Source organism: Vitis riparia, chromosome 18 (assembly GCF_004353265.1).
Source record: "Vitis riparia cultivar Riparia Gloire de Montpellier isolate 1030 chromosome 18, EGFV_Vit.rip_1.0, whole genome shotgun sequence".
NCBI classification, from domain to species: domain Eukaryota; kingdom Viridiplantae; phylum Streptophyta; class Magnoliopsida; order Vitales; family Vitaceae; genus Vitis; species Vitis riparia.
In genome coordinates this window covers 22,549,160-22,621,248 of record NC_048448.1, presented here as the reverse complement: position 1 = coordinate 22,621,248, position 72,089 = coordinate 22,549,160, and the positions used below count along the sequence as shown (strand labels likewise).

Below are 72,089 nucleotides of genomic sequence, written 5' to 3'. Positions count from 1 at the left end.
CCTACAAGGCTCGTCCTCTCCGGGTTTTAACATCAAAGAGCTTACCAACGAAGTTCTAAAGGAGGAGGCGGCCAGGTACACATCTTCTTGTCCTCGGGATGTTTTTTCGTTTGGGGAGAGGGTTCTCTATTCTTCTTCTTCTCGTTCTGGGTGGGACGGGATGATGGTCGATTCAGTTGGGGGCAGTGATTTTGGGGGAATAGATATGGACCCTCTAAGAATGATTATGGCGGATGGAAGGGAGGAAGAGGTCCTAGGGTCGCCGGGGATGGCTCTCGGGACTGTTGGAAAGGAGGTAGAGAAAGTGGCGGGATGGGATAATCAGGAAATTATGGAAGAGATAACCGAAGCGGGTGAGCAGTGTTGGCAGTCCAGTTGCTTGGCTAGGTTCAGCCGATGCCTCGGGATGCCGACGGAGGGCTTTGAAGGAGAGATCCTGTTTTTGCTCAAAAGAATGAAAGAAAGAAAACTTCAGAAGGGGAAGAAGGGGAACGTGGCTGGTAGGAAAAAGAGAAAAATGGAATCATCCAAATTCGAAAGGGAATTGAGGAAGTTGGAATGGACCGTGAATTACATTGGAGGAGAAGGGGGGGGGGGGGGGGGGCAGTTCTTCCAAAATTAAATGAAGATCCGAATTCTATCTTGGAATGTTAGAGGGGCAAATAACAGTGACAAGAGAAAGGTGATTAAAGCCTTGATTAAGAAGAATAAGGTGGACTTGGTTTGTCTGCAGGAAACAAAAATACAGGAAATGACAAGAGGGATTATTCGGAGCATAGGGGTGGGAAGGTTCTTAGATTGGGAAACTGTGGACTCAAGGGGATCAGCGGGCGGCATAGTGGTGTTTTGGGATAATAGGGTGCTGGAGATGATCTAGTTAGAAAAGGGAGAATGTTCAATTTCCTGCCATTTTAAAAATTGTGAGGATGGCTTTACGTGGACCTTCACAGGGGTTTATGGTCCGACTAAGAGGAGAGATAGGGAAAATCTCTGGAATGAGCTGGGGGCCATCTACGGCCTTTGGAATGGGCCGTGGTGTGTTGCTGGGGATTTTAATGCTATCCTAAGTCCTGATGAGCGCAATAGAGGAGGGAGTTTTAATTCAGACATGAGAAGATTCGCAGATGTAATAGAACAATTACAGTTAAAGGACTTGCCTCTGTTTGGGGGTCCTTTCACTTGGAGTGGAGGGGTGAACAACCAGACCCTTTCAAGACTAGATAGATTCCTGGTCAATGAGGGGTGGGATTGCCGGTTTAGTCATGCAAGGCAAAGCGTTCTACCGAGACCAGTGTCAGACCACTTCCCAATTCTGTTAGAAGGAGGGGGCTTGAGAAATGGACCATCCCCTTTCAGATTTGAGAACATATGGCTTAAGGTGGAGGGGTTTAAGGATTTATTGAAAGCCTGGTGGGAGGAGGCTAACTTTAATGGTGCTGCAAGCTTTGTTCTGGCTGAAAAACTAAAAGTGGTGAAGACTAAACTGAAGGAGTGGAACAGAGACGTCTTTGGAAGGGTGGAGAATAGGAAAAATGGTGCTTTGGATCAGATGCAGTTCTGGGATGAAAAGGAGAAGACAAACCGATTGACATTGGAAGAGATGGAGGCTAGAAGAGAGGCGAGGGAAGAATACAAAAAATGGGTTCTCTTAGAAGAGATTACGTGGAGACAAAAATCTAGGGAAGTGTGGTTGAAAGAAGGGGACATAAATACGAGTTTCTTCTACAGGATGGCAAATGCTCACAGGAGAAGAAACAACATAGAACGAATAAGAATTAATGGCGTTTGGAAGTCGGAGGAGAATGGGATGAGTGAAGGGATAGTAAATGCCTTTAGAACCCTGTTGTCCAATCCGGGAGAATGGCGGCCTTCTTTGGCCGGACTGCAGTGTGAACAGTTACAGAACCTGGATGCTGATGCTTTAGAGGTGTCGTTCACGGAAGAAGAGGTACACGGTGCGCTAGTAGGCTGTAGTGGGGACAGAGCCCCGGGTCCTGATGGATTTACAATGTCTTTTTGGCAGTTTGCGTGAGATTTTGTGAAGGAAGACGTGATGAGATTCTTTAGGGAGTTTCATGAACATGGTAAATTCGTTAAAAGGCTAAACACAACTTTTTTGGTCTTAATCCCAAAAAAAATGGGGGCTGAGGATTTGAGGGATTTCAGGCCCATAAGCTTAGTGGGAAGCCTATACAAGTGGTTGGCTAAGGTTTTAGCCAATAGACTCAAAAGGGCGGTTGGAAAGGTGGTCTCTAAAGCTCAAGGGGCTTTTGTGGAGGGGAGACAAATTCTAGATGCGGTGCTAATAGCTAATGAAGCCATCGACTCGATTCTAAAGAACAATGAAAATGGGATCTTGTGCAAACTTGATATAGAGAAGGCATATGACAATGTGGATTGGTCCTTTCTTCTTACAGTAATGCAGAGAATGGGTTTTGGGAAGAAATGGTTAGGGTGGATCAAGTGGTGTATATCCATTGCAAGCTTCTCTGTGTTGATTAATGGAACGCCTAAGGGTTTTTTCCAAAGCTCAAGGGGCTTAAGGCAAGGTGATCCTCTCTCGCCTTATCTCTTTGTGATTGCCATGGAGGTATTCAGCTCGTTCATTAAAAGGGCTGTGGAAAATGGTTATATTTCGGGCTGTCAGGTGAAGGGAAGGAATGAAGGTGGGATTCAGATTTCACATTTGTTGTTTGCTGATGACACTTTGGTGTTTTGCCAAGCCTCCCAAGATCAGCTGACTTACCTAAGTTGGCTGCTAATGTGGTTTGAGGCCGCTTCGGGGATGAGAATTAACTTGGACAAGAGTGAACTCATTCTAGTAGGGAGAGTAGTGGATATTGATGATCTTGCCTTGGACTTTGGATGTAAAGTGGGTAGCCTCCCGTCCACTTACTTGGGTCTTCCTTTGGGTGCTCCGTTTAAGTCAGTGGCAGTGTGGGATGGAGTGGAAGAGCGGTTCCGCAAAAGATTGACTATGTGGAAGAGACAATACTTATCTAAGGGAGGAAGAGCAACCTTGATCCGAAGTACTTTGTCAAATCTTCCCATATACTATATGTCTGTTCTGAGATTACCAAGTTCAGTTAGAAGAAGACTAGAGCAAATCCAAAGGGATTTTCTTTGGGGCGGTGGCAGTTTGGAGCGAAAACCACATCTAGTAAGATGGAAGGTGGTGTGCGTAAGCAAGAAAAAAGGGGGTTTAGGGATCAAATGTCTTTCCATTCTCAATAAGGTACTCCTATCTAAATGGAATTGGCGTTTTGCAAACGAGAGAGAGGCTTTGTGGAATCAAGTAATTAGAGGGAAGTATGGGGAAGATAGAGGGGGTTGGTGCACGCGGGAAGTGAGAGAGGCGCATGGCGTGGGGCTTTGGAAAGGAATAAGGATGGATTGGGATCTGGTGGGTGCGCGGATTTCTTTTACTGTTGGCAATGGAAGGAGGGTGAGGTTTTGGAGGGATAGATGGTGTGGGGATGCCCTCTGTGTGAGTCGTTTCCTTCCCTCTATGCCTTATCGATTGAAAAGGATGCTTGGGTGGCGGATGTTTGGGATCCATTGGTGCAGGGGGGTAGGGGGGGTTGGAACCCGTGTTTTTCAAGATCCCTAAACGACTGGGAGGTGGAGGAGGCGGAATTATTCTTGGGGTGTCTTCATGGGAAGAGAGTCCTTGGAGACGTAGATGACAAGGCTGTTTGGACTGAAACAAAGAGCGGCATTTTCTCGGCCAAGTCTCTATACCTTGCTCTAGAGGCGGATTACCCTATTTCTTTTCCATCTAGCTGTATTTGGAAGGTGTGGGTACAACCCAAAATCAGTTTTTTTGCGTGGGAGGCCGCATGGGGTAAGGCGCTAACCCTAGATCTTGTTCAGAAAAGAGGATGGTCATTGGCGAATAGATGTTTCATGTGTATTGAAAATGAGAAGACCATAGATCATCTGCTTCTCCATTGCTCAAAGACAAGGGTCTTATGGGAGTTGTTGTTTTCTTTGTTTGGGGTGTCTTGGGTGATGCCGTATTCAGTTAGAGAGACTTTGCTTAGTTGGCAGAATTCTCCTGTTGGCAAGAAACACAGGAAAGTGTGGAGAGCGGCTCCCTTACATATTTTTTGGACGGTTTGGAAGGCGAGAAATCGATTAGCTTTTAAGGATGATGAAATATCAATACAGAGATTGAAATACTCCTTTTTATGCTCACTTTGGTCTGAGGCAAAGCTGTTTATAATAGAATGCCCTCAAACTTTGGTGAATTTTATAGATTGGTTGGGATCATTGTAAGGTTTTTGGGCCTTTTGGGTTTGGGTCTTTTATGTGTCCTTGGCCTTTTTTGGTGGTGGGGGTATAGGTTTGTATATTTTGCATAGGTTGTATTCCCTGAGTCGCTCCTTTGGTGGCTCTTTATAAATGAATTTTTTTTACTTATCAAAAAAAAAAAAAGTTAGTAGTGACTTTAACTTATAGATGAGATTGTAAGCGGATCATATTCTCTATGACTACGTTTGGTTGGTCGGATATAGCATGAGATAGGACATAGTATATTTTATCCTATGTTTGGTTAGTGATGAGATAAGATAAGTTATGTCATCACTTATCATATCCTATGTTTGACCAAATATGGGATAAGAAAAGTGGTGAGATATATTATCTACCTTCTATTTTTCATCTTTTTCATATGGGATATGTTAATCTTATGGTAAGATATAAAATATACATATCCTATGCATAAAAAAGTTATTTATTTTATCAATTTTTTTATTTTTAATATATTCATTTAATAAAATAAAAAATTATTATAAATTAAATTTACAATTAAAAAAGAAAAACAAAAAAATATTTATAAAATAATATTAATATATGATATATAAATTATTTTTATATAATAAATAACAAAAAATAAAAAAAATATTTGTAAATTTTAAATATTTTAATGATAAATATTGTTAAACATAAATGAAATTTCATTTTTTTAAATATAAAATATTTGAATGTGATATCATTTTTATTTTAAACATGGAAAAATAATATATATTTCATATTATTTTTAATTTATTTCACAAATTAAATATAAATATAATATAATATAGCATATCTCATTGGATATGTTATTTTAAAATATTAATATGTTCATAGAATATGTATATCCAAAGGATATCATATCCTTGGATATAGATATTGTATCCAATGAAATATGATATCCTACTATATACAAATCCTATCCTATCCTATCTCGCCATCCAAACATAGTTTATGGTCATGTTTAGTTGGCCTAATGTGATATGAGATATGATAAAAGATAGGATATTATATTGTCCTATGTTTGGTTATCCCACCACTAATCCTATCCTATGTTCAACCAAACATGTGACAAGAAAAGTAGTAGGATATTTTATTCATTTTTTTTCATCCCTTTTACATGTGATATATTAATCACATGGTAATATATGGGATATACATATCCCATGTATCAATTTTTTATTTTTAAATATACTCATTTTACAAAATAAATATAAATTAAATTTATGATTAAAAAAGAAAAACAAAAAAAAATGTTTATAAAATAATATTAATATATGATATATATAAATTATTTGTATATATTAAATAACATAATATAAAAAAAAATTATAAAGATCATGAATATTGTTAAACATAACAAAATTTTCATTTTTTTAAATAGAAAATATTTGAATATGATATAATTTTTATTTTAAACATTGAAAATAATATATATATATTTCATACTATTTTTTATTCATTTCACAAGTTAAATATAAATATAATATAATATAACATATCTTATTGGATATACTATTTTAAAATATCATGTTCATAGGGTATGTTTATTCAAAGATATTATATCTTATTGAAAATCATATCCTAGGATATGTAGGATCCTATTTAATGGGATATGATATTCTAAAATATACATAGCCTATCCTATCCTATCAACCAAACTTAACCTACGAATTTGATAACTATTGGTGGAAGCTGATAGCAATAGGTATTTTCAATAGATGTAATATGATATCTTATGCACTTTGAGACAATATATCCCCTTAGGTGATCCTAAGGACGTGTAATCATGAAATTTGTAGGCTTGTAGTAATTCATTTAGACCATCTTTGATTGGTCGAATATAGCATAAGATAGGATAAAAGAAGGAATATTATAGTTTATCTCATATTTGGTTGACGATAGGATATGATAAGTTATCCCATTACTTATCATATCCTATGTTCAACTAAACAGGAGATAAAATAAGTAGTGAGATATATTATCTACTTTTTATTTTTTATTTTTATTTTTATTTTTTAAAAAATTATTTCTTTCACATGAGATATGCTAATCTCATGGTAAATTCCATGTATCAAAAATTTATTTTTTTTATCAATTTTTTATTTTTTAATATATTCATTTTACAATAAATTTTTAATTATAAATTAAATTTATGATTAAAAAAGAAAACTAAAAAAACATTTATAAAATAATATTAATATATGATATATAAAATATTTGTATATATTAAATAACATAACATAAAAAAATTTATTTGTAAAGTTTATTTTTAATCATGAATATTGTTAAACATAACGAAATTTTCAAATTTTTAAATAGAAAATATTTGAATGTGATATAATTTTTATTTTAAACATTGAAAAAAATATATGTTTCACATTATTTTTTATTCATTTCACAAATTAAATATAATATAGTATTCCTATTGGATATACTATCATAAAATATCATATCTAAGGATATCGTATCCCATTGGAAATCATATCCTATGATATGCATATTCTATCCAATGGGATATATCCTATGATATACATATCCTGTCATATCCCACCAATTAGATGTAGGCTTAGTCAACCCATCTTGGGTTTGGATCACTTAATTTAGTTCACTAGACCCTAATTATTTAATTAGTCCTATCAAACTCTAATTAATTAATTAGCTTAATAAAAAAAATACTATATATAAATTCTTATGCAATCTTATGTTTTTACCAAGATGTCCTTATGCATACATGATACGAATAAAAAACTTATGCATCCCTAAAAAATTGTGCTACCAAGGAATATATACTCGAATGAACACCATTATGACCCATGGGAAAATACTGGCTCACTAAAAATCTAATTCTAAAATTGACTCAACACCCCTCTATAAAGAGTCAACTGCAATCCAATATCCTATGATGTTAAATTGAGATACAAAGTTCGAGTCCATGACCTACTATTCATTATATTCAAATTGCCTATAAATTGATGTTCGTAATCTAAAAATGTAGATGTTACCAACTATTCAAGATTATTTCTACATTTTTTGAATATCAGATCCTTCTATTACGTGATCAATTAACATAATCTAATTCTCTAAAAATATATGTCAAATTCCAGTTAAGAATTACAATGATCACAAATTTTTATATGTAATACTTTATTTTTCATTATTTGACATATTTGTATAATTATTTTTTAAAATAGTCATAAAAAAACAAGTGAATAGAATTAAAAATAACTAAACAATATTCCTTGAAAACACTATATTTTCTGTTTTTAATAACAAAAATTAAAAACAGTGGTTGTCAAACATGTTTTTTTGGTTTTTTTTTTTTTTTTTTGTTCTAAAAAATAAAGTTGTTCTAAAAAATAGTTGTAAAATAGGATCTTACATACCATAACAATTATGGGATGGGTACCACCTCCTCCATATTCTACATTAATTTTTTGCTTTGTTTCTTCTTTTATCTATTCCTTTAAAATTTTCAAGAAACAAATATAGTGAGATAAAAAAACAAAAAAAATAAGAAAAAGAAAGCCTAAAAGTTCTTTTTCTTCACCATTTGTTTTATAAAAAAACTGAGAAAATTATGAGAAAAGTACATTCATTGAGAATTAAGTTGTCTTAGTCTCAATATTTTCGTACATTATCAAAATAGAGAAATTTTTTATATTTTTTTACTTATATGTTCTCTTTCTATTCTATTTCCCTTGAAGCTTTTCAAGAACATTAACATAGCCAAAGTGCTAAATGGTAGGCAAACTAGGAGCATAAATAATTATAATCATCCACTTATTAAATTCTAAAATTAAAAACACTAGTTCTTCAACTTTATTTTACAATCATAAAAAATGCAAATTTAAATAGAACCGAGAACTCAGTTGTAAACATCAAGATGTTGAGAAAATTTTAATTTCTATTTCGGCTTGTTCTATAATAATAAATATTTAAGAGAGGTCAAATACTAAAATCACAAACCAAAATTTTTCTCTAATGTTAGTGGTATTTGGCAAACCAATTTAATAATTTAAAATGATTTAATAACTTAATTTAATTCATTAAGTAAATTAAAATACTTTTTCTATCATGTTAAAAGTAACTTATTGATATTAATTAGCACAACTAAATTGAACCCTGATTGCAATTTTTAACTGAATAGAAAAAGGTAAATATATATATTTTTTTTAGTAAAATAATTTAATGGTATGATTTAAAGTAAAAATCAATTTTATATAATAAGTAAAAAAATTAGCTTATTTTTAAGTCCATATTTTTATTTTACATTTTTATTGTAACTTCCTCGATGATCTCTTTTATAATTTATAAGAATAAAATAATAAATTTAAAGTAAATAACTTAAATATAATAAAGTCTACTCCAAAGATCTCGTTGCAACTAACAACTACATGCAGGTAAAACAAAAACATAAATCATAGAATAAATTGTATTAGAAAATATAAAAATCTATGGTTATCGAGTGTTTGATCCAAATCCAAACATTTGTAACTTCTATTGTCAGTGATACAACTAAGTTGAGTTTAAGATAAAATACTAGTCGGTATTTACAGGGGAAAGCATATAACCAAAACCATGATAAAGCATTAAATCATGATATGCTGCTGCTTTCTACATAGTCTGCTTTCTATATGGTGATATAGAAAACATTCAAGATTCATCTTGAGAAAAGGTGAGTAAAAGTTTGAAACCCTCCCCCTCCTTGTTGAGGAAAAGTTTGCAATTGCAACTCTGGGAAATTAGTGGGATATCCTATTCCCTCTCCTTGAGCATGTTGAACTTGTTGATCTGGGAAATTGGGAGGATAGTTGGGGAAGCTTTGGAGGGTAGTGTTGATATTTTGAGCTTGTTTGTCTGGGAAATTGGTGGGGAAGTTGTCGAGGACAGTGTTGTTGATATCTTGAGCTTGTTGATCTGGGAAATTTGTGGGATAGTTGGGGTAGTTGTTGAGGGTAGTGTTGCTATCTTGAGCTTGTTGATCTGGGAAGTTATTGGGGAAGTGGTGAACTTGTTGTTGATCTGGGAAATTATTGGGGAGATCGGAAAAGTTGTCGAGGGTGTCAATAACTTCGTCTTTTTGTTGACCTGAGAAATTATTAGGGAAATCGGAGGGGGAGAAATTGTCGATGGTGTTGATATCATGGATGCTGGATCTCTTCCTCTCTTTCTTCACAGAATTTTGGCGGAGGTAGAACTTCTGGGCATGGCTGGCAACCTGGGTTGGCGTTCTTGTTATCACCACATGTCTTGAAATGCTCCTCCAATCGCCTTTTCCAAATCTAACCAGCCCCGATAGAAATAATCTGCAAATCTACGTATACCCATAAGCTACATTTGCTTTGCATGAGCCATGCATGAAGATATTTCAATGCCAAAACATGGACGCCTCTGCAATATTCTTTTTAATTCCCTTTAAAAAAATATTGTTTGAGACTTTTTTCTCAGAAACCAAACAGAAAAAGAAAATTTATTATAGTAAAAACATATGTTAATAATAAACATAATAAAAGGACCTGTGTTCTACTTCAGTCCATGGAGTCCCTTTCTTTCTCTCAACCTGCTTTGTTTTCTTCCCAACCGAGTCATGGCTCGTTCTGGGCTCCGTCTCCCGCCTCCACGCCTCCTCCAGGTAGCTGGGCATCTCAACGTTGCCGTTTTCAATGTTCGTAACGTCCTCCACCAGCAGCTCGTAGTGCAGCTTCATGTCCTCCGGCGTCTTTCCCGGCAGCTGCTCGGCTATACTCAGCCACCGATCCGGCATCTCCTCGGGGAAGATGATCAAGGCCTGCTCAAAAATCTTATCATCAAGGCGAGTCCAGTGAGTCCGAATCAACTGGGAGGGGAAGGGATCGCAGTCCATGTTGCACCGATTAACTTTATCTCTTATGGTGAGAATTTAATCCTAATTCTATTATATACAAAGAAAGAGAGTCTGGTTTTGCTGGGAGACTTTTCCAGAGTTTCCTGAGAATCAAACACTAAAATATCCAACCGTGAAGCTGAAATATTAGCTGTTCATGAGAAAGAGTTGTTATTCTGTTTGTGGAATTTACCATCTCCCACTCTTCTAATTCCACACGTTTTTTCTTTCGTTAGTTTTTCCACTACTGACTCCTTGAATTTATACCCTTTTCAGTTAATTTATTTTAAATACAATGGAAAAAAAAAGGGCTACAATCATCAAGTAAAATAAAAAAATAAAAATAAAAATCTGAAAAAAAAATATATATCTTGCCGCTTGTTATGTTAAACTTTTCCACCAATATATATTGAAATTCCTATTAAAATGGGTTGTTAGATATTTGAAAAAAAAAAAAAAACCCTTTTCCAACAAACTCTATTGAAAACCCAAAAAAAAAAAAAAAATGGTTTTCTCAGATTTGATTTCATTATCTAAAAAATACAAAAAAATAATTAGATATAATTAAAATTAGTTAAAAATTTATGAATTTTAAAATTATTTTATTTTTGTATCATGGAGAAAATTAAGGAAAATAAATTTGAAAAAACAAATAAACAAATTTATGGACTTTAAATTTATTTGTTATTTTCTTTTATTTTTTCCTTCCTTGCATTTTTCTTCTTTATTTTTTTCCCCTACATTTTTCCTTAAATTTTTCAAGAACCTAACATAACCTAAGAAAATGGGTTGTTAGATTTTTATTTTTATTTTTATTTTTTAAAAATAAAAACCATTTGAGAGAAAAAAAAAAAAAAAAAAAAAGTAACATTGTTCTTGATACCTTATCAAGTGGTTTGAAAAGAAAAGAACTTTGAATTTATCAAAGCTGTTGGATATTTAATTTTAGTTAGGAGTTAGAGTAACATTGTCAAAGCTGTTGGATATTTAATTTTAGTTAGGAGTTAGAGTAACATTGCAGTTACCTCTCCGTCTCTATGTTGAACTCTTTCTAAAGATAAATTTATCTTATTTGAAAGAATTAGGAGTGTTATGGATTCAAAATTATATTTTCTATTTATTTGTTTATTCAATATTAATTACGATAAAAATTATTAAAAAGGAAAGAAGTCGAAAAAAATGTTATTCTTGTAACCTATCTCATATCACATGATTATTTTTCTTGTACTATGAAAATAATATTATTTTATTTTTTGTATTGTTTTTCCTATGAATATTATTTTGTGCTAACTTATCTCATATCATATGATTATTTTTCTTGTACTATAAAAATAATATTGTTTTATTTTTTGTATTGTTTTTGCTATGAATATTATTTTGTGCTAACTAAGGGTTTTTCCTCACATTTTGATGATAACAAAATGATACTAATAGGTCATCAAGTTCTTTATTTTAGGATTCCAAGAGTTTATTAAGTTGAGTTTATTAATTTTCTTAAAATCCGATGATTTTGCGTTCTTAATTTTCTAAGCCTAAACTTAAATCTTTTCAAAAATACGATCAAAGGGTTTATTAAGTCTGTTGGAAACTTTCCTAAAGTTTCTCAACCTTGATTTGGTCTCAAATTGCACAATTGGTGTACAAGAATTTGTTGAGTTGATTGAGGCAAAAGCCTTAATCGGTCAAGCACTAGTCAAATTGGTTACTCCATCGGTTGAACTCTTAAACCACACTAGTCACCTGTTAGGGAGTTTAATGGTTAATAATTACTAACCAATCAAACCAGTTGCTTGTTCCGTTGAACTAAAGTTTTGATTTTTGAGGTTTTTAATCTTCCAACCTATATATATATATATATATATATATATATATATATATATATATATATATATATGACCTTCCAAATAAGTTTAGGAATTTGTGACCTTGAGTTTTCAATTGTAAAACTACCAAAATTCTCATTAAAAGTTCTTAACTACATTCATCTATGCACTTGCTCATCTTTTAGTGCACCTTTGATCCAATCTTAGCTTTTATTGTATCTTGCATGTAAGCTATTATTGCTCCCTAGGATTGACTAGTTCTTTCATTACTTCCTTCAAAGATTTGAGAGTGTTGTTTATGGTCACTTGGAAAGGACCGTACAAGGGTGAATTAGAACCATAATCCAATTGTGCAATGTAAAGACTTAAATTGAAGCTTTTGAAGATAGTGGAATCTTCACTCGGTTAGAGTTTGATGAGAGTGGATGTAGGCCAAGGTCTTGGTCAAACCACTATAAAACTCATGCTTGCAATTATCTCTCCATCTCTATACTGACCTTTTTGTGATTTAATTGCTAATTATCTTATATTTTTTCCATTTGCATTCATTAATTTAATAATCTTGCAAAATTGACCATTATCTAATATATGCCCTTATTGGGTGATTACCTTAGGTTAAATTAACTATTTTTCAACATTTAGTATCAAACTAGATCTATTTGTTGATACTTAACCATTTAAAATGGTATGAATAATTCGTCAAATTCATCTCATATGGAAGGTTTATCAAATTAATAGACATCCATTTTTATTTTTATTTTATTTTATAGGAATCAATTACTCTTATTGAAAAAAAAAAAATAACATGATTTTTAAAATCTATTGATTATGATTTGTGAGATGTCATCTAACATGGTCCCCATATCCCTACAATAGTTTAAAATGAGTTTTCTATTCTCAAACCCAACCATGAATATAACATAACAAAAAAAAGGCTCAACTAAATGTAAGAGCAATCTATTATCTTCATTATGTTAGAAATAGAAATGAATATAATAGAGTGTGTCAGTGTGAGTCGGCTGAAGAAATTTGGAGGTTGTTTGAGATAACCCATGAAGGTATTAATCAAGTGAAGGAATAAAAAATAAACATTCTTATGCATACCTATGAATTGTTTAGTATGAAAGATAATGAATCTATTGTTGAGATGTTCACTAGGTTCACTAATGTCATCAACAACCTCCAAGCTTTAGGAAAGGTGTATACTAAGATGGGGAAATTCATTAAGCTACTAAGGCCCCTACCCAAGTAATGGAAAATATCAAGGTTACTGAAATTCAAGAGGCAAAATACCTTATAAAGCTTCCTTTAGAGAAGTTGATTAACTCATTGATGACTCATGAAATCACAATGACAAGAGGTGGAAGACAAAAAGAAGAAGAGCATAACTCTCAAAGCCTCCACTATTATAAATAAATAAATAAAAGAAAAGGAAGCTAATGAAGAAGAGTAAGACCTTACATTCATTTCAAGAAAATTTAAGAAGTTCATTTTGTAGGGAATACCTAAATTATTCTATTCCTTATTCTAGGACCAATTAAGTATATGCAATTCTTCTTAAGTATCTAGATCTATACACAACAAAAGCATATAAAATTTTTTAGATCTAGATAAATGTGTTATACTTAAAATCTAAATGTTCTCATATTTAATATTTTCGGTGAAGATGAGTGTTGAGTTCACAGTAGTCATTGTAGATCTCACAAACCCAAAAATCTTTTATCACAATCATTCTTCCTTGAATCTAGGCACAAAGATGTTAGCAATCTCACAAGGGTGGTGGCTAGAGTTCTCTCACTTTAAATTGAACAACAAGCATTACTAAAACCTTAACCCCTAAAAAGGGTATTAAATGACTTTAGCACATTCTGGGTTTGGGTCACTTAAACTATCCTACGTGGGCCTAATTTATTAATTAACCCAATTAGGCTTTGATTAATGAATTAGTCTAATCTAAAGAGCTCATTCATAAGCTCTTGTGCAATCTGACGTATTTACCAAAATGTCCTTATGCACACAAGTGAATAAAGAACTCAATCAACCCTCATAAACCTTGCCATCAAGGAATATGAGCTCGAATATGGACCATTGGGACCCCTAGGCAACTACTAGCTTCCTAAGAATCCAATTCTAAAGTTGACTCAATATCCCCACCATAGAGAGCCAATTACTACACTCTAATATCCTATGTATGTTACAATGAGACAAAGTGCTCAGGTTCGTGATCTACTATCCTACCATACGTATGTTTTGATGTTCCTCATGAATTGGTGTCTATAATATAAAAAAATGATTGTCATCGACCTCTCAAGATAACCTCTACAATCACCGAGTTTCAAATCTTTCTATTGTGTGATCAACCGACATACCCTAAGTCACAAAGAGCATTTGTCATAGGTTCAAGGCACATGGCTTACTACATGTTGAGCTCAAGAACTACAGTCAATATCATTAAGGAATTACTATGACTATAGTTTTCATGAACATACTTCCTTAGGATCACCCAAGGAAACACACTGTCCCAATTTTTATGAGATATTATGGTGCTTCTATTGAAAATACATATTACTACCAACTTTCATTAACAACGACCCAATCCATAGGATATATATGAACACTTGAAGGCCTTATACATAGATTAAAGCCACTGAAAACTTTGACACAAACTCAATATTCTCTCAAGGCTGAGATACCATACAATATAGCAACTAGGTGAAGTCTTGACAACCTTATAACCTTACATCATAACTCACTATAGGTCCTGATTGATGTGTAACCGTACACACTAGTGTACTCGCCATGGGATACTTAGATATGTGCTCCTTCGATTGTACATAACTTGGATCTTCTATGTTACTCCTAATGCACTCAAGTCATGTACAATGCTAGTGATATGAGTGTGAATGCTTAGATAAAATATTAATGCAAAAGGGATAATAAAGAAAACCATAATCATAAATAAATAAATTTATTAATTAAATCTAAAATTTGTTACATCAAGTAACTTTATAAGGATCTATCCCAACATCATATCCAACCATATGATATTAAAACACATCCACAAGTTCATACATACATTCATCACTTGAGCCATTAGATGAAAACACAACCTTGTAAAATAAAGCTAGCATGACCTGGAAAGGGTTCTACCATTCTCAAAGCTTAACTAGGGCTCTGATACCAATTGTAAGGAAACCTTAGAAGACTCTATTCCAATCCTTGGACCAGTTAAGGTGCTTGCATTTCTTCTCATGCTCTTTGAATCCTAGCAATGGTAGCAAATATAACATTTAAAACATTGGATTTAGAGGAGAATAGGATTTGCCTTAGGTTTGGATGTTCCCAGATCAAATCCTATCGGTGAAGAAAAATGTTAAAGGCATGGTAGTTGTCATACATCTCACAAACCCATTGATCTTCTATCATACTGACTCTTTCCTTGAATCTCAATACTAGGGGAGTGGAATCCTCTTTAGGGTTGGTGTCTAAAGCTTTCTTTCTTACAAAGATTTATATATATATATATGACGACAATCATAATTGTTGCATGACAAATTAAATGATTGCAAATAAATAAAATTTAATAAAGAAATAGTAACTTAATTCTAAAGAATTAATTGAAAAGATTGAGTGGAGCAAAATCGCATTAAACATGCTCAATGGCTTGAAACTTGATTGTTTTTTAAGATTATATGGAAATGTCTTTTGTGAAATCCCCAAAGTACCCTTCAATATAAAAGTAAAAAATAAAAAATTGGAACTCGTGGTGTCCAATCCTATAAGACCGGACAAAGCTCAAATGTCCAACACCTAAGGACCAGATAGTTGAGATATCTAGAACTAAAAGATTGGATATCTCAGTTATGTTCGGTCTTCCAAGATCGGACATCTCAATTATGTCTGACTTTTCAAGACTGAACATCTCAATTATGTCTGACCTTCCAAGACCGAACACCACGATTCCCATTATTATTATTATTATTATTATTTTATCCTCCATTTACATCAAGGTGGAGCCACTATAGGCTCGGGGACACATGCCCTTCCTCAAATATTTAAAAAAAAAAATCTTTTGTTGATTTAGGAATTTTACAAAGTTAAAATAAAAATAAAAATGCAAGTTTACCGCATTGAAAAAACTAATTTTGTGTGTAAAAGAAATAGATAGAATAAAAATTTAGATAAGCGTGAGTATTGAATATATTTTATAAAATATTTGTTTATTTGCATTTCTAATTTTATTTAAAGTTAATAAAATTAAATTTATTTAAATCCTAATGCACATAAATTAAATCTAACAATTTTTTTTTTTAATTTTGTATTTGATTTTTTATTATTGATAAAAATTAATTTTCTTAAATATTTTATTTTTTTATCAAAATATGTTTTTTATTGATAGGTTATTTTTAATTTAATTTAAAGATTTTTAGATTTAATCGAACATTTATTAACTTAGAGTTGACTACCTAAGTTTTAATAATGACATTATACTTTCATCATAGATAATTTTTAATAAAAATTTTTTTGACTATCAAGTGATTTATATTAAATTATTTTAAAAAAATTCAAAAAATTATTAATGAAATTATTAAATTTTTCTAAAAGTTCTTTACCAAAATATTTTTAAAAATTATTTAAAATGTTTTGGTCAAATTTCTTACTATCTTGTAAAAAAATTCAAATAATTTTGATAAATTTTTAATAAAATCCAAGACTCTCTTGTCATTGTTTTTAGCATTTTTGTTATTTAATTTATCATGTTATAAATTCTTTTTTTCTTCTTTTATAGCTAATATCAATAATTACTTATTTTATTGAATGATACCAATGCTATTATTTGTAAAATATGAAAAGTTCTTTATATTTATTATAATACACAAATTTTTTATTTTGCCCCTCCACCAAAATTTATGGCTTGACTACTTATTTACACTATAGCTTTCATAATTTTTCACTTCTAAATCACACTTATATTATTCCTAATTGTTTTTCAACCAATTTTACAAGAAGTATTTATTTTTTATTTTTTTATTTTTATGTTTTATGTTATATGGATTAAAAAAAAAAAATAGCTATGAACATAACTACAACATTCTTCTAATCTCAATAAACTTCAAACAAGATGATTTCGTAACTAGGGTTTGTGGTTGGGAGGAAATTGGTTAAGAGATAAACGAAGAAGAAGATGGGTTTAGGGAGAGAATAATAGAAATGGTGTTTTGAGTGTTTTGGGTTTTTTTAAAATTGTAGGATCCATGTATTTAGAAGTTAAATTTTTTTTTTTTTTTTTTGGTGGATTTGTAAATAAAGTGGATGCAAAGAAGTTTAGACAAATGCATTTAACATCGTCCATCTTATTTTTAATAGCAATATAGATAATGATTTTTATTACTGAATCATTTTTATTATAAAGTTTAACTTCTTTTAAATTAAACAATTTTTTAAAATTAAAAATTTCTCAAATAAAGAAATTATGGACAAAAATTGAAAATTTGATCATTTGAGGGGATTATCTCTAATGTGCTCTCTTATTCTTACAAAGACAAAACCATCCTTTTAGGCAATTTAATATTCTTCTTACAAAGACATGAACATCCTTTTAAGTCATTTAATATTCTTCTTACAAAGACATGAACATCCATAGGCAGCTGTGGAAGAACTTCCAATCAACCACTTGTGGAAAGTGTAATAACTCTGGTTCACCCGTCTACATATTTTATTAAAAGGGTTTCCAAAAATTCAAATTTTAAAATTTGACCCCTTACCCTTTTTAGCTTTATTTGGACAAAAATGATCTTATTATTTTCTTGTAAAAATAATTCTTTCTTTTAAAACCTCTTTGTAAATACTTGAAATGGGCATTTATATATATAAAAAAAATGGCTTATTATTATTAATTTTTTTAAAGGAAATGGTTGGATTCACAATTTAAGGATTAATCCATCCTTTTAACCAAATATTTTTATTATTAATCAATTATTGACATTTATCAATTAATGGGGGGAAATTATCAGCTATATTATAAAAATATATATGAAAAATAAGAGTTATTTGACCTTCAAAAATTTTAATCGAAAAATAAGAGTAAATTTAATTGAACTCATTGTTACTTTTGCATCATGACATATAGGAGTCTACATGCTTTTCTTAAAATAGCAATCCAGGATTCAAATGAAAATATCGATTAAGGGCTTCATACTTTTTAATACAATTTATCTATATATTATAAAATTAATAAGACTAGTAATTTTTCTTAAATGTTCCAAGACACAAATTTTTATTTAATTAAATTGTAAAAAAAAAAAAATTTAAAAATTATATTTATCTTTAGTAAAAACATAAACTTAGAAAAAAGTTTTATATAGGAAGATAAAGTCATTATAATTGAATTTTATATATGGAAATCACATTTATATAACGAGCAACTTGGATGAGTTGGCCTAATCCAACTCGAACCTAACTCGATGTTTGTACGGACTTGGACAATCATTTTCAATTCAGGTTGAGCTTAAGTTAAGTTTTTTTTAACCCGAAATCAATTTGAGTTGGGCTCAAGCCTTTCCCTCATAGCTGGTATTGTAGGACAACCACTCGCTTCATGTTCTATAGATTGACAACTAGAACATTGCTCCATGTAAATTGGATTATCATATATTGCATTCACCTCATGAAATCCCTTAGCTTCAAGTTCCTCTAGCCTTCTTGTCAAAGCTATCATTTTAGCTTGTAGATCAACATCTTCATTCACTATATACATTCCTCCATTTGAATTGCTTTGAGACTTGGACTTGTGTAAATCCTTTTCATGTGGCTCATCCCATGACCTTGATATTTCTACCACATAATTCAAAATTTCAAAGGCTTCATCGGGACGTTTGCTTATAAAGTCACCTCCACACATGGTTTCTAGCAATTGCTTCAAGTTGGCAACATGCCCTCATAGAAGTAACTCACCAACATCCATGTGTCAAAACCATGATGAGGACATGCATTTACTATTTCCATATATCTTTCCCAACAAGCATAAAATTTTTCATTGTCCAATGCCACAAAGTTGGTAATTTGTCTTTTCAAGCCACTTGTGCGATGTGTGGGAAAAAATTTCTTTAAGAAGGTTGTTTGTAGTTCCAACCATGACCTTATGCTTTGGGGCCTCAATGAGTTGAACCATAATTTAGCCTTATCTTTCAATGTGAATGGAAAAAGTTTCAATCTCATAAGCTTTATAGATATGTTTCCCTCATGAAATGTATGACAAACCTCTTTAAAACCCTTGATGTGAGTGTATGAATTTTCATTTCCCATTCCATGGAATTGATGTAGAAGTGGTACCAAGTGAGTTTTTATCACAATAAGCTCATTAGGAAGAATGATACATGATCCCACACCTATCCTTTGAGGATGCATATATTATCTCATTGATCTAGACATGTGAGAATTGCCATTGCTTGGTCCCTGTTGAGTTTATTAATCTTCCCCTTGATTTTCTATTTCCTCAACAATTGGATTACAAACTAAAAATGATTAACAATATATGTCCTTTGCAATCTCTCCCTCAAATTTTATTCTCAATGTAGCATGCAATGGAGAGCCAACAAAACAAGCCAAGAAAAACCAAAACAAACCAAGAACAACAAAAAGAGAAATAAAAGATAAAAATGGAATTTTAAAAATAATAAGAAAAATGGAGAATCGATAAAGAGAACTTCACCAATCTTGTGATGTGGATCACAAGGGTTAATCCTTACCAAAAAATTTTGCCTCGATCACCTTGGCACAATTCTCGACAACAACACCATTTTTTATCGATTGATTTTTCATCATTTATCGGATTAAAACACAATTTATAACCTAATTCACTATTCTAGAGTAGCTTGTACCCAATCAAAAAGTGGTTTTAGTACAAACTATTGTAGTATAATGGTTTTTTTAAGTGTCGTCCACTAGGATGGATTGTTCTCGGTAATTAAGGCTTGAATGAGAGGAGAAAAAATGATTGTGATAAAGTAAAATTGATTTGAAAATTCATGGTGAAAAATCAATTTAACAATGGTTTCTAATTGAGAAGAACAAAGAAATGTGAAATAGAAAAGAATTAATAGGAAATGAAATTCTCAAAGTTAGAATTTTCTAGAAAACAAATTCCATGGTGAATAAATGGTGAGATCTAATTTTCATCAAGTTAGATTGAAAACCTAAATTTTCATCTAAACCGATTTTTGATTTATCTTTAAGTATAAATCTAATTTCTCTTTAAATTATGTTATTTAATCCAGGAGATCAATTCAAACCATATATTCAATTCATCTTAAATTATCTTCCAATGATTCACACAATGCAACTATTCAATCTCATCAAATCTAGTTTTAAGAATTTAATGAATCTACCTAGTTTGCATTGTAGTAATCATCTAAGACAATTTGAAGAGAAAAATCCTCAAAATTCAATTAATCAATCAATTGGATCAAATTAACTTTGCAATTAAAGTTCATTTCTCTAATTCACCATAGATCTTGCCTCTAGATCCTCATTCCTCCGAGAAAAATGAGATTTAGTCACTCATGCTTGGAGATTTGGTCTCACAAGGCATGTTTGACTAGTGAGAAAATGAGAAAAAATAAAGAATTCTATTGAGAGAGAGAAATCTTGAAAATTCTACAATTAGAAGTGTCCAAAAAAACTCTTTACATGAGAAATTAAAGTTTCTATTTATAGGCCAAGGTCAAGTGGACACTTGACAACCTCTCATTGGTTTTCTAGAATCTTCCAAATTTAAAGAAATCTGGAAGTTCAACATTTCACATAAGATATTCACATTTCGCACGATCATGCGAAATTCTAAGGTGAGTGGTTGCGGCATGTTGAAACACTTTTTGGACCATTTTGCATGAGTGTGCGAAATTTTCGCATGATCATGCGAAATCAACTTACACATCTTCCTTAGCTTGAAATTTTCGCATGATCATGCAAATCTGCAACATTTGGTTTTTGAGTTTCCCTTTGTCATTTCTTCCATTTTTTTCTTTTGATTCCACCTTAACTATCTCCAATTGGCTTAAATCCCGGTCCAAATCAATTGCATTACTTTTTTCATTATGCATTTGGATCATCATCAACATTATTTATTTTTCTTCAATTTGATTCAACTCTTTTGTCACTAATTTATCAAAATCATACCTTGAAATGACTCCAAAACTTCATAAAACTTGTGAGTAACTCTTGCAAATGCAACAATATGTTAATTGAGTGTTTTAGGCTTAATTACTACTCAAAAGATGTGAAACTCATGAGAATTATTATCTAAAATATGTTTTTTTTATAGTAGTAATCATTCATCCCAACCAACACATTACTAGTCCCTTAGCAATAGTATGACAAAAAGAAAGAAAAACAATACCAAAAAAAGAAATCATAAGTCACATAAGCAAATCATTTGAAAAAAATCTTTGAAATTTGCATAACATAAATTGTTGATAAACAAGCACACCCTACTATCCATAGGTATCAATAAAATCTCTACTTATTCACTATCTCTAATAGCAAGAATATCATGCAAATCAAGGTTAAAAAACATATCTATCTTCATTCTCCAAACAATCTTTCCAAACAAGTCTTAAGTTTAATTAAGTTAGCTCCCGAATATAGTACTCAAAACTAATCATCCTTCCAACTTAACTCAATTTATCTCAAACAAAAAAATCACTCTCTCATAGGCCAGGAATGCACCTATCTTTATTTTATTACTATTATTATTATTTTCAAATGACTTATTGTAGGAGTATAATGCTAAAGGTATCTTCAAGTATATGGTCCATGTAGCGGAGATTTATCGACGACTCCCAACCATAAGGCATAGGGCACCAAGTTTATAGAACCATTTAACCAACCACTAACTCCTCAAACTTCACCCCGGACTCCTCAAATTAGGATCCAATACCTTAGCACTTATAATTGAGCTCATACTCTACCTATCCACCCATGTAACAAGAATTGAGGTTGGTGGCTCCCAACCAAAATGGCTTAAGGCACCGAGTTTCAAAGACCTTTGAGCCATATACCCTTGGACCTTGCTTGGGTTTGAAGATAAGTATAACTCAACTTTTTTATTCATCAACTTTAAAAAATAAAATAAAATTGGGCACATTGGCCTATTTTTAAGGTGTCTCAACTCAATTCAAGAGTAATCAACGTTACAAGACAATTAAGTCCAAGTCTTAAGGTTAGACTAGTTTTTCATCTTATATTCGGGGTCTAGAGTGCACAGTATGTGTCAAGACTCAAATGGAAATGACCCTTTGGAAAATGAAGAATTCAAAGTCCAATCAACTTTAATTCACATAACAAGTCTTCTAAGATCAAGCAAATAAGCTAGTATTTTAAATCAACTTTTTTTCAAATTAGGTTTGCTCATTCATCAATCACAAATGTTATAGTCATCTCTAAAAAAAATCATCAAATAAGTCACAAATGTGATTTATGAAAAAAAAAAATTCTAGAAAAACTAACAACATATTTCCTTCTCTTCCTTTCTAATCCTCCCCCCAACCTAACTTGTACATTGTCCTCAATGTGCAATGAAAATATACAAAGAAAGGAAGGGAAGATACTTCAATCCCTCATGAATTTCAGCTTCAATAGCCACATGGGAATTGTTGGATATGAATGACATAAGAGAAGAAAATATGAAAACAAATCTATTAAAAATTAAAAAACTATGTAAGAGACAATATGTGGAGTAAAATCAAGGTATAGATGATGACAATGTCCAAAGAAAACATTATTTCAATGATAAGTCAATGATTCACATGGAGTTTTTAAAGTTTCACACAAATGTGCAAACTAGACAAGAAGGTGAAGTGTGTTGCAACTACTTTCTTCTTTTAAAAGAATTTGGCACAATCATGCGAATATTCGCATGTATATGCGAATTGGTCAAAAGAGTTTTATCTTATTGTAGCCTTCAGCAAAATTTTTGCATAGCCATGCGAATTGGTCCAAAGACTTAAAACTGCTATAGTCATCTACATTAGTTTTGCACAACCATCCGAAATGAGATAGAAAGTATTTTTTTTTTGCATTTTCAAAACCATGAAAATGACTCCAAAACTTTATAAAAATTTTTAGTAACTCTTTCAAGGGCAACAACATGGTAATTGAGTGTTTTAGACATAATTACTACTCAAAAGATGTGAAACTCATGAGAATTATTATCTGAAATATGCTCTTTTTAAGTAGTAATTAATAACATATACTCTTTTTACAAAACTTTTGAATTAAACATGCTAATATATTTAAACTATTCAACCAAAGATTTTCATATATATCAAAATCATTTCATATCCATTTCAAATCAAATACATTTCAATTATTTTCACTCTGGTTATCAAATAACAAATAATGTCTAGTTAAATGGAACTTTATAAATGGGTGGTTAGCCTCAATTGTTCATTTTAAGGTGGTTGAAACCAAACACTACTAATACTAGTAACCTTTAACCAAACCCCTAGAGGCTGGAATCCAAATCAATTACATTTCCTACTACAAAAATATAAATGTCAACTATTATATTTCGTTGATAAGGGTCAAACAAACTAGAGTCAAATTCTTTGTTTTATTTATTCAAACTTACAAAAGCATAATATCTCCATATGTTTTATTATAAACAAAATAAATATTATAATATATTTTCCATGCAAAAACATATTTGATCCACGCATTAAAAGCAAAAATAACATTTGCACATTTCAAATAACTTATAAAAAAAATTATTTTCTTTTACCAAATCTGTATTAATTTCCCTTACCTCAAAGGAAGTTCTCAAAAACCTTGGAGAAAAAAATAATTCTAAAAAATCTACTCTTCACCTAACATAACATAAAATAAATAACTATTATTACTAGTATCTTATTTATTAATTTAAAACTAAATATTAGTATTTTCACTACAAAAAAATAGGTTTTTAATGACGAATCTTTGGTCACGGCCACAAATATAGTGACCAAAGATATTATTTTGTCATAGCCAGGATAAAGTCGTGACTATATGTGTTAATGTGGAAAAAAAACATGTTTAGTCACGGTGATTTTATCAACCGTCACCAAAAGTATTGATGAGATGGTATTTTAGTCACGGATTTTTTTGAAACCGTGACTATTTGTAAATTTATGGAGGGAAATTTTGGCGCCAATAATTTTAGTCACGGTAATTTTATCATCCGTGACAAAAAGTGTAACGAAAAAATGTTTTAGTCACGGTTTTTTGTAAAACTGTGACCATATATATATATATATATATATATATATATATTATGACTTTTAGTCACGCCATTGATTGACCGTGACTGTAGGGGAACCTATAGTCACGAATTTCTCATGACCGTGACCAAATGTATAGAGGTTTATTTTAAATATTTTGAACCTATGGTCACGGGGTTCACATAATCGTGACCAAAAGTCTATTATTTATTTTAAACCATTTTTTGGGTTATCTATTATAATTTTTTAGAAAATTATATATATATATATATATCATAAATAGAAATTATCATTAATAGTAATAATAATAATTCTTATTAATTATAAAAAGTTTAAAGTTATATTACTATTTTTTTTTTTTTTAAGTTAAGAAACAAATTAGTGTGTTACCTATTTTTGTTTAGTTAAAATTATTTAATTTCCTTGTTATGATTAATGTTTTAATAAGAAGCAAAATAAAGTTTAATATGTTAGTTTAAAAATATGATGGTTCAATTTGATATTATTTGATAAAAAGTTTAAATGCAAGTGAGTTAGCAAATTAAAAACAATTTTGATTTTATATATGATAAATAATTCTTATTATATTTAAAGTATCAATAGTCGTGATAACTAAATTTTACTATGACCAATTACTAGTAAAATTGTTTATAGTTTTATTTAATTTTCAATCATAAAATATTTTTTAATCTTTATGATTTTTGCAATACAGAAATAGTTTATAACTACAAAAATAACATTCTTTGTTTATGATTAAAAATAAAAGTTCTAAACTTTTATAATTCTTAAATTTGTAAAATTAACAAATTTATAAAGTTAAAATTCATGGAAAAATATTCTTAAACGTACCATTCTTTGTTTATGTTTATTATATTTAGTACTAAATGGAAGTCTGAAATTCTGTTGTCCAAATGTATGATGAAATTAAGCTACAAGCATATGGGATAAGGTAGAAATTAATATCATTAAATATGAAAAAATGATACCATATGATAAAATAATAATAGATTGGTATAAGATATAAAGGGACATGTGACTGAAAATAATGAAGACAGAGTAGGAGTAGAATGCGCATGTAACATTTCCTAGCACCTAAGGCCCACAAAAATACTAATAAATTATAGTTTTATTTGTGAAGTATTTTGACATTTTCATAAACAGTTATACAAAAACAGTTTTTTAAAACATTTTTAAAAATTTGTTTGTGGATGTATTTTAAAATAAAAGTCAATTTAGAAACCTATAATATTCTCAATATATTTTTTATGTTTTTAAATATGTTTAAAAATAACTTTTATATGTTATATTTTATTTTTAATTATTCTTTGTATTTATATAATTATTTTTGAAAATATCTTTTACTCTAATAAGTGAAAACAATTTAAGATAACTAAAAATATTAATATTTTTTAAAAATATCTTATTTTTTGTTTTTAAGAACAAAAAATTGTTCCCCTCTATGGTTTACTTATTTATTTATTTATTTATTATTAAGAATAAAAAAACTGTTATAATTAAAAGCTCGTTAGCAAACACTGCCTATACCTTTGAATTATTTTAGAAAAAGAACATTTTATATATGATAAATAATAGGTTTTATAATAAGATAAGTTATTATTAGAAGATTTTATTAAATTTTATCATCATTAATATTAACATCATTAAGAGCAGTTATTTCTTTTTTAGTAAACTTAAATTTACTAAATATGTTTAACTATTAAAATTTTAAAATATAGAACTTGATAAATTTCTAATATAAAATTTTAAAACTTGATAAGCTTGATAAAACTTTGAAAATAACAATTTTAAAATATAAAACTTGATAATTTTCTCATACATAATTGTAAAATTTAAAATTTTAAAACTTGATAAAAAAATTTAAAATATAATACTTGATAAATTTCTAATATAAAATTTTTAAATTTTAAACTTGATAATTTTAAAAATTGAAAAACTTTATAAAACTCAATAAAAATTTTAAAACAACACTTTAAAACATTGAACTTTCAAAATTAATTTAAAATTTTAAAATAATTGTAAATTTAAAATTTTAAAATAATTGATAATAACCACGGCCAACATTTTAACCCATAAAATGTTAAAATGAGATTTGATAATAACCATATATAAAGCCATGAAGAAAAAGTCTCACATCATTTCCAATATAATATATCACTTTCCAATATAATATTTTAACTATGTGGGCCTTAACCATTGACTTTCCAATATAAAAGACACAGGCACGTTTTAACCCATTTTAACCATTGAATAAAACCCTTCTCCTGCAAACATTATTTCCAATATAAAAGCCTCTCTCTTCTGCCAACAAAACCCATTTTCTCTTCCTCTTCCTTTCCAAAACCCACGGCCATAAAACCCACAGAACCTACCCACAGCCCCCATTGCTTGGAGGAAGCCATTGCCGGAAAAAGCTTATGGAAGCCATGCCGAAGAAGCCCCATGGAAGCTATGGTCCGTAAAGCCAAAGCCACCTCCAAAAAACTCCCGTAAAAATCGTTTCTCTCTAGGTTTTGGTGAGTTTTGGGATTTTATTTTTTTTTTGAGTTTTGTTAATTGGTATTTTGGAAATGTTTGTGATTAGGTTTGAGATTCCATTATTATTGGGTTTATTTTCATTTTATTGGGTTTATTTCCATTGTTATAGGGTTTTGGTGCTTTTGGAGAAACCATACTTAATTATTTCCTAAGGTACAATTTCTCTCTAGTTTTTCTCTCTATTTTTTCTATGATTTAATTATGATTTGATTGTTATTGGGTTTATTTCCATTGTTCCTGTGTAATGAAAGAAATTTTCTTTTGTTTGTTGCATTCTCTTCAATTGTCAATTTCCATTGGGTTTAATTAATGTGTTGAAAATTTGATTAGTTTTCAACAATATTGTTTTTTCTTTGTTTTTGTAGCTTTGAGTTTGTGAACATATTGATATGGATTAAAACCATATATTCCACACTCCACGTTTCTGTAGCTTTGTTTCTTTGTTTTTTTTGTCCTATTTATGAGTCTCACAAACAATAATATTTTACAAAATTTTAAATATTTTATTTGTATATCAAATAGTCATACAATTTATACACATCACTTTTATGAATATTATTTTCCATGTAAGATAGATTTTTATACCATATGTCACACTTTAGTTAAGGATATGGTAATTTAAACAAATATTTTTTAAGATAGTCCTAAAAATTATTTTAAATTTTATGATACCCATTAAGTGTATTAGGAAATTGCCTTTTCAATTAAATATTAAAATATTGTTTAAAAGACAAATTTAAATTTAAATTAAAATTATCTTCTTTTTTTTTTAAAGTAATTTTAAATTGCCTTTTCAATAATATTTTTTTAGCTTTGGGAACTCATATTACCAACTATCTAAAATCCATGATATTTTAAGTAGATAAAAAAAAAAATAGAAAGTAGATAAAAAAAATTATAATTTAAGATCTATTAATTATATAATAAGAGATACAAATAATTATGGAAAAGTTTGTATACAAATAACTGTTTTAAAAAATAATTATATAAATATATAAAATAAAATATTATATATAAAATTTATTTTAAAAATATTTTAAATTTTTAAATATTCTTTTGTTTTATTAAACATAATTATTAAAACTCTTTTATAAAACTCTTTTTAAAAATAATTATCAAACATGCTATTAAAAATTTTGAATCATAATTCTTTCTAAATAAATTCATTATACAATTAATAATATAGAATGAAACTTAAGTATGTAATAGCTCCCACCATAAGTCCCCTAAAATTTAATGATTTTCCATGTGGCATGACATTGTGTCATAGTCAAATCATTTCCATCCTAAAATAAATAAAGAAATTTATAATGGTGGTGCAAACTAGATTGCAATGGTGGATTAATTAAAGTTAAAATAAATCCCTCAATGCATCCAAACTTACATGATTAAAGAAATTTTATAAATTAGAATTATGAAATAAATAAAATAATAAAGGATGGATTATTAATTAGCTTAATTGACAACTATTTTATAGGCGTCAAGATACAAATAAGAGATACAAGTAGATATTTTATTTTATATATACAAATAATTATTTTTTATTTTTTATATATTTTTAAAAATAAGTGAGTCAAAACCCACTTTTCTTAAAAAAAAAAGAAAAAAAAGAGTTTGAATTGAATTTAGGTAATAAATTAGATTAGATAAAACTTCCTATACGTGATTTATTAAAATTTTGACCAAATACATTTAATTTTCATTGATTCCAAATTCCTTTAATATATACATATATATAATTTTATTTTTTTGAATAGAGTTTGAGTTGGCAATCAACCAAACCCCCAATCCACATGAGCTACACGTTACAGCCACTAATGCTGAGTTGGATATAGGCCCTGAATCTGCATACATATTATAATCTAAAATTCATGATATTTTAAGGAAATAATTATGTGACTTATGAAAAAATGCATTTCACAATATTTTTAAATGAATTATTTATAAAAAATTGGGTTTATATATGAATCTGCATATATATTATAATCTAAAATTCATGATATTTTAAGTAGATAAAAAACATAGAAAGTGGATATAAAGAAAATTATAATTTAAGAACTATTAATTATATTACATGTACCTTCATGAAAAATAGATGGAGAAAATAATTTTTTTAATCTTTGAATTCCCAAATATAATTTAAGAACTATTAATTAAACCATGCTTGACTTTAGTGAAATATTTACATTTTTAATTATTGTGAAAAGTAAAAAATTAAAAATTAAAATTTTAAAAGTGATACAAATAAAATCTATTCTCAAATTTATATATTTCTTTTTATGATTTAATTTATAAGTTGTGTCTTTTTTATTTATTTAAAATAAAGTAATTAGTTTATAAAGTTTAAAGATAGTAAACTTATATAATATTTTTAATTAAATATACTCTCAAATAATATCCTACTTCCAAAACAACTTATCAACAAAAACCATTTTTTATTAAAAATAAATAAATAAAAATAATATCAAACCTATTCTAGAAAAAGAATAGGAATATTTAGAAAATTTTTGTTTTGCACCCAAATTAGAAAATTAAGAGAATTTTTGTTTTGTTTCATCTTATTTATACCTTACCCTTTCGTTACTTCATGATATAAGATATGCATATGTTGCATCTATTGTGAGGCCTTATCTATGATTTTATATTTTATTATTGTTACCTGTGAACTAACCCTCGTTAATTTTATGTAATAGAAATATTAGTAATTCATTTATATAAATTATCGAATGTGTTAGTCTCATTGTGTGTTTTTATCTATGTTTTTCTAATATTATTTGTCATTAATTTTATTATTTACTCATTTTCATATTAGAAAACCCTAGAATTCCCGTTCAAGTATCCTTGCTTGACAAATGTCTCTTTTATCATATATTAAAAACATATAAGTTGTAGACATGTGGATATGATTATTTATTGTAGTCATATTCAAGTTTTCAACCTATATGTTTTGTATATGATTGGTAGAATTGTCTGCAAATGATGCTTGAATTGTCCGTTTGGACAGTTTGGAAATACATAATATCTATGAAATCACACGCTTATGCTTTAACATATTGATAAGATTTGACAGTGGTTCCCCTTGTTCTCTGGGTGCATATTTGGACAAGGTGACATATTGTTAGCAGCTTAGTTAAGCTAACTAATAGTATGTTTATACCTTAGCCAATTCGTGTACTTGGAGAACTATGGGGAAATGCTGCCGAAATTTTATCAAAATGAAACTAAGCATATTAGTGATTGATTCATAGGGATTATGTATTTCTAAATGGGATAGGAACCACTACCAAATATAGGAGTTTGAGATGCTAAAAAACATATCACATTCATTCTAAGTTGATATGAAGATTCATTGTTATGTGATTGAAGGGTTTAATTTGCGGAAGTACGAGAAAAATGCCAATAGATAAGAGTTGGATGCAGAAGTCAAGAGTAAGCAGTGAATATCATAAAGGAGTTTTGGAGTTCTTAGATTTTGCCTTTACCAATGCACCTGGAAAAGAAATGCTCCCATGTCCTTGCATTCGTTGCAATAATTGTGTTATGCAGAAGCGAGAAATCATGTATGACCATTTGTTGGACAATGGGATAGCTAGAAATTATGTGCGATGGTTAATGCATGGGGAATATGAGTTTTGTGAACCTGCGAATACTAGCACTAATGAGTCTGATATGCATGATGAGATGGAAGAAATGTTAAATGATGCATTTGGAATGTCAATGCCAAATGAGGAATCTGAACGAAGTCCACATGTGCATGAGGAGTTTGAAAAACCGAATAAGGATGCAAACAAATTTTATAATTTGTTAAGAGAAGCAGATCACGAACTATATCCAGGGTGTAAAAAATTCACAAAGTTGTCTTTTATCATAAGATTATTTCATATGAAGTGTCTTAATGGATGGAGCAATAAGTCATTTACAATGTTGCTTGAATTGTTGAAGGAAGCACTTCCTGAGGGTGAGACATTGCCAAGCAACTATTATGAAGCAAAAAAAATGCTTCGTGACCTTGGCCTTCATTATATCAAAATTGATGCATGCCCCTCAGATTGCATGTTGTATTCAAAAGAGCATGCAAATGCAAATGAGTGTGCTGTTTGTGGTGTCTCCAGATGGAAATCGAGCGAGCGATGATCATTCTACAAATGAGTTCACTAAGTCAGTAAAGAAAAAGAAAATTCCTGCTAAGGTCTTGCGTTATTTTTCCTTAAAACCAAGGCTTCAAAGGTTATATATGTCATCTAAGACAGCTTCTCACATGAAATGGCATGTTGATGGTCGCATGGAAGGTGAGATGATGAGGCATCCAGTGGACTCTTTGGCTTGGAAAAATTTTGATAATGTACACCCTTCATTTGCACTAGAACCTCGAAATGTTAGGCTCGGTTTAGCAAGTGATGGGTTCAATCCTTTTGGGAATATGTCAATTTCATATAGTATGTGGCCGGTGGTTCTTATTCCATATAACTTACCACCTTGGATGTGTATGAAACAAACATTCTTCATGTTGTCACTACTTATTCCTGGTCCAACTGCACCTGGGAATGACATTGACATATACTTACAACCATTGATAGATGAGTTGAATGACTTATGGGAGGTTGGAGTTGAAACATATGATGCTTCAACAAAACAAAATTTTTGTATGCGTGCAGCTATATTATGGACCATCAATGATTTTCCTGCATATGCAAATCTTTCGGGTTGGAGTACTAAAGGGAAATTTGCTTGTCCTATTTGTAATAAGGATTGTTCTTCATATCGATTACAAAATGGACGGAAATGGTGTTACATGGGTCATCGTCGATTTTTGCCGATTGATCATAGATTTCGACGTGATAAAAAGTCATTTGATGGAAATGAAGAGCATAGAGCAGCACCTAAACATTTGTCTGGGGAAGATGTTCTACATCAATTAGATGGAATGGAACATATTACTTTAGGGAAGACATCAAAAAATAAGATGTCAGCAAAAAGAAAAAGAGAACATGTTGAACTTGAGCACAATTGGAAAAAAAAAAAGCATTTTTTTCCAATTGCCATATTGGAAAACCCTCATTTTACGTCACAATTTGGATGTAATGCATATTGAAAAGAATATATGTGACAGTATAGTTGGCACCTTGTTGAGTATCGATGGTAAATCAAAGGATAACTTCAATAGTCGTCTTGACTTGCAAGCTATGGGTATCAGAGATCAACTTCACCCCATACAAAGAGGGAATAGGGTTATGTTGCCTGCTGCATGCTATTCACTAACTTCAAATGAAAAAAAGGAATTTTGTAAATTTTTTAAAGAAGTAAAGGTTCCAGATGGTTATGCTTCTAACATCTCTCAGTGTGTACAAGTGAATGAAAGAAAGATATTTGGGTTGAAGTCTCATGATTGTCATGTTCTTATGCAAAAACTCCTTCCACTTGCAATTCAAGGAGTTCTACATAAGAATGTTTGTGCTGTTATAGTTGAACTATGTAGTTTCTTCAAACAGTTGTGTTCTAAAGTGTTAAAGACTGATCAATTAGAACACCTTGAGAATGACATAATAGTCACACTTTGCAAATTAGAAAGAATATTTCCTCCATCCTTCTTTGATGTTATGGTGCATTTACCTATTCATCTTGCAAGTGAGGCAAAGATCGCTGGACCAGTGCAATATCGATGGATGTATCCTATTGAGCGGTATGTTCTCATTCAATTAATCTTATGTATATTAGGTTTCATATTGTTCATGAAACAAATCTATCATGTTATGGAACGACAGGTATTTACGTACATTAAAGTCTTATGTCCGTAATAAGAGTCGTCCAGAAGGTTCTATTGCAGAGGGGTACATAACAGAAGAATGTACAACCTTTTGTTCAAGATATTTGCATGATGTTGAAACGAAGCATGACCGTGAAGAAAGAAATTATGTCATTGAAAATAACATAACAAATGGTGAAGGGTTAACCATTTTCAAATGCATGGGACGTACAATAGGAAAGTCAACATCTCGTGTTCTTAGCACAGAAGAATGGTCCCAAGCACATTTATATGTGTTGACTAATTGTGAGGAAGTGACGTCATTTATTGAGTAAGACACTTATTTGAATAAAACTTTATATTAATTCTCATACAAAAATTTAATTTTGGTCTTTGTGAGCATTATAATTAATTTTTTCATTTTTATCAGAGAGCATAAGCAATCTATAAGGGTTAAGCCTCGTATTCGTGCACGAGATGTAGATTTGATTCACAGAAGAGAATTCATTAGTTGGTTTGAAGAACGTGTAAGTTCATGCACTACATAAATTGTTCTATTATCTAATACACATGTATGTATTAACATCTTATATTTGAATATATAGATTATACAAATGCGACATGAAGGTCCAATTTCTGAACACATACTATCATTGTCTCATGGACCAAGTGCATCAGTTACATGTTATAGAGGATACATCATTAATGGGTTCAGATTTCACACAAGAGAACGAGAAAAGGGAAAAAAAACTCAAAATAGTGGAGTTGTTGTGACCGTAGAGGTATCAAGCTTTGCAAGTGCAAGAGATAAGAACCCAATTCCTGGTCATGTTTCTTACTATGGTGTGCTAACTGATGTAATTGAGTTACATTACCTTGGTGGAAATAGAGTTATTTTATTCAAGTGTGACTGGTGGGATGTAATCAATAGTGGAAGGGGAATGAAGAAGGATGAATATGGGTTCACGTGTTTGAATTTTGAACGTACCATATGCACAGATGAACCATTTGTGCTTGCATCTCAAGCAAAACAAGTCTTCTATGTTCAAAATTCAAATGAGGAAAATTGGCACACCGTTGTAGAGATACAAACTCGAGGGGTTTATGATATGAATCAGAAAGTATCTACTAATGATTCAGAGCCATATCAACAGCTTATAACACTTCATAGTCAACGTGATGTGCATGAGTTGATCGAGAATGATTTAATCAATTGGGATAGAAATGATATTGTAGGAGAAACTATCCAAACAGATGTTCTACTATCACGACAAAAAAACATTGTTGAAAGAGATAATGAATTCATTCATGATGATGATATAGATGATGTGTAGCTAATAGTATTGGTAAGTACATAAATATATACTTACCAGATATACAAATTGTAATTTATTTCAATTATTTATGTAACTTACTTTGTATTACTTTTTCTAATTTACTTTATTATGTAGGAAATGTCACATCGAAGAGGAAGAGTACAAATAGTGTCTCCAAAAGATGAGTTGGACAATCTACAACAACTCCTAGACATACAACCTGCTGCAACTACTACTCCTAGTAGTTCTGATCCTTCTGATTCTTCAGATCCTTCTGTTGTTGGTATGATTAAGAAGATTATGTTTAACTTTACATATGATAAATGTGTTTACATATATTTAACTTCTTGAATGATAGGTTTTTAATGTTTAATTTTATATAAGATAAGTAAATTATGTTTCTTTTAATTTCATTATTACTCTTAATAGGTTCATCCTCTAGCAAAAAGAGGACACGTGGCCTAACACGTAACTTAGATTTACTTAGTATGAAACCCGGGGAAAAAAAAACTACACGATTCAATACCAGAGGGCAAGTTGTTTATGATGGAAAATGGGAAAGATTATCAAGCTATATGGGAACATTGGTGCGATCTCAACACAATGTACCCATCCAAGTTCAAGATTGGAATCATGTTAGTGAAGATGTGAAGGAAAAGATTTGGGCCTTAGTATTGGTATATGCTAGTTACTATTCAATCTAAATTGTAATGTTATTTTTTAAAAATGATACCTCTTATTTAAACATGACATTTTAATGCAATACAGGAAAAATATGAACTAGAAGAAACATGTAAGAGCTACATTCTTCAATGTTGTGGAAATTTGTTTAGAAGCTATAGAAATAAAATGAAGGCCAAGTATTATAACCCTTATAATACAGATGAGGAGAGATTGTGCCATCGACCTCCACACTTATCGGATGATGATTGGAGGTGGCTCATCCACTTTTGGGGTACACCTGAGGCCAAGGTAAAGATAATGATCTTTTCTTGATAATGTATCTTATGATACTCATATTCACATAAAATGATATTTATTAGTTATATCTAACCTAATACTTCATGTATATAACTTTTATTATGTTTCTATTACCTATATAGGTGACTTGCTATTTTTTAATTGATGTAGGATATCTCAGAAAAAAAACAAGGCAAATAGGGCAAAACAAGTGATAAAGCATACATCGGGATCAAAAAGTTATGCTCAAATTCGATATGAACAGGTTGAAATTTATTATTAATATGATTTGTTTGTACATAAATAATTCATCATAAATAACTCAATTGTTTTACTTATAAGAATAGGCACAAAAGAAGGAGGATCGAAGTGAGCCCAATAGAATTGAGATGTTTGCCCTGACACACACAAGAAAAGATGGGACGCCTGTTGATGATCATTCTAAGGAGATTATGGTAATGAAGTAAATAAATTTTATATACTTGTATTTCAATCATAGCCTCATACTAAATTATTTTAAAAGTCTAACAATTTTTATTTTTTTATTTTTTTATTTTTTATAATTCCATAATCAATTTCAACAATTACTATCTCAACCTGAGGGGACATCTTCTTCTACTTCTGCATCATCTGGAGCATCTACATCTGTATCATCTACATCTGTAGCATCTACATCTGTAGCATCTACATCTGTAGCATCTACATATGTAGATGAGATATATACTCAAGTCATGGGTCCAGAGAGGCATGGTCGTGTTCGAGGGTATGGATTTGGTCCTACTCCTACCTCAATCTTTGGTTCTACTAGTAGAAGACGATCAGGAGTTATTCTTTCAACACAACTTGAAAACGCCCAAGAGATGCTAATAGCTGCAGAACAAAAGTTTACAACTGCAACTGAAGAACTCTCAAATGTGAAAGATGAACTCTCACATGTGAAAGATGAACTCTCACATGTGAAAGAAACATTTAAAGAGAGGTTGATAGAAGTTCAAAAGAAGACACGTGAAGAAGTGAAAGAAGAGTTTGAAGAAAAAATGATGGAAATGCAAAGAAAAATGCAAGCACAAATTCAAGAACAAATGATGCAAATGATGCAACAATTTCAGCAAAAGCAGTAGACATTTGAAGATTTTGCTACATCTTTATATGTATATTCTCTTAACTTTTTTGAAGATTATGCTACTTATTTATATGATAGATTTTCCTAAATTTTTTTGTTTTCTATGACTATTATGTGATGTTTGGTTGGTTGATTTGTTATATTATGTTAGAATGTGAAACTAAATTTGAATCTCTTTGTTTTTTGTTTGTTTGGTTTTTTTTTGTTTGGTTTTTTTTTTTTTTGTTACATTATGTTTTTTTTTTATTTAATGGCTTATATTGATATTTAAGTTTTTAACTAGCTTGGAATAATTGATTGTAATATATTGAAATTAGTTTAATTGTTTAATTGCATATACAGGTCTAAAAAGGGTTTGTTTGGGTTTATAACAGGTTTGGGAAATTTTAATTTATAAAAAACCAATGTCCAAAATATAACATATTTTAGTCACGGCCACTAAAAAATTGTGACCATAAGTGTGCTTTTAGTCACGCTTAAAATGAATCGTCACCAAAAGTTAGGGATAGTGGCCATAATAGACTTAATGTTTAGTCACGGTCACTTAATTACTGTGACCATATACCTATATTTAGTCACGGTTAGGGGCATTGACCGTGACCAAAAGTTGACATTTAGTCACGGTCATTTTATTAACCGTGACTATAGACATCCATTTAGTCACGGTTAGGGGCGTTGACCGTGACCAAAAGTTGACATTTAGTCACGGTCATTTTATTAACCGTGACTATAGACATCCATTTAGTCACGATCGATAAATTTTACCCGTGACTATAAGTGTACATTTAATCACGTTCATTATTTGACCGTGACTAAAGGTTAAATATATAGTCACGGTTTATTACCTGACCGTGACCAATACCTTTAGCTACGCTTCATACTGTGACGCTCGGTCACGGTCTCATAAGACCGCGACAATAGGTTTTGGTCATGGATATATACGATTTGGTGACGGTTGGCGACCGTCACCAAAAGTCCTATTTCTTGATTTTATTTGTTATCAAACTTAATATCCAACCAACCCATTACTCACTTGTCTTCAACACACACAGAAACCTATAAAAAGAAACAATGTTTCATCCAATGCCTTTCTCCATTGCACACACATTTTTTTTTTTCTACCCTAACACACCTACAACACAACCTGCATATTCATCATATTTTTATTTTTATTTATTATTATTTTTGGCATTCCTTTAATTGCCTCTAATTGTCACTTTCTTTACACTTCCAAAACACAAACCCTATATTTCCTAATAATCATTGTACACACAAAAACTACAAAACCTGTTATTATTATTATTATTATTATTTTACACTTTTAGAAATCACCTAACACAATAAAATCATATAATTCTTCTTATTATTATTTTTCAATCTCTTAGAGCCACACATAACGATATATTCATTTACTTATTTAATTTTTTTTTCCATTGCTTAGATCTTTTCATCTAAAAAAAAATTCGAATTTCCCTATTTTCATCAATAAAACAACCTATATTCATAATTTCAATATTTTGATCTTTTTTTTTTAAATAAACTAACCCTAACCTAAATTGAAATTTTCCAAAGAATAATTTTTTTTTTCATTCATCTAAAAACTTAAGATTTCCCAATTTTCATAATTTCCCAATTTCCAACAGTAAATCAACCCATATTCTTAAATTTCCAATATTTTGATCTTAAAAAAATTAAAAAAAACTAACCCTAATCCAAATTGAAATTTTCTAAAGATTATGTAATGTGTTCAAAACTAACCAATGAATATGATATATTAATATAGGGTTAGAATCTTACATGGAAAAATCCAAACTCAAAACTCTAAACCTCCAAACCTTCAGCCCTACATTATCCAATTCTTTGATTTTTGGTTAATAGGGTTTTTTGAATAGAGAAGACAAGAAGAAAATCTAATTTATACCTACGACTATTAATTTCAAAAAGACCCTTTTACCCTTAATGAGTTTAATTAATTAATTAGTTTATTTATAATTTACTATTTTACCCTTAGAATTAATTTAGGGAGTTACATCCTCTCCTCCTTAACAAAAGTTTAGTCCTCTAAACTTGACATACCTAGGTCTTGAAAAAGATGTGGATATTTTTCTCTCATCTCCTCCTCTAATTCCCAAGTGGTTTCTCGAATACTGTGGTTGCTCCATTGAACCTTTACCAACTTGACAAATACATGACGTAGTACCTTGTCCATCACATCCACAATCTGAATGAGTACTTTTTCATAAGTAAAGTCCTTAGAAATCTGAATAGGCTCCAACTCCACAATATGAGAGGGATTAAAAACATATTTCCTCAAAGTCGAAATGTGAAATACATTATGAATCTTATACAGGTTTGGGGGCAAGACCACTTTATATGCCAAAGTGTCTACCCATAAATCGAGGACTGAGCTTTCATTTTCTCCCAAATCTCATCATAGACTTCATAGGCAAAACTTCTAAGAAAACATGCTCACCTATCTCAAAATCCAAATCTCGCCTGTGATTGTCAGCATAACTCTTTTGCCTACTCTGAGCTGCTTTTAATATTTCTTTAATCAAAGCAACCTTTTCAACAATCAACTGCACAAGTTCAGGTCCCAAAAGTTTCATTTTTCCAACATCATCCCAACAAATAGGAGATCAACATTTCCTACCATATAACCCCTCAAAGGGTGTCATCCCGATGCTAGCTTCAAAGCTATTATTATAGGCAAATTCTACTAAAGGTAAGTAATCATCTCAATTACCTTTTAAGTCTAACGTACACGCTCTCAACAGATCTTCCAAAACTTGAATTACCATTTCTAATTGACCATTAGTCTGAGAATGGAAAGCAGTACTGAAACTCAACTTAGTACCTAAAGTTTTCTGTAGACTATGCCAAAATCTAGAAGTAAAACGAGATCCCTATAAGATACTATAAAAACAAGTGCCTCATGCATTCTTACAATCTCCCTAACATATAAAGAAACTAGACGGTTCATAGAGAAATTAACTTTCATGGACAAAAAGTGACCAAACTTTGTCAATCGGTCAACAATCACCCAAATAGCATTATTACCCCCTTAAGGTTCTTGGTAGTCCTATTACAAAATCCATGGTAATATGTTCCCACTTCCACTCAGGAATAGAAAGTGGTTGCAAAGACCCTATTTGTCGTTGATGCTCAACTTTCACTTGTTGACACACCAAACACTAAGCCATAAATTGTGTTATATCTCGCTTCATACTTGACCACCAATAATTTTGTCTTAAATATTTGTACATCTTTGTCTCTCTTGGGTGGATCACAAGCCTAGAACAACGAGTTTCCTCCAAAAGCTCCCTCCTTAAGTCCCCATCATTTGGGACACAAAGTCTAGTCCTAAACCTCAAGATCCCATCATCTGATAAAACAAAGTCAGGCTTACTAGCCCTTTTAACTTCCTCCATAAGTCGCATTGATTGCAAATCATTCTTTTGTAGGGTTTTAATTCTCCTAACTAAGTTTGGTTGTACTCTAAAATTCACCACAAGTGTTCTTGAGTCCGGAACTCTAATATGGACTTGTAAACTCCTCAAATCCTCTATTAATTGCCTTTGACAACCTCTAATAGTTGCTAGGGAACCAACTGATTTCCTACTTAAAGCATCAGCTACTACATTTGCCTTCCCTAAATGATACTGAATAATATAATCATAATCCTTAAGTAGTTTTATCCATCTCCATTGTCTTATGTTCAATTCGTTTTGGGAAACCAAATACTTCAAAATCTTATGATCTGTGAATATTTCACAAGTTTCACCAAAACGAAAATGTCTCCAAATCTTAAGTGCAAAAATCATTGAAACTAACTCCATATCATGAATGGGGTAATTTCGTTCATAAGGCTTCAACTGTTTAGAAGCATCAGCCACAACTTTCCCATGCTGCATAAGGACACAACCCAAACCCTGATAAGAGACATCACTATACACCACAAATCTTCCTAAACCTAAAGGGATAGTCAAAATAGGGGTTGTCACTAATCTATTCTTTAACTTCTGGAAGTTATGATTGTAATCATTAGACTACTCAAACTTAACCCATTTCCGTGTCAACTTAGTCAAAGGTAGGGTGATCTTAGAGAACCCCTCAATAAACCATTTATAGTAACCAGCAAGTCCAAAGAAACTTCGGATCTCAATCACAGTACTAGGCCTCCTCCAATTTTCTACAGCATCTACCTTTTCAAAGTCAACTGAGATGTCATCCTTAATTACCACACAACCAAGAAAAGATACTCTATCTAACCAAAACTCACACTTTTTCAATTTAGCATACAACTGCTTATCTATTAGGGTCTACAATACAATATTCAAATGACACTTATGCTTTTCTCCACTCCTTGAGTACACCAAAATGTCATTTATTAAAACCTTGAAAAACTGACCTAAATAGGGTTTGGATACCCTATTCATTAAATCCATAAAGACAGTAGGTGCATTAGTCAAACCAAAAGGCATAGCCAAAAACTCATAATGCCCATATCTAGTTCAAAAAGTAGTCTTGGGTACATCCTCAACTGATGATATCCAGACCAAAGATCAATCTTAGAGAACACACACACACCTTGAAACTGATCAAACAAATATTCAATCCGAGGAAGAGGATATTTATTCCTCACTGTCACCTTATTCAACTCCCTATAATCAATACAGGGTCTCATTGATCCATCATTCTCCTTCATAAATAAAACAAGAGCTTCCCAATGTGAAACACTATGCATAATAAAACCTTTATCTAACAACTCCTGAAGTTGAGCCTTCAACTCCTTAAGCTCCACAGGTGTCATCCTATATGGAGTCTTAGAAATAAGAGTTGTTCCTAGTACCAAACCAATGGTAAACTCCACCTCCCTCTCTGGTGGCAAGCCAAGCAAATCATCTGGAAATACATCAGGAAAATCCCTTATAATGGGTATGTTCTCCAACTTTAAATCATTTCATCACTCACCACAAAAGCTAAAAAGCCTTGACAACCTTTCCTAAGCAATGAACTAGCTCATAAAGCTGAGATCATACACAATGGTCTATCCACATGCTTCCCCTCAAAACTAAACTCATGCTAACCAAGAATGCTAAATGTCATCCTTTTTCCCAAAACAATTAATAGAAGCATGATAAGAAGCTAACCAATCCATCCCTAAAATTACATCAAAATCCTAAAGGTCAAGGAGTACTAAGTCAACTAGCATTTCCCTATAACCAATCATTACAAGATAATCTCTAAGCATTTTACTAGTCACAATAGAATCTCTTATAGGTGTAACAACAATCAAATCAAAGTCCATACTAGCAACAAGCATACCCAATAAACCAGCAAAAGATACCGAAACAAAAGAGTGTGTCGAGCCTGGATCAATTAGGACACTAACAAATAAAGTGTGGATTCAGATAATACCTATCACCACATCAGAAGTGGCCTAAGCATCTTAATGACTCACAACAAACATCCGCCCTTGGACTTTGGGTTTCTGTTTATTCTCCTTATTCTCCTCCTTAGGTTTACCAATTTTAAACTTCTTATTCTCTGGACAATCCCGAATCATATGTTCATGCTTCCCACAACCAAATCAAGCTTCAATATCTTTATAACAAGGCTTACCCCAATGTTTCTTTCCACAAATAGAACAAGTCATATCTAAATTTTGCACTATTTCCCCTTTATTCTGACTCTCAGTTGAAACAAACCTTTTTGGCATTTGGTTATCATGGGCACCATCACTCCTACTCTTTTTCTTTTGTTTTTCTCTGTACTGCTGGAGCTTCTTATTATCCTTCTTCACTATAAGTGCTTTATCTACAACTTCTGAATAGACACTAAGCTTCAAAATAGATATCTTGTTCTTAAGATAGGGCTTCAATCCATCCTGAAACTTTCATAACATCAAAGAATTTCTCTATCTTAAGAATCCAAGCTTTCGCTTCCGTTGGGTCTAAAGTGCTAGAAAAATAAGGAGAACTCAACTTCTTAAAGCCATCAAAGGAGCCACCCCTAGAAGATGAGGATTATCCCTAACCATTAGTCTTAGGAGCTCTAGCTTGACACTCAACTAGACTAGCTAAAGTTCCAAGATACCTATAAAGCCCTTCTACATTCATAGGAGGCAAACCCTCAAGTGGATGAGGTACATCATCATTAGCCTGACTGTTTTGGGAAGATAGTGGTATTCTTAGTGGCATGATCTCCTATAAAGCATAAGGTATAACTAAATTAGTCACTAAGAAACCAATTAGACAATTTGGATTTATAAGGAAGAATAGGTGTTTATACAAGATAAAACTAAAACTTAAACTAATGTGCCACTCATTTATCCCCAAAGTAAAACTAAAACAAGTTCCTAACAAGATCATAACCTACTGCTCTAATACCACTCTATCATGCCCCAAAACCCACTTCAAGGGCATGATGGTCATTTCACACCTCAAGCCCGAAGGCTCGAAGTGGAAACAACACAAACATTCATCTTGTAATTGGAAATTACTAATTACCAAATTGTTGTTCAAAGTAGTAAAACTAATAATTTCTAAAATCTCCATATATCAATTTTAAAAACTAACACATCAACCTAAGTGTTATTGTCCAAATAACTCCAAACACAAATAATTCAAACAGGAAATAAATTTTAACATCTAAACAATGTCCAAAATAAACAGAGTTTTAAAAAATGTCCTAACAAGCCAATTTCCCCTCCTAACCGTCACTCCTCTCGCCCGAATTGAGGGTACCTGAAAAATTATTAACAAAGGAGGATGAACTCAAAGCCCAATAAGGAACATTACACAGTTTCATGGATCAAATATTTTCAATTATACTTACAAATAAGAGATAAAACATATGTTATTTTTATAAAACTTTTGAGTTAAACATGCTAATACATTTAAAATGTTCAACCAAACATTTCCATATATATCAAAATCATTTCATATCCATTTCAAATCAAATACATTTCATTTTTGTTCACTCTGGTTATCAAATAATAAATAGTGCCCAGTTAAATGGAACTCTACAAATGGGTGGCTAACCTCAATTATTCCTTTTAAGGTGGATGAAACCAAATACCACTATTATTAGTAACCTTTAACCAAACTCCTAAAGACTGGGGTCCAAATCAATTACATTCCCCACCATGAAAATGTAAATGTCAACTATTATATCCCATTGATAAGGGACGAAAAGTCTACTATTATATCCCGTTGACAAGAGTCAAACAAACCAAAGTCAAATTTTTTGTTTTATTTATTCAAACTTACGAAAGTATAATATCTTCATGTGTTCTATTATAAACAAAATAAATATTATAATATATTTTTCATGCAAAAATATATTTGATCCACACATTAAAAGCAAAAATAACATTTACACATTTCAAATAACTTATAAAAAAATTATTTTCTTTTACCAAATTTGTATTAATTTCCCTTACCTCAAAGGAAGTTCTCACAAACCTTGGAAAAAAAATAATTCTGAAAAATCTACTTTTCGCCTAATATAACATAAAAGAAATAACTATTATTATTAGTATCTTATTTATTAATTTAAAATTAAATTTTATTATTTTATTTGTACAAATTTAATATCCAACCATCCTATTAGTCACTTGTTCTTCAACACACACAAAAACCTATAAAAAGAAACAAGGTTTCATCCCCTCTTATTATTATTATATATTTTCCAATGCTTTCCTCCGGTGCACACACATCTTCTTTCCTTTTTTTTTTTCTCTACCTTAACATGCCTACGGCACAACCTGCATATTCATCTTTCTTTCTTTTTTTCTTTTTTTTTTTTTGCATTCCTTTCATTGCCACATAAACCCTATATTTCCTAATCATCATTGTACACACAAAAAATACAAAATGTATTACTATTATTATTATTATTATTATTATTATTATTATTATTTTACACTTCCAAAAATCACCTAACACAATAAAATCATGTAATTCTTCTTCTTATTATTATTTCCATTCCCCTAAGCCACACATAACGATATATTTATTTATTTATTTATTTATTTTTTTAAATTCCATTGCTTAAATCTATTCATCTAAAAAGAATTTCAAATTTCTCTATTTTCATCAATAATAATTATAAAATGTAATTTAAATATAACAATCATCACATAAATTAAAATTTAATGTAGTAAAATGAGCAAAATTACTATGAAATAGGTGTAAGTATCTTTTGAATTTAAACCTACACTTAATATAAACAACTTTCTATCTAAAAAGCCATAATGAATAAAATCCTGAAAACTAGGTTTTTCAATTCAGATTTCCTTTTCCTACACAATAAGAGTGGTTAATTGTTTCTATTTAGTTTTGTCTTTTGGGTCATGTGCATGTATCTTGTTTCATAGGTGTTTTTAGGGATTAGCCAACTTCCCATAGTGGTGACCACATTATTACACCTGCATAGGTGAGTCCTCCAAGGATGATTTGTGATCAACATCTTACATTCTTGCTCATTTAGAGCTATGCTTTTTCTAAATATCATCACAAAATTAAGCATTATCACCATAGGAATGAAACTAAGGAATACCCCTCAAATTAGTGCTTCTCCTAATCATCATGTAACTTCGTTATTACCTATTACCCATTAAACCTTCTTCATGGGATTTCTGATCACAAAGGTTGGATGTCAATAATAATGACTAATTTATGACGATTGTGTGTCAACTATAATAACTGATTTATGTGTTTTAGGTGGTGTTTGTTTTTTTACTTAATTCTAAATAGAACCTTAATGCTTAATAGTGTTAAATATTAGGTTGTTTGTTTTTATAGCATTTTATTTCTATTTAGTATTAAAAAGTAAAAAAAATCAATATGTTATTTTTTCTATTTAGAAAAAGCTACATATTTTGGCTTTTTCTATTTAGTAAAAAGTTTATAATAAGTCATGAAAAAGTAGAAAAACAAACAACCTAAATTCTAAAATTAAATTGCTTTCAGCAAAAAGCCAAAAACACAAATACCATCTTAGTCTTGTTCCTTTCGAGGATTCTATTATTACTTTACAAGTTAATCCTTTGGTTAAAAGATCTGCAATATTCTTTTGATATTATACAAAATCAAGAGATATCACTCCAAAAACATTGTTTAATAGAATTATGTTAGATTTTATGTCTCCTTTTCTTCTTTAGAGTCATTCAACTTTTGTCCATGTCAAGTTTAATGCTGTAAATTCATATTCCAAGATAAAATCTAAGAAAATGTTTACCTTTTTCTTATTATTATTATTAAGACAACCTAGTTTATTTATATATTTAAAAAAATCTAATAAAAAATGGAAATTAAAAAAATCGTTAAGAATTTTTTAAATTTGTATTTTGGGTTGTTTTATAATAAATAAATATTTAAGGCGGTCAATTACTGAATCCAATTGAAATCACATGGACCATATAAAAATGGCACGGATTTTTGGAATACCACCTGCAAAGATACCGGGAGAGAAGGCGAACCGAATTTTACCTGAGAATTTGGAATGGGATGAAAAACCAGAGATTTCAAAAACAGGGTTCAGCTATGAAGAGGATCGATGGTCTTCCTCATTGATTTCTTGAATTGGGTTGTCGAATTTTTCTCAAATCTTAGCCTTTTTGTGCATTATAAACTGGAATTGGGAATACCCATCTAGACGTTTTGCTGTTCTTCATTGAAATAGTGGTTTTTTTGGGCGCCCAATTGATCTAGAATCGTCCAAAACTCGTGGGTCTTTTTTTATTTTGATCAGAAAGCAAATTTGGGTTAGGGTTTTGGGAGAAAGATGTTTTGGAGGGAACGTGAAAGAGAGAGTGAAGAGCGTAGTGGCAGTGGACCGCCCTTTGGGCAGGTTCGGGTGCTTGTTGTGGGAGACTCTGGTAGGTGATTCTTGTTTGAACTCTTCTATTTCCCATTTGAGTTTTAGTTTAGTTTCGACAAGTTTGATTATCATGTTTTGTTTGTGTTCTGAGGTGATTGGTGATTGTATTTTAAAGATATTGTGCTTGATTCCAATCGGAAAATGCTAAATGTGGAAGACAAGATACTGATGTTGAATTTGTATGAAGATTGCTTTGTTATGAACTGTATTTTAGGCAGAAAAGATTCACTGCAATATTGAACAACTGCCCACTTTGTAGCACTCCTCTTGCTTATAACCATGATGATTTCTTGTTACTAGTTCATTTGGTTGGCATTTGGTGCAGATGGTGGAATTATTTTAGAGGATTTATCTCTCATATATTGTCCTCAATTCCTGAATGTCCTACCCCTCATGAATTTGTTTATTTCTTGTTTTGTTTTTTCTTGTATTGCTAATCATGGTTCTACTGAATCAAATTTGTAACTACTGGGATATTTCCACTATTTGGGGTTGAGGTCATGAATCCTTGTTTGCTTGTCAAACACTATAATGACGTAGAATGGGTGACCAGGCAAGGCTTACACTGACCTATTTTTGACTTGTGGAGCCTTATTCTTGCAAGTTTTTGGTGAGAAAATCATTTAAATATTTAGTTTTAGATTGATTGGCCAGGTTATGTTTTGCTTCTGCTGGCCTAATCTCTCTTAGGAGCTAGTAGCTAATTTTTGTGGTGGAAGAAAATAATATTATCTGTTTGGAAATTATCACATAAAACATGCTAGAAAGGCGAAACTCAGCATGTAGGCTTGGTCCCTGTCTTGATAAAATTAGAAATCACAATTCTGGAACTTAAAGTCTAGTTGTTTATTGGATGCATTACCAAATGATGATTTAAGCCATTTTATCACAGTTAAATGATTGAAGGAGACCTGAGTGAATAGAAAGTCAATGAAGGGATTGACATGTTTTAATCGGGTTAAACAATTAAAGTATCCAAATGAGAAACTTGTATGAAACTTATTGTAGTGTTGATACTACTAATTAAGTCAGTTGTGCCCCTTACAAACAAATTCTAGGAGAAGATACAGAATGTAATCTACTTTCTATTTTTCTGAGAATTGGGATACAAATAATATTTTAGAAAGCATAATTGTGACTGACAAGAAGTAGTTTTTTATTTTCAAAATTTCAAGATAAATTGCTTATGAAGCTAATCTTAATATTGGAACTACCAGTTGAGATGATTGTGTCCCCTTACAAACAAGATACATAATGTAATCTACTTTCTATTACAACAGAAACAATTGAATGGGAAGTTAAGTCTTAACTTGGAATGCTGCCATATGCTGAAAACCTTTTGTAATTTGTATGTTGACTTGAACTGTCTTAAATTACATACAAATAGCTTAATTGTGAATTTGTTTGATTAATTGATTAATCTATCAAGTCACACCAAAGTTGAAGCTTTCAGCTTCTCTGCAAACATCATAAAGTCTGGCAGTCTTGGTTTAAAGTAGATCGACAAGATTATCACTAGAATATCTTCATTATTGGTTAAGTGCTTCTATGGCAACATTAATCCATTCTCAAGCATCCACATAAAGGAAGGTTCTATAAGCACAAATATGACCTGAATAAATCATGATTGAGTTTTCTTCTTAATTTTCCCCACTGCAAAGTGTTTTTATATGATGTTTCAACATATCTCTTTACTCAATTTCAATTGTAAAGCCTCTCTTAGACTTCTGACTAATTGCACCTTGAAACTTCAAACTGTTGGTAGGTGTGGGAAAAACTTCACTTGTCCATTTGATCGTTAAAGGTTGTTCAATTGCCCGGCCTCCTCAAACAATTGGGTGTATGGTTGGTATAAAGGTGAGGGTTTATGGTCTCTTTTTTTTTTTTTTTTTTTTTTTTCCCCTCTTCTGTTTATCTTTATTTATTTGTTCATTTCTTAGAGCCAATTTGGAGTAGTGGCTATAGCATAAACTCTTCACTAACTTTACCATAGCCTTATCCAGCATCTCACATATGGAAGTTCTAGTAGCTCTTCCAATAGCAATAAAGGCAATACAGAGAGGGATTTCTTTGTTGAACTTTGGGATGTTTCAGGACATGAGCGATACAAAGATTGTCGTTCTCTTTTCTATTCACAAATCAATGGTAAGCCTTTATTTCCATTCTTAATTTCATATTTTATTGATTAATAACATTGCATTGGATTTTAATGTAGGAGAAAAAGTATAAGAATGTAGATAGAGTTATGGATGTGGAAAAAGTTTGTTGTCATGTGGATAGAGTTCTTGATGTACAAAAAGTTCTTGGTCTTGAGTCACACATTGTCCTCATTGACTAGATGGTTATGGGAATAAGGACCTTAGATTCTCTTAGCAAATTTTGTTTTTGAAGATTGTTCTGTTTACTCTTTTTGCTCTACTTCTTATTGGTTGATGTATTGTATTTATTTGTCATTTTTTGTTGTTTATACTGAGGGGTTGGGTTGAGGTTGCTCCAAGTCTTAGTTAAAGTCCTCTTTCTGCTTTGGAGTTTATAATTATGGTGGATGTTTCAAGCTATGTTTTTGTAATCGAACTGGTTATTAAATCGAAAAAGTTGCTAGGTTACGGTTTAATGGTCAAACAGGTAGTTAAACTGCCGTTGAATAATGACATCATTATGACATCATAAATATATAATTGATGAATTATTGAAATTGAAAATCATTATAAGAAATTAAAATGATAAATTCTAGTGAAATTTTGACAACATCTCTGTTTGTTGAGCTATTTCACAAAATCTCCCCTAATAATCTTGAAACGAAGTGCTAAACACATTGGGTATTTTAATGTTTCTTCAATTTGAAATTGAGAAAATTCCACCCTGCAGTAATTTGTTTTCTAATATCTTGTATTTTTACTATTAAAATCTCAAGCTCCTAACTCATATCAATCCCAAAGAGATAGAACAACAGTAGTGGGCAAATTGGAACTTGAATGCTGATGCAAAAATATAGTCATAGTTTTTCTCCACAAATGTGATTATATCTACAAAACTAAATTATATATTAATCTGTTGCAAAAGTGTTTCCTATTATCTATAGTTTTCATATAGTTATTATGATTGTTATAATTAATTAAAAGGAGTCCCATTTGGTGGTGCACAGAAGTTGAACAAATTTTGCTTTCTTTATTTTTGATCAAATCAATGGAAATACTTAGAAACTCATATATGTCATATGCCCTATTGATTCACGACTTCTTAAATCTTTCAGCGGTCCATTAAATATACATATTGTCAATAATATTGTGCATTGAAAAAGAAAATGTTGAAATTTGGCATTCAAAGTTAGGGTTTTTAATTTAGGAAAGTATTTTAGGAATAAAGAAGGAGAGATCATTTAGGATGATTCAGTTTCCTAATTTTAGGAGAGAATCAAGCTAGATTGATTTTTTCTTATTCAGTCAGTTGTGTATATATATGTGTATGGTGTGTACCTAAAGGATCAATAAAGGAATTCAGAAATTCTTCAATACCAGAGCCAGTTTTCTGAAACCCTAATCCCTTCTGGCCACCTCGTATTCAGGCCATCATTCATTCCGGCCAAATCTCTCTGGCCATCTCTCAATCCGACCATCTCTCATTCCGGTCATCAGTCCCTGTTCTCAGAGCCAAGGGAGAAAACGCTTTCCGGTCAGTCAAATCGTCGTCAGAAAAACATTCACCGCCGGCGAACTTTTCCGGCGAACTTTTCCGGCGACGGTTTTTTTTTTTTTTTTCACACCGCAAGGAGCGTCTGGAGGAGATCTACAACTTTTCCAAAAAAACCAGAGCCAGAAAACCATCCACGCGCCGCCCACGCGCATTTTTCCGGCCGGCGACTGCATCTCACGCGCCGGCGCGTGAGGGCGCGTGAGCCACTTTCCGGCGACGCACTTCCTACTCCAAGCTCGCCTGACGCCGACCAGCCACCCTACGTACCTGTTTCTGCCATCCAAGCCCTGCACGTGCCTCTTTTGGGGTCTTTTTGCCTCCGCGAGCCCTCCGATCAGCTTTTCCGACGTCCTCCGGCTATTTTTCCTCAACTCCAATCCCTGCACGTGCCTTGGGAAGTGTTCTTCTACCTTTCCGGTCCATGACAAAATACGGAATGGCATCATCACAAGTATCCAGCGTCACGTCACCAGAATTAGGAGGCAGATCTGAAATTCCAAACCTTGGTGGTAGTGATTCCTCTCCTATTCTCATCACAGGACACAAATTAAATGGCCATAACTACTTACAGTGGTCACAATCTGTGTTGCTGTTCATTTGCGGTAAAGGAAAGGATGAGTACCTCACTGGAGAAGCAGTCATGCCAGAAACTACAGAACCGGGTTTCAGGAAGTGGAAGATTGAAAACAGCATGATCATGTCATGGCTTATCAATTCCATGAATAATGACATAGGTGAAAATTTCTTGCTGTTTAGGACTGCAAAGGACATATGGGATGCAGCCAAAGAAACTTACTCAAGTTCTGAAAATATTTCAGAACTTTTTCAGGTTGAATCAGCCCTACATGACTTCTGCCAAGGAGAGCAGACAGTTACTCAGTATTACAACACACTCACAAGGTATTGGCAGCACCTTGACTTATTCGAGACTCACTCATGGAAATGTCCTGATGATGCAGCAACATACAGGAAAATTGTGGAACAAAAGAGACTGTTCAAGTTTTTCCTAGGACTAAACAGGGAATTGGATGATGTTAGAGGCCGAATCATGGGCATTAAACCCCTGCCAAGTCTCAGGGAGGCTTTTTCAGAGGTTAGGCGTGAAGAAAGTAGAAAGAAAGTGATGATGGGATCCAAAGAGCAACCTGCCCCAACATTGGATGCCTCTGCCCTTGCGACTCGGTCATTTAATAGTAGTGGTGGAGATCGTCAGAAACGGGATAGGCCTTGGTGTGATTATTGTAAGAAACCAGGCCATTATAAGGAGACTTGCTGGAAGCTTCATGGCAAACCGGCTGATTGGAAACCAAAGCCACGGTCTGACAGAGATGGCAGAGCACACGTGGCTGCCAACTCTGAGAGCACCTCTGTTCCCGAGCCGAGTCCATTCAACAAAGAGCAGATGGAGATGCTACAGAAACTATTAAGCCAAGTTGGCAGTGGCAGTACTACCGGTGTAGCCTTCACTGCTAATCGAGGAGGAATGAAGTCGTGGATAGTGGACACAGGTGCTTCTGATCACATGACAGGAGATGCTACCATTCTTCAAAATTACAAGCCAAGTAATGGTCATTCATCCGTCCATATTGCTGATGGTTCAAAGTCAAAAATTGCCGGGACAGGTTCTATAAAACTTACTAAAGACTTATATCTTGACTCTGTCTTCCATGTTCCAAACTTGGATTGTAATCTTTTGTCCATTAGCAAATTGGCCCGTGATCTCCAATGTGTTACTAAATTTTATCCAAACTTGTGTGTTTTTCAGGACTTGAAATCGGGGAAGATGATTGGCAGTGCTGAACTGTGTTCCGGGCTCTACCTCCTCTCATGTGGCCAATTCTCAAACCAAGTCTCTCAAGCAAGTTGCGTACAGTCTCAGAGTATGTTAGAGTCTTTCAATTCTGTGTCAAATTCTAAGGTCAATAAAGATAGTGAGATTATAATGTTACACTATCGCCTTGGTCATCCTAGCTTTGTTTACCTTGCAAAATTGTTTCCCAAATTATTTATCAATAAAAATCCAGCATCTTATTACTGTGAAATTTGTCAGTTTGCAAAGCATACTCGAACAGTCTATCCTCAAATCCCATACAAACCTTCGACTGTTTTCTCTCTAGTACATAGTGATGTGTGGGGTCCCTCCCGGATAAAAAATATTTCTGGCACTCGATGGTTTGTGACATTCGTTGATGATCATACACGGGTAACATGGGTTTTCCTTATGAAAGAAAAGTCAGAGGTCGGACACATTTTTCAAACCTTCCATCTTATGGTTCAAAATCAATTCAATTCCAAAATTCAAGTCCTCAAGTCAGATAATGCAAAGGAATACTTTACTAGTAGTCTCAGTACTTATCTTCAAAATCACGACATTATCCACATAAGTTCTTGCGTTGACACCCCACAACAAAATGGGGTGGCTGAACGCAAGAATAGACATCTCTTGGAGGTTGCCCGGTGCCTTATGTTTTCCTCTAATGTTCCAAACTATTTCTGGGGGGAAGCTATTCTCACAGCTACTTATTTGATTAACCGTATGCCATCCAGAGTGCTTACCTTTCAATCCCCACGTCAACTTTTCTTAAAACAATTTCCTCACACCCGTGCAGCCTCTTCTGATTTACCACTCAAAGTATTTGGTTGCACGGCATTCGTTCATGTGTATCCTCAAAATCGTAGCAAATTTGCTCCTCGAGCGAATAAGTGCATTTTCCTAGGGTATTCTCCAACCCAAAAAGGGTACAAATGCTATTCTCCAACCAACAAAAGATTTTACACCACCATGGACGTCTCTTTCTTTGAACATGTCTTCTTCTATCCCAAATCTCATGTTCAGGGGGAGAGCATGAATGAACATCAAGTTTGGGAGTCTCTTCTTGAGGGTGTACCTTCTTTTCACTCAGAGTCACCAAATCCTTTCCAATTCGCGCCCACTGAGTTGTCCACACCCATACCGTCATCAGTCCAGCCATCTCCTGTGACCATCCAGTCTCCCATGCCTATTCAACCTATAGCCCCACAACTTGCTAATGAGAACTTACAAGTTTACATCAGGAGGAGGAAAAGACAGGAATTAGAGCACGGATCACAGTCAACATGTGGCCAATATATTGACTCCAATTCAAGTCTTCCTGAAGAGAACATAGGTGAGGATAGGGCTGGAGAGGTGTTAATTCCCAGCATTGATGATTCTACTCTGCCGATTGCATTGAGGAAGGGTGTTAGGAGATGTACAGATCACCCAATTGGGAATTATGTTACATATGAAGGGCTATCACCATCTTACAGAGCATTTGCTACTTCTCTTGATGATACTCAGGTTCCCAACACAATACAAGAGGCATTAAAAATTTCAGAATGGAAGAAGGCAGTACAAGATGAGATTGATGCACTTGAGAAGAATGGGACGTGGACTATCACAGATTTGCCGGTTGGGAAGAGGCCCGTGGGGTGCAAGTGGATTTTCACCATAAAATACAAAGCAGATGGATCAGTCGAGAGATTCAAGGCTCGTTTGGTAGCTAGAGGGTTTACACAATCCTATGGGATAGACTATCAGGAGACTTTTGCTCCTGTTGCAAAACTGAACACTATCAGGATTCTTCTCTCATTGGCTGTCAATCAAGATTGGTGCTTGCAACAACTGGACATAAAAAATGCGTTTCTAAATGGTGACCTAGAAGAGGAAGTCTACATGGAAATACCACCTGGTTTCGAAGGAAGTATGGCAAAGAATCAGGTTTGCAAACTCCAAAAATCCTTATACGGCCTTAAACAATCTCCCCGAGCCTGGTTTGATAGATTCACAAAAGCAGTCCTGAAGCTGGGCTACAAACAAGGTCAGGCTGATCATACTCTATTTGTCAAGAAGTCTCATGCCGGGAAAATGGCCATATTGATAGTCTATGTTGATGATATTATTCTATCTGGGAATGATATGGAGGAATTACAGAATTTGAAGAAGTATTTGTCAGAGGAGTTTGAAGTTAAAGACCTTGGAAATTTGAAATATTTCCTTGGTATGGAAGTGGCTAGATCAAGGAAGGGAATTGTAGTCTCTCAAAGAAAATACATACTTGATCTTCTTAAGGAGACCGATATGCTTGGATGCAAACCAATTGATACTCCTATGGATAGTCAGAAGAAACTTGGTATCGAGAAAGAAAGTACACCGGTAGATAGGGGGAGATATCAGCGGCTCGTCGGGCGCTTGATTTATCTCTCACACACTCGGCCAGATATTGGCTTTGCAGTGAGTGCTGTAAGTCAATTCATGCACAGCCCCACTGAGGAACACATGGAAGCAGTCTACAGGATTCTTAGATATTTAAAAATGACACCAGGGAAAGGCCTATTCTTCAGAAAGACAGAGAACCGTGACACTGAAGTATACTCAGATGCGGATTGGGCAGGAAACATCATTGACAGGCGGTCCACTTTTGGATATTGTTTTTTTGTCTGGGGAAATCTTGTTACCTGGAGGAGTAAGAAGCAATCAGTTGTAACCAGAAGTAGTGCAGAAGCTGAGTACAGAGCTCTTGCACAGGGAATCTGTGAAGGGATTTGGATAAAAAGGGTTCTTAGTGAACTGGGGCAAACGAGTTCATCTCCAATTCTGATGATGTGTGATAATCAGGCAGCTATAAGCATAGCAAAGAACCCCGTGCATCATGACAGGACCAAGCACGTTGAGATCGACAGACACTTCATCACAGAGAAGGTGACTAGTGAGACGGTTAGATTGAACTATGTTCCTACCAAGCACCAAACCGCAGACATCCTCACCAAAGCTTTACCTAGGCCTAACTTTGAAGACTTAACTTGCAAGCTGGGATTATATGATATATATTCTCCAGCTTGAGGGGGAGTGTTGAAATTTGGCATTCAAAGTTAGGGTTTTTAATTTAGGAAAGTATTTTAGGAATAAAGAAGGAGAGATCATTTAGGACGATTCAGTTTCCTAATTTTAGGAGAGAATCAAGCTAGATTGATTTTTTCTTATTCAGTCAGTTGTGTATATATATGTGTATGGTGTGTACCTAAAGGATCAATAAAGGAATTCAGAAATTCTTCAGAAAACATACCCACGTTCTTGGTTTTTCCATGTTTTCTTTCTTAGAGAACATCACTTAACACTAGAACCAGCAAATTTTTTTTTTTTTTTCAATTTCCGCTCCCTCTATTTTTGAATTAGTGAACAACTATCCTTTGCATCCTAGTTCTACGTCCAACTGCACAGTTGGACTTCCGACCACATGCTTGCTGTCAAAGCATTCTATGTGATTGAAAATGTTAATGTCTGATGTCATTAGGTGATGGTGAATGTCACTGTAAAAGATTTTTTCTCATTCAACTCAATGAAATTCCACGATTCTGGCTCAACCAAAATCTCAACTTGAAAAAAATGTGAGAGCAGAACTTGGAGAATAGAGCAACCTGCAATGAGTTCATTGCTATGAGCAGAGAGAGTTTCTTGATCTTCCAAGTTTCCAAAGAGCAAATGGTAAAGCATTAGGGTTCTTGTGCAAAAGTTGGGATTTTGGGGATTTGGAGCATAGAACACAAGGCTGGCTGAAACAGCATTGTTTTATTGAAATCCTTCAAAACAGCATCATTTTGGATAATTAAAACTTAAATAAATAAATAAAAGGATGTGGAGGGAATGATCCTTCCAAAATTGACTGGTTCACATTGGTCAATGGTCCAACCACTAGTTCACACAGTTCAGGCCCTGTTCAACTCCCAAATGTCTCAAAAGTGGCCCAAACCGGTGAGGGTGCTGGTTGACAGTGTGATCAGTTGAACCGGTCAGTCCAATCAGGTTTCTAAATCATTGGTTCTGAGTGGAATGATGATGAGAACATTAGGGTAGGGAGGCCATATTTATTTCATTTCATGGTCTCAATAAGGACTTTGAGGTAGGGAGGAATTGCATTAGGGTGCCCGACATTCATTTTTGAGATGAGGCCATCTTCTTTTGAGGACTAAAATAAATATGGCCTCTTAACATTTAAACTCGTTTGGGAAATAAGTCTTCAAGCTAGCATTAGGCCCTAAGGTCAGCATAGACAATGGTACCTTATCAAGTATTGGGGATTAGTAAGGAACTTAGTTGTAGACTTGCCTTGTGGTGGTGATAGTTTTAGGAAGGGCATTGCTTTTTGTTTGCTCTTGTCTTGCCTATATCCCCACATACTACCTTCTATTTTTCAAGATAAAAAATGATATTGCATTTAGGATAGAGAGATTTATCAAAATTTTCTTTGATTTGATTTTCAGGAAGGTAAGAGATCACCTTATAGATTGAAGTTAGGTCTGTAAGCCTAAGTGTGAAGGAGGGTTTTGGTCTTGGAGGGGTCTCCTTGAGAAATGGAACTCTAGTGGGAAGGTGGCTTTTGATGTTTCCTCTGGAGAGTGGGCCATTATGAAATCCTTCATTAGAAGCATCTATTTTCCGCACTCAAATAAATGAGAGGCCAACTTTGTGGTTGGGTAGTCAGAACCTTGTCCCTGAAAAGCTATCTCATTCTCCTATATTTCTGATTCACTCATTTGTTTGTTGTCCTGTTGGTGATATGTTGAAGATCCAGCTTCAGGAGGAGCTTTGCTGAGGGGGCCAAAACCTTTGCTTTAAATGTCCCTGTTTCTGTTTTATCTCAAGGGTTTGAGATTTTTCTCTCTCTCTATATTTCTGATTCACTCATTTGTTTGTTGTCCTGTTGGTGATATGTTGAAGATCCAGCTTCAGGAGGAGCTTTGCTGAGGGGGCCAAAACCTTTGCTTTAAATGTCCCTGTTTCTGTTTTATCTCAAGGGTTTGAGATTTTTCTCTCTCTCTTGTATTAGGTCAATCTTGCTCACCCCATTCTTGGAACTTTGGGTTCTGATATAATTTAACAAATCTGGAAATTAATGACTTCTTATTTTTCATGCTTTCTTTGCATCAAGTTCATTCTTCTCCATCTTTTCTTGATTTGGACCTTGGTTTGCTGGCGTCTTCCTATCAATGTCTCTCTCTTATATCGATGACTTGTTACAGATTAGGAGACCTTTTAAAGTCGAGCCTTGAGAGATGTGTCCTTTGTTATGCAGTGTCTAGGTGATGAATCATCTTTTTCCTCATTGGTTGTTTTGCTTTGGGGTTGTGGCTGATATTATTTTGGCTGGTTAGGGTTTAGTTCCCCTGTACAGTTGTAGGAGGCTTGATGTTGATTACTTTCATGGACTTAGTGGATTGTCTTTGTAACCATAGACTCAATCTCCTTGATGAAGTCAGCAAACTTTGTCTTAGTTCAAGAACTTCTGTGGTAAACTTTTTCCATTAGTGGTAGATTATGGCAATGTTATTACTAGTGAAATAAATTTGGAAATGGGAAATCTCCTTTCTAACTGAAGGTGGCTTTTTTTATGGTTGGAAGACATTGACACGATTGTAGCAATGGATGACCTAATATCAAGGTCCTGGACAGTTACAGATCGCTGGACTGTTCATGAGTCAGATGCTGGACATGTTAATAACATGTATTTTACATCTCATATTATCCTTTTCATTATAAGCTAATTTTTGGAAGGTTTGTCTGTCATGGGTTGTGCCATATTATTTTTCTTGAGTTTGTATACTATCACAAGCATAGAACATCACCATCCAAGTGAAGTAAAATGGAGCATGCATTTGTACAGTTCTGTTGTCTTTCTGTGAAGGATTTAACTGTGTGATTCCTAGTTTTCTATATAAAAAAATGCAGATCCTCTTTTTGGTTGTTAGGCTCTTGGATTTAGTGTGGCCTTTTGCTACACCACCTATCACACGGTAGCAGCTGTGTGATATCTAGCTTGCTTCTGTTTCTATTTGCAGTAGTCAATATTTTCATTATTAGTAAAGAAAAACCATGTAACAGATGTCTAATATAAATTATATAATACGTCAAAGCCAGGAACTAGAAAATTAGAAATAACATGACTTGCACTTCAGAAATGAAACTAATACAGGAAGCTTACTTATGACTAGGGTAGCACAGGTAATAAATATGGGACGCATGTTTCCAAATTTTAGGAATTGTGGTTGCTGAGAATGCAAGGGTGATTAACATCTGTCAGGAATGTGCCCGAAATGCTTTCAAAGCATTATAAATCCCACTTTGAAGCTCAATTCCTTGGGAGATGTTTCCCACTTTATGAATTTAACATTTTGTGAGGACACTGACCTAGATGTAAATGTTAAGCATGAATACAAGTTTTCAACACAACCATCTCTAAAACAAAAGAATATGCAGTATGGGTCTTGATGCTTAAAATTATGTAACATGATATAAATTCGTTTTTCTTGATGAGCTAAAAATGTTAAAAGAAAAAAAAAGGGGGGAATGCTTACAGAGCTTAGGTTTCTTTCCAGTTTAATAATTTTTCCAATTCAAACCAATCAACCACTGATAAATATCTATACAGTAAAAATCAGTTCTTTTAGATCCTTTTTGCTTGAAATTTATGTGCAGGTGTCATTTTTGTCCATGATCTCTCCCAAAAAAGGACAAAAACAAACTTGCAAAAGTGGGCTTCTGAAATTGCAGGAAATGGTACGTTCTCAGCTCCTCTAGGATCTGCTGGTCCTTGTGGCCTTCCTGTCCCATTCATTGTTATTGGTAACAAAGTAGATATTGCAACAAAGGAGGGCCAAAGAGGAAGCAGTGGCAATCTTGTTGATGTTGCTCGTCAGTGGGTTGAGAAGCAGGGTTTGCTTCCATCTAGCGAGGAACTACCTCTGACAGAGAGTTTTCCAGGAAGTGGAGGCCTTATTGCTGTAAGAATTCTCACTTTTAGTGTGACTGCATTAAAATTATGTGTCTGAGAAGTTTTCTTGTCTCATTTTTTCAAGTCATCATAGGAAAAACATTTCACTATTCAAACATATATTGATATGTAATTTATACAGGTCCAGGACATAGGATATGTTGATCAAGCTTTAATGAAAATTAATTTGCATGAATCTGGTCTATGAAGAACATTCTACAAAATTGCAGGGACCCAAACCAATAACTAGTATTTTTGTTGATGGCAAATGGTTTCAAATTTCTCCACATGTCTTGCCATCAAATATGTCCTTTCCTAAGTAATCACAGCACTTTTTAATAGCAAACATGTGTGAGATTGCAAGACATCGATTTCAATGGACCTTGTACATGTGTGTATCCATTTTTATATGTGCTTACACAACGATACATGTACCTGGATTCATGCTTGACTTTGGATTAAGTCTTAGTGTAAATACACAAGGGACCTAAAAATATAACTAGGTAAATCTTTCTGGTTGAATGGTTACCTAGTTGATTTTGTTGGACTTCTTATGCCCCCTGAGTTTTGGTATTTTATCTCAGGGATGGGAAGCTAAAAAATTTCCGCTACGATGTTTTTGGTTACACTGCACATTTTTTTTTTTTTTTTTTGAAGGTTCTCTCGTCTTTCTTCCTCTTTTATTAATGCATACTTATTAATATAATAAAAGTATAGTTTCTTATGAGAATGAAAATTAATTCATTGCCCAGCAGCCATACTTGAACTTCTTGTTCATGCATTACGAGCTTCAAATTCTGTAAAGTTTTGCTCTCACCTGAATTTCAAATGTATTGACCCAGATGTAAATAAGTCCCAGAGATATGGGTCCATGGGAGTTTCAGTGTTCATATTGACATCGGCAATGTTGTTGAAGAAACCAATCTATGGAAATTTGTGAAGTACTGCCCAAAGTGAAATCTAAAAGAATGCTAAAAGCCTAAGTGATGTATTAATAGAAAAGAGGACTTGTAGTATAGCAAATGGTAAAAACAGAGAATATGACACTTTTACAGGGCATATATCCTAATTGGCAAGCATATTATGATTCACTGATTTTCTATCTGTCATTCATTTAGTATCTTGAAGACCATCTTATCTTATAGTACAGCAGTAAATTAGACAAGAAACTATTCTTCTAAGAAGAAAAAAGGGGAAATCCTTGTTTGAGTGTCAGGACTTCTATAAGAACTTCTAACTTGCACTTGTGGCTTGCAAGTAGAAAATTGGCATCCAATAACCATTGAGACACCATTTTAGCAGTCTTTACAAAATTATTTTTATGATTTATGTAATTATGGGCAACTTAATTCTAATTTATTCCTCCTTGGGAATGAACTGTTAATTTTTCTTTTTCTTTTTAAAACAGAAGCTAGAACATGAACTGTCAAAATGAACTACTATGATGGTCCAATATTTTCTCTGTTGCCAGAAACTGGGAATTTTAAAACATTCAAATGTTACTGTCAGAATTTCAAATTTTATCTTCAGAACAGTGAAATTTCAGTGAATTGATTTGCATGCAACTCAATAAAGGCTTATCTCAACAATTGGAGTTTGAAAGCCAAATGATTTCAAAGGGTAATATAAACTATCAGCAGGACAAGATAATGGAAGTATAGATATGTATGACAAAAATGTCAATACATGTATTGAACCATTAGGTGATTGTATATTATTCTATTTTTTAAAATTTTATTTTTTATTTCTAAAATTTCTTGTTGAGGTTGCAAATTGGAAGAGAGTTGACTTAACCAGGTGAGTATTAAACTTAACTGGTTTTTGGACACTTCTATCAATGAAGTGGAATGTCGTGTGGCAAATGGTGTTCTAAGTTAGCTGGATAATGTGAAATTCAACATAGTACTTTTTTGTTAAAAATACTTGTATGATAGGTGAATTGGCTATTTTTATTTTTTATTTTCTTGTTTCTTTATCAGTTGGAAACATATTTAAAATTTTCATCTTTTTTATTTCTGAAGGCTGCCAAAGAAGCAAGATTTGACAAGGAAGCTGTGAAGAAGTTCTTTTTAATGGTGAGTGTTTGGTATTGCCTGTCATGAGGGATTATTTGCATATGGAGCACTAATTAGTTTAACTTTTTTGGTATTTGTTTTCCAGTTGATCAGGAGAAGATATTTTTCAAATGAATTACCCGCACCAAACCCCTGGTCGAGTTCACCATTTGAAAGACCTGCCCCCCACTCAAGTGATAATTTGAGTGATGACGATGTCTTCCACATGGATACAAGGTAATGCTGAACTAAACTTCTTTTAGATAACATTTAATGCTGTTATATGATGTTTATTTAGTTTCGGAGTATTAAATATGTTTTTTATTTTTTGGAAACAAAGAACAGAAATAACTGCAATGGAATGAAATTAAAAGTACTAGAAGAGAATCCTTCTAGAACTAATAAGGTTTTGATAAAAACAAAAAGGGAATATATTGAGCCCTAATGCAAAAGAAAAACTAGTTCCCTATAATGGAAGTGTGCGGTTCCTGGGGCTCCACAAGGATGTGATTTTTTGTTTGGGAAAAAGGCATGGGGTACAGTTTTGACCTTGGATCAACTCAAAAGAAGAGGGTGGTCACTGGCAATATATCATTGTCTAAGAAAAAGTGAAGAGGAATTAGCTAACCATCCTCTTATCCATTATGGAAAAGTAAAGAGTTTGTAGGTTTTGTTCTCTATATTTGAGGGATCTTAGGTGATTTCTAAAACAGTGAAAGAAATGCTATTGACTTGGCACAGGAACTGTGTGGAAAAGAGTGGGAAAGCTTGGAGAACTATCCTTTTATACCTTTTTTAGTGTCTATGGTCGATGGTCTATTCAATATACCCATTTATTTGACTGGCGATTTTAAATAGTATTCTTCTCATGACATTTTTGGAAGATTTTGGATTTGATGTGCTTCAAATGTTCAAGTCCTGAACATAATGATAAAAAAAAAAAAAAAAAAAAAAAGAAAGGGGTTATAGAAAGAACAACTCTTTTTTTTTTTTTTTTTTCTTTTTACCAAGTAGATGTTTTGTGAATTGGTGCGACCTCCTAAAAATATGCTTTTGAGCAGATATGGAAGGCAGTAAAAAAATTGTCTGGGAAATGGGAATTTCAGAGTTGATGTAGAAACAAGTCTACATCCATATCTCAAGGAGCTAGATTCACTCTGCATGCATCTTGTAGGCTGTAAAAGTGTGGGGGGAGTCGGGAAAAATTTTGAAATCAAGCTCAGCAGTTCTAAACTTTCTCATACATCATATCCTAGAACTAGTTGTTGTTTTTGTTGGTGATGGTGGCTTTGGTGCTATTTATTTACCACCATATTATTGTGAAGCTCAAAAATGTTATTGTTCCAGCTTTCTGAAATTTTGATTATTTTGGAACAGTTCTATGAGGACTATTTTTTTTTTCGTGTTCTTGTGGTTGGATTGAGACTTGTGGCTTCTTGTTGGCTTCGAATTACAGTGCAGATACTACATTTATACAGGTCACTTTTGATTCTCTTTAATCAGGGAAATTCAAAGGTTGCATGATGCTTTTGGCTGGTTAAGTGGTCTTTTTAGCTTAGAAATTTTAAAGGTTAAGGGCATGAAGACAACACATTTTTGTGGAGAACCATGGAGACAACACATCGTTTGTCATTTCAACGATTTCTACAGACTAGAATTGGAAAAAGGGGAATATGAAACAAGCCAGTTTAATCCCTCTAGATGTTGAGAAGGAAAGTCAGATTCTTTCTATGTTTTTGCTATTGACTTCACTTACTGGAGCACTTTTCCACTTTATTTTGTGATTCTTTCTTACAATAGATAGCAAGAAGGTGCTGTTTTGAGCGCTCCATGAGATGCTTCAAGTGGTTCTCATTTGCTTGAGGGATGTTGGCAAATTCACTCTGCTACTTTCTGGATTGAGTTCTATTTATTTGTACTTGGAGTAGATTTAGAAATGCTGAGGTGATGCAGGGAGCCCCTTTTCAGTGTTTACTTTTAGCTTCTATTAGTTATGGCTAATTTAAGGGCGGAGATTCCTGGGTATCATTTTGGAAAGAAAGGATGACATATCTTGAGAAACTGCAGATCTGAGCAAGTCTGATTCCCATCATTCTTTTGCTTTAGCTTGAAACTTATTCAGATTTAGATTTGTTACAGGCATGCAACTGGAGATTGTGGAGTGTTGTTGTGGCAAACCCACATCTCCTGGATAGTGTTGGACTTGGGAAAGTGGTCTGAACAACGGAAACTTCACTGCTGACGCAGTTGGATGGAGGCAAAGTTGGCAATTCAGTCTGAAGTGGTAAAACCAACTAGTGAGAATGAAAGTTGGCTGGAGTGGGCGATCAATGTTTCTGTTCGTCTTGTTTATAGACCTTTCCGCATGTAGCATCATTTATAGCTATTAATTGCCTGTGATTGCCATGAAGGCATGTTTGGAAAGGATGATGGTCTTTTTATCCCATAATGCATGGCAGTCAAGGCAACAGTTGCCAATGCATACAATCGAATCTGTGGAGAGCAACATTTTTTTTGTCTTTCTAGGAATAGTTTCTCAGCTGGTCCAAGGATCACCCATGGACAAAGCTTAGAATTTGCTGGGGAGGAGGTCCCTCCCTTCCTCTTTTGTTCTTTCTTATACCTACTGGTAATGAAGAACATATCAAGAGGGCAAAAGGCAAAATGACATGATAGGCTTGGCAATATCTAATGAGACATCATTTATTTATGATGTATTATGAACTTTTATGCTTGTCCATTTTACTATTACTAGATGGATTCTGATGGTACCAGCCTGTGTCATTATCTGCAGTTTAAGCGGCGACCCTTACAAGTACAACATTCTTCCCCCACTCCCAGCTCGGAATTACATGCCTTCACCTGCTCAACGTCCTCAGCAGCCAGTCTCCATTTCTGACGACTACAACCTCCCAAGATTCACACGAACTGAATCTCCAAATAGCAGCAACTCAAGATCAAAGCGGGCAGATATTAATATCTGAATAGGCAAGGCTTTTCTGCAAACTAGATTCAAGGCTCAAGGAAAAAGCTTTGCCTGTTGGATCAGAAAGGAGCAACTAGATTGTCTTTTTGTTGATTCATATTTGGGTTCCCAGAGGGGTTTCCCTCTGAGTAAAGCTGATTTCTTCTCATTCTGTTGGTTGCTTGATCTCTGTATGCATCCCATTTTTGTGCCCCTCTAGTTTGTGATGTGGGTGACTGTATAATGATTGATTACCTCATTTGAAATTAATGGCAATTAATTTTTACCCACTTGTCTTTTGCTGCCATTACAGTATCGCATCTGAAACAGTGATAGGTGGCTTTTAAAACCCAGTTCTATAGAGCTGTCATCCCTAATGGGGTTTGAAACCTACCAAGTTTATATACAACAAAAGTCAAAAACATAAAATTGTAAATAAAATATAAATATTTATAAATAATAAATATTATCATTTTTTACGACTTTTAATACATCCAAATTAGGTGGATCATCACTTTGGTATTAAGAACCCATTTGGGAGTGATTCTAGAAAGTTTTTTTTATTATTTTTAATATTTAAACGGATTCTAAATGTGTTTTTAAGTTAGTGAACCGTTATCAGAATAACTACTGTCATAGGCGCAAAACTCTTATATAATTTTTCACATCAGAGCCGCTTAGACACTCCTCTAAGTCAACCTTCCAAAAATTAAACTAAGAAACCCACACAAGCACACACCCAATTATAGAGCACCAATCCCAACTTGTATTTTATTGATACATTGAATAAGAATACAAAACACGAATTAGCAAGACTTCCATAATAGTATTGGTGAGTTCACGCTCTCTCTAGACCCCTCTGAATGCGTGCGTATATTGTTTTCATCAATAAAGCAATTTTAATATATTTATTATTTTTATTTAATTATTTTAAAAGGTTTTTCAATACTTATATAAAGGTTTTTTTTTTAAATCAATTTTGTCCTTAGTAGAATTTTAAAAATTCGAATATCAATGTTTATTTCTCAATATTTTTGTAAATTTCCAATCTCAATGTTTCTACAATTTTTAATATTTTAATTTTCGAAAGAATAAGCCTTTGGATTCCATACCCACAAGAATCATAATGACCTTTTTTTTTCAATTGACATTCTTACATTGAAAACCACAACCCTTTTAGATTCTCTGCCATAATTTCATTTTTTTTTTCTATTTCTAATAAAATATTCTTCTTAAATTGTCATTTCCAGCATGAAAATCTCCCATTCCACATTTTCATTGGCACATTTATGCTTACTTTTAGATATAAATTTTCAGATTTTTCTCAAGAGATTTACCTTTTTTTCATAATGACATTTTCTCTAAGAATGTTTTTTCCCAAAATAAAATAGGAAAATATATTATTTGTTTGATGTAGAAATCTTAGAGGATTCTGAAGAATCAAGCAATATCCTAGACATATCATTTGAATTTAGTTGCATAACAAAAAATTATTAATTTATTTAGTTAGTGGATCCTATATGAAATTACAAAGATTTTTTTTATAGATTATCTTAAAAAATTATTGAATTATTAATTTAGCATATTGGTATCAAGTTGAGACCTATCAATTTGTCAGAGGAGGTTCTACTATATTAATAATATATATATATATTTTGAGATATGATCGATCCGAAATGTATGTTTTTGGAGACGAAATTTAATTTTTCAAGGACAATATTTTATCATTGAAAGTCAATTTTCTTGGAGTGTTGAACATGGACGGGAAGATTTGAGAACAATTTTAGTACAACAAATAATTTTCTATTCTAAAATATATATAAAAAAGGAATATATATAATAATAATAAAATTATTTTTAAAAACAAAAAAGATAGTGTTTTTAAATATATCTTTTAATTGTTTTAAGTTATTTTTAGGATTAATTTTAAAAAATATCATGTATACATGAAGAATTATTAAAAATAAACTATTATAAGTAATAATTATTTTTCAAATATATTTAAAAAACTAAAAAAATATGTTAAAAATATTTCAAGTCCCAATAAATTTTATTTTACAAAGTATTAAAAAACTATTTTTAACCACTGTTTTTAAAAACTATTTTTCATAATTATTTTCAAAAACACTTATTAAACGAGATCATTTTTTTAAAAAAAAACATTACAAGCCAGAAAGCCTCTAAAGTAATATTATTCCCTCATCAATGTGGTAGTTGTTAACATGAACACTCATTTATTTAGGATGCTAATTACAACTATTTTTTTTGAACCCATGATCTATAGAAAAGGACCAAGTCCTGAAGGAACAAGCCTTTGGATTCCATAAGAAAGATGAATGATATCTTGCAGGCAGATACATGCAATCGTGAACAACAGCCGTGAAAATAACTAAATAATATTCGTACAAAATACCAATTTTGTGTTAATCAAACATGGCTTTTTATTTATTTTTGTCCTAAAAAACAATTATCAAACACACCGATCCAAATATATCTTATTTTGAAAGAAACATAGAGAGATCCACATGAGTTTACATGATGACCTCTCAATTATTTAGGATGCTTACTCCTCTAGCCTATTGATATAATGGACACAACGATAACACAGCTACAAAGAACAAAGAAGAGGGCCAGGATCTCCCATGAAATATACAGTATCATTTAATTCTGAGATGTGGCACCTTACTGCCTGCCTTTCTATGGTCACCAACTTGGAGGAGCTTCTTCTTGTGCAATCGAGCTTGGTGTTTCAGGAGGCTCCACTGGATCAGGACCTGAAGGAACAAGCCTCTTCACCCCAAAATGGGTTTTGGTAAATGAAGTGGATGGTGTTTCAGGAGGCTCCACTGGATTAGGACCAGTAGGAACAAGCCTCTTCACCCCAAAATAGGTTTTGGTAAATGAAGTGGATGGTGTTTCAGGAGGCTCCAGTGGATTAGGACCTGAAGGAACAAGCCTCTTCACCCCAAAATGGGTTTTGGTAAATGAAGTGGATGGTGTTTCAGGAGGCTCCACTGGATTAGGACCTGAAGGAACAAGCCTCTTCACCCCAAAATGGGTTTTGGTAAATGAAGTGGATGGTGTTTCAGGAGGCTCCACTGGATCAGGACCTGAAGGAACAAGCCTCTTCACCCCAAAATGGGTTTTGGTAAATGAAGTGGATGGTGTTTCAGGAGGCTCCACTGGATCAGGACCTGTAGGAACAAGCCTCTTCATCCCAAACTGGGTTTTGGTAAATGAAGTGGATGGTGTTTCAGGAGGCTCCACTGGATCAGGACCTGAAGGAACAAGCCTCTTCACCCCAAAATGGGTTTTGGTAAATGAAGTGGATGGTGTTTCAGGAGGCTCCACTGGATCAGGACCTGAAGGAACAAGCCTCTTCACCCAAAATGGGTTTTGGTAAATGAAGTGGATGGTGTTTCAGGAGGCTCCACTGGATCAGGACCTGTAGGAACAAGCCTCTTCATCCCAAACTGGGTTTTGGTAAATGAAGTTGATGGTGTTTCAGGAGGCTCCATTGGATCAGGACCTGAAGGAACAAGCCTTCTTATCTCATATCGACCAGCAGCAAGAGAGAGCAAGCAAAATATGAATGAAGAGAGGAGGTAAGTCCTCAGGACCTCCATGGTTAAGACTTAAGAGGCTGTGTTTCATCTCCAAAACACTCTTGTTATATACTTATACAGCCTTCTCATGCACTCAAAAGTCAAAACTCACAAGCCATTTCATCCAGCCATGCACAATTAATTTGGTTATAAAGTTGCACTATTTCTAAGGACACCCTAATTTATAGACTTTCCACCTGTCTTTCTATAATCGTGTCCTTTCTTTTTTCTTTTATGTACGTAGAATTCTCAACTGTGTCCTATATTTGGAATATATTAAGGTCCACCCATCAACTATTGAGAGTAACTCATTAAAAAAGGTGTTTTTTTTTTTTCCTTATTGATTATTTTCTTTTCCGAATAGTTCCTTTCCAAAATAATAAAATTTATATTATTTAGACCCGCAATATATTTCATGAATTCTAATATCTGTCACATGCAACATGATATAAATCTATTAGCAAATAATCATAATCAACCTTTTCTTTATTAGGATATCGAGGTTGGAGATCTCCTACCAAGAGAGGCTGTGATACCTTATAAGGAGAGACTAAAAAGTAAATAGAATAACGTACTCTTGATCATTAGAGAAAAATTTAACAATAAGATAGAATTTTGGATTCACTAATTCCTTAAACAGATAGAAAATAATCATATAGAATTTAGGATAAACTAAATCCCTAGAAAATAAGAATGAAAATTAATAACATAAAGCTTCCTAATCACCTAAATATTAATAAAAATTCAAAAAATTACAAACTTGCTGCTAAATAATATTCTCTGCATATATATATATATATATATATATTTATTTTTATTTTATATATATATTATGTATTTAGTTTTTCACTTTGATACTAAGAGAGTGTTTTTTTTTGTTAGCTTTTTGTCGATTTTCTAATTTTTTATTACTTATTATAAATTTTTTGTTGAATTAAAAAAATTAAAATATTTAGTTTTTTTTAAATAGAAAAAAATAACATGTTGATTTTTTTTTCATTTATAATATTTAATAGAAATAAAATATTATAAAAATATACCATTTAATACTTAATACTATTAAGTATTATTTAGTTTTAAGTTCTAAGAAAAAAAAAAAAAACAAACACGATCTTAATTGTATATATATATATATATATAATATTAATTTACTTGATTGACTTTATTTTCCATTTTTTATTTTAATAATAAGTGGATCTCAAAATAATTATAAAAACTACAAAATTATTTTAACATAAATAAAACACATTTTTATTGGTCTTGCATTTTAATGGAAATTTATTTATTGTCTTCCTTTGTTTAAGGTAACCATACAACTAAACTTCATTTAATATAAATTATTTTTTTTGTTTTTATTTTCCTTGATTTGAGATTTACTTAATTTCTTTATGTTTGCTACAGAGATAGATAAACCCTATAAAGGCTAGTTTTTAAAAGGGAGAATTATCTTTTGGGGGTAGATGGACCCCCAAATTAACAAAAGGTCCATGTAACTCTTCAAATTGAGTTGAAGGATATGAAATAGTAACGGACAAATATACCCTTTAAGAACACATATAAAATATTTTATAAAATTAAGTTAAATAATTTTTTTTAATAATTTTTTTTTTCAAAAATAATAAATTAATTTTTTTTCAAAAATATTAAATTAAATTAAAGTATTTAAAAAAATATTAAATTAAATATTTTTTAAAATATTAAATTAAATAAATTTATTTTAAAAAAATATTAAATTAAATAAAAGTATTTTTCAAAAATATTAATTTTTTTTTTTTTCAAAATCAACAAAGGGGGAAATACTGAAGGATGATATCTTTCAACTCAATTTCCATACTTTCATTGGGTTTTGGACTCAATTTGAAGAGTTACATGGACCTTTTGTTAATTTGGGGCCCATCTACCCCCAAAACATAATTCTCCCTTTTTAAAATGGAATGCGATAAGAATATGAGATTTTTTTAAAAGAAATGTTGGGTTAGGTTGGTATGGGTATGATTAAAAAAAGTATGAACATTTTTTATAAAATATAATTAGTAAAATATTGTTTCATTTTGAGTTTTAACTAACCTAAAATATATTGAAAAGAAATAAAATTAATTTTTTTTTATAATATACAAATATGAGATATATTATAAGAAATATATTATTATTATTATTATTATTATTATTTTAATTTTATGATGAATAAAAGTATGTTTGATAGTGATTTTAAGAAACACTTCTATTTTTTCTTAGATCGGAATGATAAAAAATTTAAGTATTAAAAAGGTTGAAAATACTTCCTAAAATCTTAGTCAAACGAGCTCTAAGTCTTATTTGAATCAACTTTTGAAAGTTAAAAGATATTTTTTAAAGTTTAATAAGAACTTCTACATCTATGATTTGTTTGAAAGTGTTTTTACAAAGCACTTCCAGTATAAAAAACGTATTTGAAAAAAAATCAATATTTTACTCTACTCAAATGAGTTATGATTTAAAAAATAACTTAATATATAAGTCAAGAAAATATTACTTCTTGTAAAAGTTTTACTTTTTTCAAAAAAATTATGACTTAAAAAATAACTTAACATGAAAATCCAAGAAATTTTAATTCTCATAAAAGTTGTTTCATATTTAAAAAATAATAGTAATATTTACATAAATACTAATCTAGAAAATGTTAGTTGTCATAAAAGTTCTTCCATATTTAATAAAAATAAAAATTAGACAAATGCCACACTTTAATAATTGTTTTTTTTTAAATGATTTTTTTTATTAATAAGTATTTTATTTTTCATCTTTTATTTTTTTTATTACTTCAATTAAAATCATCTTTTTAAAAGATATCTTATCTTTGACTATTAGAGTTTGGTGCGTGTGTGTGTGCGTGTGCGTGTGCACGAGTGCGGTATGAGTGTGCATATGCATGTGTGTGTTGGTGTATAGTTTAGGGTTATGATGGTTGTGCTTCTATTGTAGCTGCTCTAATTCTCCCTTCTTGTACCAATATTTTATATAGTGGATTTCCTTCTCCTTTGTCCATGGTTTTTCCCATCTAGAGTTTTCCATGTGGATTTGTGTGTTCTTATTCTCATTCTTTTATTGTCTTTTCTCGTTATTTCATAAAATTGACCCATGTAACAAAATACACATTCATACATACAAACTCATGTAGAATATATGTTTTTTCTTTCGATAAAAGTCAAAATAAAATCGTGATTTGAAAAGCTCTAATTTTAGTATTACAAAATTTGATATATTTCATTAGCTAAAATAGAGTTATATATATATATATATATTATATATATATATATTTGGAATGTAATAATGTTGCTTTGTGGGAAAATGGTTGTTGAAAAATGAACTTGAGATAAGTGTGCAACATCGAATATGTTAAGCAGTGCTATTAATCTAGTATTAATATGGGTGCAATTTGAATGGGTTGGTTAAACCCAACCTAAACCGAACTTGATATTTGGACAGATTTGGACAAATATTTTCAATACTAGGATTGAGCTTGGGTTAATTTTTTTCAACCTAAACTGAATGTGGTTGGGCTCGGGCCAAGGTTTAGACAATTTGAGCCTAACTTGAACTCAATTTAATTTTTTGTACAATATTTATAATGTTTATTATCTAGCATAATAATATTCATTTTCTTTTTAGATTTTAAAGAACAGATATCAAATTATAATTATATTATATACTTTTTTATTTGTTAGAAAGATATATAAGTTTTTTTTTATTATTATTATCTTGAAATTTTATCTTATTTATTGTTTAAAGTTTGGTATAAATTATAGAAAAAAGTTTTTAAAAACCAATATGAATGGATTTTGAATCATGCAACCTAATCAACTCGACCAACTCGAGTCTAACACAATCAACTCGAGTTTAATCTCATCAATCTAAATTCAACCCGAATTTAGAAACATAAGGTTGAGTTAGAGTTGGGTTGAGTACCTCATGTTATAAATTAGTTTAGGTTGAACCTAGGTTGATTGTTTTCTAATTTGAGTTGGACTTGGGTTAGCTATTAACCCGATCAACCCGCCCAAATTGCAGCCCTAACTATCAAGATAATCAATATCCTGAAATGAATGTCCTACTTTGTACTTTCTAACTATTAAATCTTAAGATAAGAGGATTAGCTTGATTATATTAACTACTAGTTAGTTTTTAGATGAGAAAGTGAAGACCTTTATCACAATATTTTTCACCATAATTTTTTTTAAAATTTTTATAGGCTTTAATATCATGGTTTTAAAAACTGGACCAAACCGGGGATTCGATTTGCCAGTGTTGGGAACCCTGGATTACTCCATTCTCATGCCCTGAATCGTGTAGGGTGCATCCAAATCTATCATAGGCTCTCTAAATCTATCATAACAAATAAACACGTATTAAAAAAAAATGTGGATACCATAAAAAACATAGATCTAGAGAATAAAACCACACACCATTGATTTGGATGTTCTCGGATCAATTCCAATCGGTGTAGATAGCTCCAAAGTCATAATGGATCTCGTAAATACCATGATCTTCCGCTTGATGGCTCTTCCTTGTGTCTAGGCACTAAGATGGTGATCTCAAGGGTGAAAACTAGGGTTCTATCTCTAGACTAAAGGGGAGAATGACAAGACTTGGAAACCCTAACCCCTAAAAAGGTATTTATAGGCTTCCTATTGAGCTTAAGTCATTTAAGCTCACTATGGGCTTGGATCACTTAATCTAGCCCAAAAAGGTTGCTAATTGATTAATTAACCATATAAGGCTCTAATTTATCAATTAGCCTAGTCCAAACATACCACTCACTTATCCTTGTACAACCTTGTGTAATTACCAAAACACCTCCATGCACAAAAGTGAACTAATAACCCATCCAACCTTCATAAACCATGCCATCAAAGAATATAAGCTCAGAGCAGGGACCATTGGGACCTATAGGAGTACTGGCTTTCTCATAATCAAATTCTGAAATTGACTCAACATCCCACTACAGAGAGTCAACTATACTCCAATACCCTATGTATATTACAATGAGACACCAAGTGCTTAGGTTCATGACCTACTATCTACTGCATGCAAACTCCCCATGAACTGATGTACGTAATTTAATAAGGTAGTACTATCACCTATCAAGATTACCTCTCAAATCCCTAAATTACAGATCACACTTATTATG

General features: G+C 32.2%; 4 protein-coding genes and 1 long non-coding RNA gene across 10 annotated transcripts; 3 read left to right on the top strand and 2 right to left on the bottom strand.

Moving 5' to 3' along the window:
* Positions 1 to 8,847: 8,847 nt before the first annotated feature.
* On the bottom strand, positions 8,848 to 10,159 carry LOC117905548 (transcription factor SRM1-like). The gene is made up of 2 exons (XM_034818447.1): positions 9,813 to 10,159; positions 8,848 to 9,602 (listed from the first exon to the last, which is right to left on the bottom strand). Exons 1-2 carry the CDS (start codon positions 10,157 to 10,159, stop codon positions 8,957 to 8,959), a joined length of 993 nt encoding a protein of 330 aa, XP_034674338.1. The 3' UTR covers positions 8,848 to 8,956.
* A 22,511-nt stretch (positions 10,160 to 32,670) lies between these two features.
* LOC117906081 lies at positions 32,671 to 33,191 on the top strand. The gene is made up of 3 exons (XR_004649763.1): positions 32,671 to 32,866; positions 32,966 to 33,062; positions 33,141 to 33,191. It is a non-coding gene; the product is annotated as an uncharacterized LOC117906081 (long non-coding RNA).
* A 622-nt stretch (positions 33,192 to 33,813) lies between these two features.
* LOC117907535 lies at positions 33,814 to 35,324 on the top strand. Of its 4 annotated transcripts, none has more exons than XM_034821102.1 (6): positions 33,814 to 33,881; positions 33,987 to 34,134; positions 34,281 to 34,528; positions 34,620 to 34,644; positions 34,735 to 34,823; positions 35,159 to 35,324. In XM_034821102.1, the coding sequence occupies exons 2-6, from the start codon at positions 33,990 to 33,992 to the stop codon at positions 35,276 to 35,278; spliced, it is 627 nt and encodes a 208-aa protein (XP_034676993.1). In that variant the 5' UTR covers positions 33,814 to 33,881; positions 33,987 to 33,989; the 3' UTR covers positions 35,279 to 35,324. The 4 variants fall into 4 exon arrangements, 2 of the variants coding, with proteins under 2 accessions (XP_034676993.1, XP_034676992.1); XR_004650013.1 differs by adding an exon at positions 34,983 to 35,076 and having other exon boundaries at positions 33,823 to 33,881; positions 34,620 to 34,823; positions 35,159 to 35,320; XM_034821101.1 differs by having other exon boundaries at positions 33,818 to 33,881; positions 34,620 to 34,823.
* Positions 35,325 to 45,380: 10,056 nt separating this feature from the next.
* LOC117907777 (small GTPase LIP1-like) lies at positions 45,381 to 63,610 on the top strand. Of its 3 annotated transcripts, none has more exons than XM_034821425.1 (7): positions 45,381 to 45,820; positions 47,588 to 47,679; positions 47,826 to 47,967; positions 58,007 to 58,311; positions 60,323 to 60,376; positions 60,462 to 60,592; positions 63,150 to 63,610. In XM_034821425.1, exons 1-7 carry the CDS (start codon positions 45,727 to 45,729, stop codon positions 63,337 to 63,339), a joined length of 1,008 nt encoding a protein of 335 aa, XP_034677316.1. In that variant the 5' UTR covers positions 45,381 to 45,726; the 3' UTR covers positions 63,340 to 63,610. The 3 variants fall into 3 exon arrangements, with proteins under 3 accessions (XP_034677316.1, XP_034677317.1, XP_034677315.1); XM_034821426.1 differs by lacking the exon at positions 63,150 to 63,610 and adding an exon at positions 62,156 to 63,042; XM_034821424.1 differs by lacking the exon at positions 63,150 to 63,610 and adding an exon at positions 61,859 to 62,141.
* A 2,153-nt stretch (positions 63,611 to 65,763) lies between these two features.
* Positions 65,764 to 66,946, bottom strand: LOC117905547 (predicted GPI-anchored protein 58). The gene is made up of 3 exons (XM_034818446.1): positions 66,766 to 66,946; positions 66,263 to 66,682; positions 65,764 to 66,094 (listed from the first exon to the last, which is right to left on the bottom strand). The coding sequence occupies exons 1-3, from the start codon at positions 66,944 to 66,946 to the stop codon at positions 66,024 to 66,026; spliced, it is 672 nt and encodes a 223-aa protein (XP_034674337.1). The 3' UTR covers positions 65,764 to 66,023.
* Positions 66,947 to 72,089: the final 5,143 nt, after the last annotated feature.

Excerpts from the sequence above, each read along its gene's own strand:
- LOC117905548 (XM_034818447.1), bottom strand. The coding sequence starts at position 10,159 with ATGGACTGCGATCCCTTCCCCTCCCAGTTGATTCGGACTCACTGGACT. Across the intron at positions 9,603-9,812 it reads TGGACTGAAGTAGAACACAG|ATTATTTCTATCGGGGCTGG; the intron begins GTCCTTTTATTA and ends GTAGATTTGCAG.
- LOC117907535 (XM_034821101.1), top strand. The coding sequence starts at position 33,990 with ATGTCACATCGAAGAGGAAGAGTACAAATAGTGTCTCCAAAAGATGAG. Across the intron at positions 34,135-34,280 it reads TTCAGATCCTTCTGTTGTTG|GTTCATCCTCTAGCAAAAAG; the intron begins GTATGATTAAGA and ends TACTCTTAATAG. Across the intron at positions 34,824-35,158 it reads GGGGTACACCTGAGGCCAAG|GCACAAAAGAAGGAGGATCG; the intron begins GTAAAGATAATG and ends TTATAAGAATAG.
- LOC117907777 (XM_034821424.1), top strand. The coding sequence starts at position 45,727 with ATGTTTTGGAGGGAACGTGAAAGAGAGAGTGAAGAGCGTAGTGGCAGT. Across the intron at positions 45,821-47,587 it reads GCTTGTTGTGGGAGACTCTG|GTGTGGGAAAAACTTCACTT; the intron begins GTAGGTGATTCT and ends AACTGTTGGTAG. Across the intron at positions 47,968-58,006 it reads TTTCTATTCACAAATCAATG|GTGTCATTTTTGTCCATGAT; the intron begins GTAAGCCTTTAT and ends ATTTATGTGCAG.
- LOC117905547 (XM_034818446.1), bottom strand. The coding sequence starts at position 66,946 with ATGGAGGTCCTGAGGACTTACCTCCTCTCTTCATTCATATTTTGCTTG. Across the intron at positions 66,683-66,765 it reads GAAGAGGCTTGTTCCTACAG|GTCCTGATCCAGTGGAGCCT; the intron begins GTCCTGATCCAG and ends TTGTTCCTTCAG. Across the intron at positions 66,095-66,262 it reads GAAGAGGCTTGTTCCTTCAG|GTCCTGATCCAGTGGAGCCT; the intron begins GTCCTAATCCAC and ends TTGTTCCTTCAG.